This window comes from Macrobrachium nipponense, chromosome 11 (genome assembly GCF_015104395.2).
Source record: "Macrobrachium nipponense isolate FS-2020 chromosome 11, ASM1510439v2, whole genome shotgun sequence".
NCBI lineage: Eukaryota > Metazoa > Arthropoda > Malacostraca > Decapoda > Palaemonidae > Macrobrachium > Macrobrachium nipponense.
The window spans coordinates 76170469-76242557 of NC_061087.1; positions in this window are offsets into that span (position 1 = coordinate 76170469).

Consider the following 72089-nt stretch of genomic DNA (forward strand, 5'->3'; position numbering starts at 1 on the left):
TCCTCTGTAAGCTGCGCCAGCATTGTCACCACTTTACGATGCAAAGTTATCTTAAAACCCAGAAGAATGTTCAGGAGATTCAGTATATGGCAATGTTTAGCATTCTTAAGTAAAATTCGTACAACCTAATTTTATATATACTTTACCTGTGCTACCCATGCACACTCATACACAAACAATAAAAAGAAAGCATTTCTTTCTCACTATTCACATGCATGTATTTCAGTAGATAAGAGTGTTACATTTCTAGTGCATGTACCACAATAGATGTCAAGTGCAATCTATGGTTTTTATTTTCATAAAACTTGCAAGAAGAGCTCAAGTAGTTGGAGGGCTTATTGAGATGAGCACAAATCATCGTAATTTTGTTGACTGAACTGTGTTGCTTAATTATGATTGGTACCTAGAGGTTGAGTTACGCCATATGCTCTGAGAGTTTACACACACACACACACACACACACACACACACACACATATATATATATATATATATATATAGATATATATATATATATATATATATATATATATATATATATATATATATATATATATATATATACATAATAGATATATATATATATATATATAATATATATATATATATATATATATCTATATATATATATATATATATATATAATATATCATTATATGTATATGATATATACAAATATATAGAGTATATTAAAAATCTATAGTTATATCCATAAATTATGTTATTTGTTAAAGATATAGAATAAAAGATTTTCTAAATCGTGACCGTAAACATTGAACTGGAACATTGGTTAGTTGTTCGAAATTATTTTTTGTCTTTAACAAATAATGCAATTTACTGACGTAATTGTGGATTTTTATATACAATGATATAAAAGGACAATGTTATTATTATTATTCTACAAAACACATTTGGAACGAGTCCATAACGCCGTTAAATTTCAAAACTTTAGCACTACTGTGCTTCGTAGCCTGTTGCTGTCGGGTAAGAGGTTGCATAAGTGGGAAAGAAGTATGTTACCGATACTTATATTTGAAAGTGGAGTGTATATTTTTGTAGAGTAAAGAAAGGAATTAATACCCAATCAACAAATAGAGGAATTATTCTAATTATTCATGCATCATACGTTTCGTAAATAAGACGAAACCCTTCTATGCCTTTCCAGTCGGTAAATTCATTTTCACATAACGCTGGGAATTCTTACCATCAAAGGACATTGTCTCAGTACATATTTAAGTTTCAGCTCAAAAGCAATTACAGTGTAATAAATAGGAGGAAGTCGTAATTGCTTTTTTTATTATTTTATTTTCCTCTTTACCCCCAGCAGCTCTCTCAATACTTTATATTCATGAACTTGCGAAGTGCAGGCTGGCTTATATCTCTCACAAATTTTCACACGCGCGCGCGCACACACGATCAAATACAAATCTGCACACTATCCATGCATTGATAGAAGAATTTCATGAAATGGACGCTTATAGTTGTTGGCAATAGTTGATGGTAGTTGTGTAATTAGTATGATTATTAACTTTGCAAACATTAGAATTTATTAAGTTCTAGATGTTTACGTTCATTTAAGTGTAGCTTTCAATGCCATTACTGTTTATATATCGAAGATGAAAGCAGCTATAAAAAGATAATCATAGGGTAATATATCCTAGTAATAAGGGATCAGAAATAAGCTACAAGAGAGGTTCATGTTTATTATTTTATAATACTGAAATAATTAAATTTCAAGATAAAGCATCGTGAACGGCAATATTATTTAAAGTCTGGTTACGGAAACTATTTATATTTTAAATACATGAGAAAGCAGTGCTAAGATGCTTGAGAAGTTATGTAGTTGCTGGGGAGGGCGGGGGGGAAATTTTAGCATTGGGTAAAAACTGTAGATAAGATCTTGTTGAACTACCTTAATGGATTTATTTTTTGGTTATTTATCATATCATATCACGGAACATTTACTGAGAAGTAGAGTAAAGAGCTTCCAGAACACCAACAGAAGCCTCTCATTGATGTATGGATGTATATTCTGGTGATTTGCTGGTGCTCTCTGACATTGAAAAAAAATTACATCATTTTATATTTGGCTTTCACTGTGACGGCTGCCCCGTCATCTTATGAGTCATGGCTCTGGTCGACGATATTTATGATGATTCACCGTGTAGTTATGATCGCCACATATCCCATCTATTTGATGCCATATAGAAATTACAGCATGTCATTATTATCAAGAGCCATTAGGAATGAGTTAATAGAACCTACTGTTAAATTTCCGAATCATTCTTTGTTACTGAATGATGGCTTGTTATGACCTTTCCTGCCGCCAAGCTCATTTCCAGGAAAAGGCCCTAATAAAATATTATTTACAACACACTAGTTTTTAATTGGTGGAAAAAATGTCTAACAATAACCCACATTCGCCAATAAAGTTGAGGAAATTGGCCGACTTTATAGAACATTTCTACCTTCCACATAATAGAAAATGTCTATATTTTGGGCCTATTTCTTAAAAGATAAAAAGAAAGTGTTAACGTAACCATATCATATGCTTCGTGACACTTACGACTGCGTTTTATGGACACATATCAGTCAATTCCAAGCAATAACATGAAGCATTTAAGGACAAAAAGTCTTCCGTGTTCTGTTAATTGTTCTTTCTTTATGGTGTAGTGAGATTGCCCACCATTATATAGCTGGTGCTTCTTTTACCTGCGTTTTTTTTTTTATTCCCGCAATGGAGATGTAAATTCGGTTTCATTGCTGGTTATATTATCGTGGTCAGTATTCTGAAAGAAATTAATGATTACCCTTGCGTGCACGAACAGATAATGATGTAGCGCCTGATGTTGCTCATTGTGAATAATGTTTGTATATATACCAAAGTGTATAGTAATATATATTTCATGTTTATAGTAGTAAATGTTAGCACAACGTGGAAAGATGAAAACGTAGGCCTTGTTACTCAATCTTCTAGGAAGGTGTGCATAATTCATTAGGAGCGTTTCATTTGTATTTCAGGAGCTTTTCTCGGATTTTTTTAGACACCCATCTTTGTATGGAATATTGCCCCTATGCGTGACGTTGGAGGATATTCCTAGTACGTGTTTTGAGCGGTTGTATCTTAGAATTTCTGTGTAGTAAATGCCGGAGCTCATCCAGCTTGTGTTCAGTTCAACTTTGTCGTAAGGCGTCCCCATTACAAGTTGTATATTTGTGACTTTTGGAGATACGCCAAGCGTAGCATTTCCATTGGCTGTATGGAAATTGCGAATTCGGGGTTGACTAGTTTGGTTGGATTGTTATTGCATTTGGTTCTGCCTACCTTATTTTTTTTTATTTGTTTAATATGCTTTAAGAAATAACGGCCTCGTCAGTATTAAGGAACAACATTCGCCAAAACTCTTCCTTTTTAATTGTATGAGTTCTATTTTGTTTCAGAGACTTAGTTTCTTCACTATAAAATTATGGGTCTGTGTATGTGTGTGTACATGTTTTTTAGGCATCCCTTTGTTGAAGGCAAATATTTACGTAAGTACAGTAGAATGTTGATTGGAAAGCTAATGGCTGTACTGCACCATAGTTTGTTCTGACTTATTTTTCTGGAAATTATGAAAATGTCGCCTCGGTAAGTATGAAATGTTTGTCCATTGAGGGGAAAAGTTCAGCGAAAAATCTTTTTCGAAACCCGTTATGGAGAAAAATAACCTCATTAAGGCTCGGCTTCATGGTGACTCGTTCGGGGAAAAGTCTTCATATAAGAACAAATATATGTATAAATGGTTCCTTGCAGTAAGAAAAACAGAGGAAAGTGTATTAGTCGCCGTTCGAAGTTGTTAATTATGTAAATTGGACTATACCGGAAATGTAAACGGTAATTACTTTGAAATTTATTGGACATTAATATTTCTCTATTGTAATTAAAAAGCTACAGAACGAAATATTCATAGATATTCACACACAATTTTTTTTATTTGATTGTTTCAGCAGGAAACAACAGATATCTCTAACCATAGGTACATACATTCTAAATAATTTCTTGTTACTGTGGATAGCGTATTGTCAAACTATGTTATTATTTATGGGAATATTACGTTACGAATATAACTCATTTTTTACAGACCAAACAAATGGTGACTTCGATTACGGTAACAATTTAAGGTATATGATTTATTGCATATGAAATTTAACAAAAGGCTGAGAAAATGAATATTCTATTGCATAGGAAGTGTGAACACTAGACCACAGATGGCAGTGGCGCTTGCCTGCCGCCAACGGCAAGCGCTACTGCCATCTGTGGTCTAGTGTTCACACTTCCTATGCACTAGAATATTCATTTTCCCAGCCTTTTGTTAAATTTCATTCGCAATAAATCATATACCTTTACAATATATTATATATATATATATATAAAATATATATATATATATATATATATATATATATATAGATATATATATAATTATATATTTATATATATATTTATATTTATAATATATATAATTTAATATCTAATTCGCTCTACCTCGGAATTGATATATTTTCATATATGTAAACTGAAGGGGAATTTTTTAGTTGATAATAATTTCGTCCCCTCATGGGTTCGAACCGCCGTCCAGTGGACAGGAATGAAATCAGAACGACATTGACGTTATCGATTCGGCTAACAGTGAGGCTATAAGTTTATACCGATTCTAACCTTACAAATCACCGTCGAACTCGGTTTTTTCGTAATTAGAATCGATATATATTTCTATGGGAAAATAGGTGTCACTGCATATACTGATAGTAGTAATGGCTTATGACTTGAGCATTTCACCAAATCCTTATAACATGTATCTATTATGGCGTATGTTGTTGTAAAATTTCACAGAAAATGCATGAGATCGTAAGTTTATTCAATTGACTTCACCACAGTTCCATATGAGGATACAAGATACACGAAAAAAAAAAACAGTATTTAACGTCGACTTGCATAATAGAAATAGATATTTTCAGGTTAAAATCATTGTTATTAGAATTTAGGTTTCGTAGACAAAATTTTCTTTTGCGTGGTTAATGTGAAACAAAATTCTTTACACTTATGTTTCGTGCACATTCACATTCTACCTAAAACAAAATGAGAGAAGGAAATTATAGATAAACCAATTCAGAGCATAAAACGTAATGGTGCGGAAGTTGTCTGGCAGCACCCGAGGGAATGCACATGTTTTACTGGTATAACTAAGCTAGAGAATTATTTCATTAATCATTATAACATTTTATGCTTATCTCAAGGAGCCCTCAACTGTTTGAGCTTCTCTCAAAGAGAGTTATTGAAAGAGAACCCATAGACGAACGTGACTTGCCTTTCATTTGCAGCCTCTATTGTGCTTAGCGTACTATACTTTCATTGTCCTGTTTTTAAGACTGTTGTGTGAATATGTATTGTCCTTATTTAGTGAAGCTGATGTTGTTTTACAGCAAAACCTGTATCAAGTAATTTCAGTCCTTAAACCTACAACAGTAGTGTTCAATGAGGTCACAATCTTATTTTAATGACAATACGATTGATATTTTGTAGCTTTACTTCGTTTATAGCAGTGATTGAAATGTTCTAGCGTTACTTTGCATAAATTCTGCTCTTGTATTTGCAAGAAACTAGTTGCTCTAGTCAAACAGGCTGCACGCAAGCCAGATAGCCACAGAACTATGCCTCGTAGTTTGAATTCAGCAACGCGGTTTAGGTAGATGGAATGCGTTCCTTCATTTCATTAAGGTTAGGGTAGGTACTACTAGGTCATGCATTCGTTTTCCTTAAACATTATGCGTTGATGCATGATGCATATAGCCTTTGACTATTTCCCGTAAGCTGATTTTGTCAATGGTACTCTTGAGTATCAGAGTTCGAAAGTAACTGAGTTCTTTCATGCTCACTTGGTCTGGAGATTGGAAAATTTCGATATAAATTATTCCCCTCACAATATATTATTATTAACATCACAGGACAGAAAGACTGGAATAGAATTTTCGTAAGGCTATGATAGGTTCAGAAGGTGCTTTGTTTCATCTGTGCAAGCGATAGAACTTTATCATCACTGCAGATGCGAGTTACTAACCTTTTGATTTAAGGTGAAATAAAATCAAGGGTTTAATATAATTTAACTTTTTTTTTTTTTATTTGCCGGTATTTAAACCATACTATCTATATTCGGAAAATTTTAGGCTTGCTTTGTGTTCATATGTTGAAGTTACTTTTTCGTCTTGGAATACATTTATTGTATATATCTTTAATTAACCGACTTTCTTCGCACCTCTCGTGGCATGAAGAGTTTTCTATCGAGTCTGAAATTATATGGTAAAACGCAATATTTCAAAAACCTCTGCATTTCAAAAGCGATACGGAACTCGGAGGACAAATACGGTTCTTCTTACACCCTAACGGTAGAAGTTGATCTGTAGCCTATTTCCAGTTTATGATAAATTTTGTTAATAAATAGACTTAGCTTGATAGAATCACAGAATTTCGTCGCGAGTCATGTCAACAATGAAATTATATATAACATGAAAGCCTTCACAGTAAGAAAAAAATCAGCGTAGTAAATCCTAAAATTAAATATTTTTGTGCCCGTAGAAATATATGTAGTATCTGAATTGCGCATGAAAACTGGAAACGGCCTTTGCATCATACAGTAAAATGGGGAGATCAATTCAAATTAATAGTAGCTATACAATGCCTAATTCGTTTTCTCTCTTTTATTTTTGCCAGCGTCCATTGTTTCCCTCCGCTCCGAGAAATATATGTATTTGTGTTCAACCTTCTCGAAATTACGAAAACCTTTACTTTAATTAACCACTTACATATTTTCCAGTACTGCAGCCATTACGATTCGTTCACGCATGCCAGTAATGTACTGACTCGAATCCGGAAAAAGCGATCAGTGAAATATGATCAGTAAAAAAGTTGCCCGTAAATAGTTAAAGAAAATTTACCACTCGTAATTTTGCTCACACGCAAACGATTATGCAATTATACAACATTTTAGAATTCACTGAAAATTTTCATGATGACCAAGATTGATAACCTTGTGAAGGTTTTCTTCACAGTAATATATCTTCGATTCAACAAGTCATGTGTGGATGCAGCAGTAACCAGGGGTTTTGTAATAGTGGATGTAATAAAGATACAGGCAAATTCGCCCATTTCTCTCACACACCACTTCCTTTAAGTAAATAATCCTGTAATCTCCTTTTGTTCTCGTGCCTGCTGTCAATTGAGGTATTCCAAGGACATGCCCAACCAGCCGCCATATTCAAAAGGTGATGGCATGCCACCCAGTCAAACCTCGTGGCGAAGAGGCACCAAGTGACGGACACCGCCATCTGCCAGGATGCCGGTGAACCATTTCTGAGTGTATATAAGTAGACAACAACAGTAGGACAGTCTTAGAACTTTCTCAAGAGCTCTCCCGAACACTCCCTATGAGATGGACTACTTGCTATCACACGTAATTTTGTGACGATCCATTAATCCCCCATCCCTGTCCCCGGCGCCCTGAGGAATGGTACCAATCTCCAATAGAAGGTAACGTGCAATTGCAAGGCTATTAGCAGTGAAAACCGTCTCCAGTCACCGACTTATTTTCCTTTTCAGCTTCCTGAGCGAGCCCTATATTTTGTTATAAAATATTCATATTATGTTGCAAGACTAATGTGGCCCCTCCCCTCATTGAAGGGTGTTCTCTTTATAATGGATCCCAGTCTCATTGTGCTATTCTGTGCTGTGTTATGTTTGCATTATTATTGGATCTTAGGCAAAGTTTCCCGTGATAGTATTCAGTTATGTCATTTCTTTCCTTTGAAATCTGCCAGTAACGTAACCTCCTTCCCTTTGTAAGTCATCAGTAACGTAACTGCTCGCCTTAGAGTGATTATTAATGTAATATCAACCTTGTGAGATTGAGTACTCAGTGCCTTACGTACGATTGCCTCGATCCCCATTAACTTGTTTAAGTTAATCCTGTTCAGTTCGAAACTGCTATCGTTACAGATCTGCCAATGTGTTGGTGTAGGATTCTGGATTTCCTACATACCGTGTGGACCTGTTCAACCATTTTAAGATCTAACGCATCACAGGTTATTTGTTATACGGGGCCCCTACGTCCTTAAGCCCATAGGGTGTTATCAGTCCTTACTAATATGGTTTTGTGTGTAAATATAATTAAGTAAGCTAACCTTGGATTTTGCATAATCATTTCGTATTTTGAAACAGGTCCTCAACCGAAGTTTTGTAATTTGAATGCGCCTCCTTGCTTAGGTTATTTGAAGTTAGATATGTTTTTCCCCCAACAGTTGCGTACTCCACGGATACCTTCACAATATATATATATATATATATATATATATATATATATATATATATCTATATATATATATATATATATATATATATATATAGTAGTGTATGTATGTGTGTGTGTAATTGTAATAGCCTGAATGCCCTCTTAACTTCTCGAACTCTACGAGTATTTTTTTTTTTTTGTGGGGGAGGGGTGGGGTGGGGGCAGGGATTCGTTTGTCATTGCAAAGCCTTAAGATCCAAGTGCAAGATATATGAAGAAATTATGATGTTCGGTAGTGGGAAACGAACCCGGGTCCCATTATCACACTGTTGTCAAAATTTCTTGCACTTAGATCTTAAGGCTTTATTTAATTAATATAAATATATATATATAATATTTATATATATATATATATATATATATATCTATATATAGTATATATATATATATATATATATATATATATATATATTACCAAGAATTCGAGAAGTTAAGAGGGCATTGTAGCTATTATAATTATAATGTTTATCTGGTAAAAAGTGATCAATAGATTCTATATAGATGTGTATATATTATGTGTGTGTTTGTAGATAGATAGATAGATAGATAGATAGAAAGCAAGAAATATCTTCATTTCTGCTCCCCAAAATGAGTTATACCCAGCAGTAAAGTGACATCATTTCCACTGGTGTATATTGCAGTTCGGTGGTTCGTTTGACAGCAAGTGCGATGCCATTATCGCCTGATCGTTGGAGTGCATTTGCCATCAACAAATATGGCGATGCGCGTCTTCGGCAGTTGGGAAACATTTTAGTGTTTCTCTTTGCTTTTACCACTCTTATTTTAGGTGGTTTCTGTAATAATATTTCTTTGAAGTGAGTGTGTATTGCGCTGTCTAACTCTGTGTCTTACGTTGCATATTGTGCGTACATACCTCGTTTTATCAGTATATTTTCCCTGCAAACACGCATATAATGAGGGTTGTTTTTATTATTATTATTATTATTATTATTATTATTATTATTATTATTATTATTATTATTATTATTATTATTATTATTTCTTTCTTTTTTTTTTGTCTATCACAGTCCTCCAATTCGACTGGGTGGTATTTTGCAGTATGGGGTTCCGGGTTGCATCCTGCCTCCTTAGGAGTCCATTACTTTTCTTACTATGCGCTACTTCAGCAACTTCAGCCTCTAGTTTTTCTAGATTCCTTTTCAGGGATCTTGGGATCGTGCATATCCCATATTCTTCTTATTTGTATTATCAGGTCTTGATATTTATCCATTTTTTCAAACTCTTTCTCGTTCAACTCTGGTGTCCCATGATATTGCGACGTCAGTGAGTGATACTTTGTTCTTGATTTTGCCAATCAACGGCACGTCTGGTCTATTTGCTCGTATCACTATTTGTTCTGATACCATAGTCCCAGAGGATCTTTGCCTGATCGTTTTCTATCACTCCCTCAGGTTGGTGCTCGTGCCACTTATTACTGCAAGGTAGCTGATGTTTCTTGCACAGGCTCCAGTTGAGGGCTTTTGCCACTGAATCATGCCTCTTTTTGTACTGGTTCTATGCAAGTGCCGGACATTCGCTTGCTATGTGGTTTATGGTTTAATTTTTCGTATTGCACATCTTACATATGGGATAGATGTTATTTCCATCTATCGTTCTTTGAACATATCTGATTCATAGGGTCTGATCTTGTGCTTCTGTTATCATTCCTTCAGTTTCCTTCTTGAGCTCTCCCCTCTGTAGCCATTGCCATGTGTCATCGCTGGCTAGTTCTTTAGTCTCTCGTGTATTGTCTGTGCATTGGTTTGTTGTGCCAGTCCTCTGTTCTATTTGTCATTCTCCTGTCTCTGTACATTTTGGGTCGTCGCTTACTTTTATCAGTCCTTCTTCCCATGCACTCTTGAGCAACTCGTCTTCACTGGTTTTCAGATATTGCCCCAGTATTCTATTCTCGATGTTGACCCAGTCCTCTATACTTAGTAGTCCTCACCCTCCTTCCTTTCGTGTTATGTATAGTCTGTATTTCCTCTTGGGTGTAGTGCTTTGTGTATTGTCATATGTTTCATAGTTTTCTGGTCTAATAAAAATGATAACAGTAACCAACATTATTATTATTATTAATATTATTGCACTTAGGAAGCAGACCCTCTTTCAAGCATACTTTATTAAAAGTAATGGCTACTTCAGCAGCATTACACTTGTAGAGATTCTTCTCTATTTTACGAATAGCAGCTGTTTCCGTGCTACTTAAAAAAGCTAGTAGAGCGCCTATAGAGGTCATTATCAAATCCAGTGTCAAAATAGATGTATATATTTGAATTTTACAGATAAACTATGATACCATAGTGATCAAAGTCATTAACGATTCTCTCTCTCTCTCTTTTTCTTAAAGTGAGCTGTCGTCTGGAGCTGCCAGACATCCTCGGACAGGGAAGCTGAGGGTGGACTAATCTTGGTGTGGTGTCCGTCCTCCTTATATTTGGGGTTGACAGCAGGGGGTCTGCCCCATGCTGAGCTCATATTGGCTGGTGGCGGTGAGTCATTGTTTTTATTGGTGCCTTGAGCCAGGTCTCAAGCCACTTTCTCCGAGTCGACAGTTGCGATGCTGCAGGTCCTGCAGCAGTCTAGACCTCCTGAGCAGCGTGGTAGTTGATGGGCGTTGCGCTATGCTGTGGGACGTCATGGCTAATTTGATTTCCATCAGCTGCAGGAGTACCTTGTTCGGGGGCGTTGTCTTCCGTGGAGTTGTCGTGATCGGTGGTGTCATTGTTGGTGGCAGGTCTTCTCATATTCGTAGGGAGGAGAAATTCTTTCTACGTCGTATTCAATGTAGGTTTTATTTGCTGGATGAGAAGCGCCTCCAGCAGGTGCAACCGACGGGCATCAGGGGCCTTCCCAATGAACTTTGTGTTCTGTATGATGAGATCCTAGTAGATGGCCACTTGATTTTTGGTGTGGGCGTGATTCTTGATAGCCCCCTCTTGGGCGTGCCATGAGAGTCTCTTCGACAGGCGCATGGTAGTCATACCTACATAGGCGGCGCTGCATTTGCGGACTGGGATGTATACTGGTACACTACATGCGTCTGCTTCAGGGGGTCTTGGACCTGTGGAGAGGGGTTATTTTTCATAATAAGGTCCCGCGTCTTTCGATTCTGGTAATATATGATGAAGTCGATATTCTTGGTGTCATCAATCGGGGATACATTTTCAGAAATAGTTTTGTTAATGGAGTCCTATTCTTCACGGTAATTGGAACTCATGAAGGCTTTGTAATACAGCTTGATATTATCCTGGGGGCGGGCCTGTGGGCTCTCACTACAGTACCATTTCTCCAGGGCCATGCGCACTTCCTTACTGATCAATTTATTTGAATACCCGTTATTCACAAGTACTTGAGAGGCGCGGTCAAGTTCCTGGTGAGTGTCCTGCCAGGTCGAGCAGTGGGAGAGGGCTGTCCTGACGAAGGCCCTGATGGTGGTGCTTTTGAATCTGGCAGGGCACTCGCTGTCACCATTGAGGCAAAGTCCTAGATTGGTCTTCTTTGTGTAGATGGAAGTACAGATGTCAATATAATGTCCATATCTGCGGGGTTGCTGCATCCTGGCGAAGACCTGTTCCTCTACGGTGCCCACATAAAAGTTAGCGAAGAGGAACCCCAGTGGGGAGCCCATCGCCACGCCGTCCTTCTGGCGGAACATCTGGCCACGGTGGGTGGAGAAAGGGGCCTTCTTCGTGCAGATCTCCAACAGCGTACGGAGCAAGGCTTCGGGTATTTTGAGGGGCACCGTTGACTGATTCCTGTAGACACGATCAAGGATTATATCTATGGTTTTGTGGACAGGCACATTCGTAAATAGGGACTCCACATCCAGCGAGGCGATAATCCTGGTACCAGGGGCATCCTTGATGGTTTCTAAGAATTCTGCCGAAGACTACTGGCTGTATCGACTCGGGACGTAAGCTGCCAAAATTTTGGTTAAGGCATTTAACCAAGGCATACTTAGGGGCGGGCGTCTGGCTGGTGATCGGCCAGAGGGAGTTTCCTTGTTTGTGGGTTTTTACATTGCCATATAAATAACCCAGGCTGTAGTCTCCTTGTATGGGCTGGAGGTGCACAGCTTTTGTCGAAGCATTCACTGCACTGACGACTCCGTTAGCCTCCCTCTTGATGCCGTCTGTCGGGTTCCTCGTCAGGTGCTCAAACTTGCTCTCGTCAGACAAAATAGCATCCAGCTTCTCGTGATATTCGGCAGTATCAATCAAGACGAAGGCTGCATTCTTGTCCGCTCGTCGCACCCTGGTGTTCTCTTTCTCCTTCAATTCCTTTGATGCTTTCTTCATCTCCTTGGTGAGGATCCCGCTGGAGTGCGAGGCACTCTCTGTAAGGGCTTCAGCAAGTGGGAGGGGTTGAAGGGCGTCGGTAGTTCTCACAATGCTCCGGGCTTCGAGTTGCTGGATGGAGTCTAGGATCAACTCTATTTCGAGTCTCTTGTCATGAGGCCTGGGTCTGTAAATGAAGTGGCAATTAAGACCCAGCTGGGTCTTAATTGCCACCTCCCGCCCATACAAGGAGACTACAGCCTGGGTTATTTATATGGCAATGTAAAAACCCACAAACAAGGAAACCCCCTCTGGCCGATCATCAGCCAGACGCCCACCCCTACGTACGCCTAGGCTATAAACACCTTAACCAAATTTTGACCCCTTACATCCCGAGTCGGTGCAGCCTGTAGTCTTCGGCAGAATGCTTAGAAACTATCAAGAACAACCCTGGCACCGGGATTATCGCCTCGCTGGACGTGGAATCCCTTTTTACGAACATGCCTGTCAATGAAACCATAGATATAATCCTTGATTGTGTCTACAGGAATCAGTCGACGACACCCCTCAACATACCTGAAGCCTCGCTCCGTACGCTGCTGGAGATCTGCACGAAGAAGGCCCCTTTCTCCACCCACCGTGGCCAGATGTTCCGCCAGAAGGATGGCGTGGCAATGGGCTCCCCACTGGAGGTCCTCTTCGCTAACTTTTATGTGGGCACCGTGGAGGAACGGGTCTTCACCAGGATGCAGCAACCCCTCAGATATGGACGTTATATTGACGACATCTTTGTGCAAGACGATGCCGAGGATGAGGTAGAAGCCCTCCATCAAGAATGTCAGCAGTGCAGTGTGCTGAATTACACAGTTGAATACAGCTCCGATGATCAGCTCTCCTTCCTCGACGTTCTTGTAAGCAAGACGGAAGACGGTCTCCGTACTTCCGTCTACACAAAGACGACCAATCTAGGACTTTGCCTTAATGGTGACAGCGAGTGCCCCACCAGATTCAAAAGCACCACCGTCAGGGCCTTCATCAGGAGAGCCATCTCCCAATGCTCGACCTGGCAGGACACTCGCCAGTAACTCGACCGCGCCTCCCAAGTACTTGTGAATAACGGGTATTCAAATAAATTGATCAGTAAGGAAGTCCGCATGACCCTGGAGAAATGGTACGGTAGTGAGAGCCCGCAGCCCCGCCCCCAGGATAATATCAAGCTGTATTACAAAGCCTTCATAGTTTCCATTACCGTTGTGAAGAAGAGGACTCCATTAAGAAAATTATATCTGAAAGTGTATCCCTGACCGACAACACCAAGAATATCAACTTAATCATATATTACCAGAATCGGATGACGCGGGACCTTATTATGAAAAATAACCCCTATCATACGCCTGTCGAAGAGACTCTCATACCACACCCAAGAGGGGGCTATCAAGAATCACGCCCGCACCAAATATCAAAAGGCCATCTCCCGGGATGTCATCAAACAGAACACGAAGATCATCGGGAAGGCCCCTGATTCCTGTCGGCTGCGCCTGCTGGAGGCGCTTCTCATCCAGCAAATAAAACCTACACTGAATACGACGCAGGAAGAATTTCTCCTCCCTACGAGTATGAGAAGACCTGCCACCAACAATGACACCACCGATCACGACAACTCCACGGAAGACAATGCCCCCGAACGAGGTTCCTGCAGCTGATGGAAATCAAATTAGCCATGACGTCCCACAGCATAGCGCAACGGCCATCAACATTACCGCGCTGCTCAGGAGGTCTAGACGGCTGCAGGACCTGCACCATTGCAACCATCGACTCGGAGAAAGTGGCTTGAGACCTGGCTCAAGCCACCAATGAAAATGAAGACTCACTGCCACCAGCCAATATGAGATCAGCATGGGGCAGACCCCCTGCTGTCAACCCCATATATAAGGAGGACGGACACCACACCAAGATCAGTACACCCTCAGCTTCCCAGCCCGAGGATGTCTGGCAGCTCCAGACAAAAGCTCGCTTTGAGAAAGAGAGATGGGGAGAGCGAGAGAGAAAGAGAGAGAGAAAATTGTTAATGACTTTGATGACTATGGTATCATAGTTTATTTGTAAAATTCAAATATATACACCTATTTTGGCACTGTATTTGATCATGACCTCTATAGTCGCTCGAATAGCCGGTTTAAGTAACACAGAAAAAGACGCTATTCGTAAAATAAAGAATCTACAAGTGTAACGCTGCTGAAGTAGCCATTACTTTAAATAAAGTATATTATTATTATTATATTATTATTATTATTATTATTATTATTATATTTATTATTATTATTATTATTATTAAATAGTTGCTGCTCCTGTACTATTAATCTGGTAGAGAGTATTCTCTATTTGTCTGATGACTTGAAGACCCACAAGGAAGGCAACCCCTTAGGCTCGATCATCAGCCAAACGCCCGCCCCAGCTTACCCCTTGGCCAAACGCCTTAATAAAATTCTTACCCCATATATCCCATCCAGGTACTGCCTCACCTTATCAATGGAATTTTTGGAGAAGATTCACGACTCCTCCGGTGCGGGAACCATGGCTTCCTTAGATGTTGTGTCCCTACTCACCAACATCCAAGTCGACGAGACGATAGGAGCAGGTATATAGGAATCCCGATATGATAGTCCTGAACATCCCAGAAAACTCATTAAGAACCCTTCTGGATTTCACCACCCATCGAGGACAGATGTACCTCCAAAAGGACGGCGTAGGGATGGGGTCCCCCTTAGGAGTCCTCTTCGCTAACTTCTACATTGGAAAAGTGGAAGAAAGGGCCTTCTCTCATCACAGATGTCCCTGCGCATACGGACGCTATATCGATAACATCTCCATGCAAGCCGACTCCGAGGGTGAGGTAGAAGCCCTTCGACAGCAGTTCCTGCATCACAGCACACTCAACTTCACCGTTGAGTACAGCAGCAACGATCGGCTCCCCTTCCTCTACGTCCTTGTGATAAAGACGGGTCACAACCTAACTACGACAGTCTACACCAAAGCTACGAACCTTGGACTCTGTCTAAATGGAGATAGTGAGTGTTCTGCGCGGTTCAAGACCGCCACCGTCAGGGCCTTCGTCAGGAGGGCCCTCTCGCACTATTCAACATGGCAGGACACGCACCTTGAACTCGACTGAGCATCCCAGATGCTGATTAACAATGGGTACTCGAATAAACTCGTAAACCGAGAAACACGAGCCGCCCTTGACAAGTGGTACATGATGGAGGAAGAGAAAAGGAACATTCCACTCCCGGAGGATATAAAACTTTCCCTACAAAGCCTTCGTGCACCACCAATACATGGAAGACGAAACAGCCATCAAGAAAATAATAGAGGAACACGTCAGCCCTATGGAGGAAGGGAAGAGAGTGTCCCTCATTATTTCCTACAAGAATCTGCATATGAAGGACCTCCTGATGAAGAACAACCCCTCCCCGCCCATAGGAGACCCCTAAAGCAGTCCAATGTCTTCTACTGATATATATGCCCCTCCCGAGGATGCCCTGGTATTTACATCGGCCTGAAGACAATGAGCCTGTCTAAAAGGATCTCCTGCCAGACCAGGAGGGAGCCATTAGGCAGCACGCCCTTACAGTACACCAGCAGAACATCACGAGAGACGACATCATCAGGAATGTCAAAATCGTCGGGAGAGCCCCTGACCCACGACGTTTGCGCCTCTTAGAAGCTCTGTTTATTCTCGAATGAAAGCCTCCCCTCAACACCACTCAAGAAGTGTTCCTGATATCGACGTATGTGAGGATTTAAGTATATCTTAGTTTTACCAGACCACTGAGCTGATTAACAGCTCTCCTAGGGCTGACCCGAAGGATTAGATATTATTACGTGGCAAGGAACCAATTGCTCACCTAGCAACGGGACCTACAGTTTATTGTGGGATCCGAACCACATTATATCGAAATATTAATTTCTATCAACAGAAATAAATTCCTCTGATTCCGTGTTGACGACGTGTGTGAGGAGGACCATGTCCCTCCCTACCAACGAAAGTAACAGCATGCATGAGACAAGCAAAACCGGACTTGAAGCACATTATGAGAATAATACCAGGGGTAACGTCTCTCGGGTAGAAGCCAATCAAGAGGCTCCCTGAGAAGGTCCGTAAGACTCGAGTCACCTTCCCAGGAACCAATGGAAACTCAACCTGCCTGAGGGGTTCTCCAGACTGTACTTGAGAACCTTCAGCATCAGGATATAAGAAGGACTCGCCACTGGAAAACCTACGGGCTGCTCTAGGAGCAAGAGCCCGTGCTGGCACAAGGCCAGCATAATCTCAAAGAACAACAACACGGATCTGGACGAAACGTCACGTTGAGAGAGAGAGAGAGAGAGAGAGAGAGAGAGAGAGAGAGAGAGAGAGAGAGAGAGAATTGTATAAGCAATATAAACCAAAATAACACAACTAAATTTTACCATGCCCTTTAGTGCGTTGCTCACCAGTCTAAGCAACTACGAGAAAGCCGTCATCAGAAAAATAGAGAGGACTCTGTACAAGATTAATAGTGCTGGAGCAGCAACCATTTTTAATAAAACCTGTCTACGAAAGGGTCTCCATCCGAAATATTATTATTATTATTATTTTTATTATTATTTTTTTTTTTTTTTTGCTCTATCACAGTCCTCCAATTCGACTGGGTGGTATTTATATTGTGGGGTTCCGGTTGCATCCTGCCTCCTAGGAGTCCATCATTTTCTTTATAGTGTGGGGTTCCGGGTTGCATCCTGCCTCCTTAGGAGTCCATCACTTTTCTTACTATGTGCGCCGTTTCTAGGATCACACTCTTCTGCATGAGTCCTGGAGCTACTTCAGCCTCTAGTTTTTCTAGACTCCTTTTCAGGGATCTTGGGATCGTGCCTAGTGCTCCTATGATTATGGGTACGATTTCCACTGGCATATCCCATATCCTTCTTATTTCTATTTTCAGATCTTGATACTTATCCATTTTTTCTCTCTCTTTCTCTTCAACTCTGGTGTCCCATGGTATTGCGACATCAATGAGTGATATAATAATAATCAATGAGTGATACAATCAAGAAGAAAGTATCACTCATTGATTATTATTATTATTATTATTATTATTATTATTATTATTATTATTATTATTATTATTATTATTATTATTATTATTATTATTATTATTATTATTATTATTATTATTATTATTATTATTATATTCTAATCATATATCAGTGACAGTAACGCGAAAAGTTGTGATGCCAGAATCTAAATGTACTATGTGAATTGGTTCATTTAAATGCAAGATTTTCCAAATGTAAATAGAAGGATGAGTGAACAATTGGTCATAGTTTGTTTATCAGATGGTGATATTTGATAGTGATGGTCATTCATTGCTTCATAGATTTGCAAAGTTATTTTACGGCTTGTATTTTAAGAGGGCCACTTTGCAGGAAAAGTGTCTTGTTCAAATGTAAGTCAGTAGATTAATAAGTAATGGTTCATTCACAATTGATGCAAGCCACTTCAAGATTAGGTAATTTTAAATCACGAAGCAGAATATGTGAAAGTATGGCTTTCAATAAAATCGTTACAGTTCAGTACAATAAAATCATTAGATGAATATAGTATATTATTCAGACGGAAAATGAGGCAGCTAGACATGCCAAAAGAATGGTTTTCAAGGCATTAAAACTGACTCTTAATTTCGATCTCAGTGGCTGGTTTTGTCGTAACTCAAGATGCGATATCTTTATTATTTCTTTTGAGAGAAGAAAAAGAGGCGATTTTAACTATGAGAACTTCCGATGAGATTTAATATCGTAGAATTATTATACTTTGGCTCATCAAAGACCTCTTGAATGAATAATTGCTATATGCTTACCTTTAAGCAGAAGCGGCTTGAATTATTACTTAAAAAATACTTTTTGATTAAGATTTATTTATGGATTTTCATTTTGTTCAGTTTTAACTAAATTTCTTATTTAACGAAATCTGTTCCTTACATCGTCGATTGCCATAATTTTCACCACTTCTTTCTGTAAAACCAAATCCTTCGATTATTTTCATAAGCGAATAGCATGCAGATTCATTTCCCCCTAATGGAACTGTGAGAGTGTATCCATCTTTACAAAGTTAGCTCAGATTTTTATTTTTTTAACAGAAAAATTATAATCAAGACAAAAAATCTTGCAACTTCTTGAATGGAGAAACACTCGCGAAATAGAGAAATAAGTAACCTTACATTTCCACGAAAAGAGGTGAAGAAAGCGCATATTTCCTAGAGAACAACGAACTTGATTGGAATCTTCATGTAGCAGCCGTGTGTTGGAAGAAAGGCTTCGAGTCATCAGCAAATGATTTGGGCAGATGCTGACGTAGTAAAACATATCGAATCGTGGAGACGTAGGCGCGAGTGTGCAAATTGACCCAGCGGGTGGACTACGTGTCTCGGATTGTCACCTGGTAATGACCAGGACCCACTCTGATAATGACGACATATAGAACATTCTAGAACAATTTGTTAGTACGCCCGAGCATCAGAACTGTGAGAAGACTAGCGTACGTGCGTTTGTATGCCCATCAAAGTGTGTGCAAGGCGCAACATATTTAAAAAGTGAGTAATTCGGGATTAGATGACGAGCTTTTTAGCTGGGGCACGAGATCTACATTGAGATGGATTCATTTCACCCAAATGGGAATTCTGACTTTTATTTACCGACATGTTTTCATTCCTGAGTGTGGGGAAGATAGTGATATATATGAGAGCTATTGTGATTTAATGTGGGAACTAGTGTGATAATCTTTGGAGATGACTTTACGTTATTTTCAGTTGGGTTTGAAATTAATTTAATTGTTTTAATCATGTTAGTTTTTTGGGGGAAATAATTATTCTATTTTTGTACCTTGGAGTTGGGTCTAGCCACGATTTAATGGTTTTGAGAGCAGTAGCAGACTGACTATAATCATTGCTCACTAATTTTCTTTTTCATTATTTGTATAATCTATAACATTTTTTTTTTAAAGAAGGCGAATTTTACAAGACCGTTTAAGGAACAAAGTCGAAAATTGAAATTTAAAAGTAAATTTCAAGATTTGCAAGGCAACGGATTTATTTATATTGCATTGTGTCAAACGCTTATATAAAAAAATATTTCCAGAAAATCTTGGTTATAAAGGGAGGCGTATTTGACAGCGGCCAAGAACTGTTTACACGTTTTACCTTCTGAGAGAATATTTTTCAGAGGTGCTCTGTCCTGTTGTACTGGTAGTCTTGTGACATGCCCTTAGTTAAAATTTTGCATGATGTTGGTGCTTTATTTTGTAGAAAAGCACTAAAAATGTTTTCATTATAAATATTGATTTTTATTGCCTAGATTCTGTGTCTGGAAATATGCCATAATAGTTTTGCTAAATGAACATTTCTTGGAAAATCATATCTTTCCAGTTTTCTAGAACACCTAAAGTAGTCGGAGCAGAAATACAATTTCCTATTTATCGTGGAGTTAATTGCTTAACAAATATTACATGATAATTTTGCTTACAGAATAATTATTTCATGATTGAGTTGATTCTCAGCGAAAAAGTATGTATTTTGATTGAATAGTATAAGTGACGATAGAAATTTTAACGAAACGGGATATTCAGTAAGAGTTTTAGAAATTCTCACTTTATTTCAAATACAATTTTATATTTTAGTTGGATAGAAGTTACTTGATCAAAAATGGCTGATCAAGTCTGGCAGTTAATAAAACATATTCAAATCTTTTTAACGAAACGCAGCAGGTGCAACTCCTGCAGTCACAATATACATTTTAGTTCTCTTCCATTTTCTTTATAAAGTGATTCTTAAAAATATTATATAACAAAGTGGAATCAGACATTTGAATACGAGTCAATGTTAAGAATTCTTGAACAGCGTTTATTGTAAAAAATATTTTTTTTTAAACATAGTATACATCAATGAGCCGGCTGAAAAGGGAATATGAGACAGTTTTCAGAATTCCTTCAGCAACCTTTGCTGTAAACATATTCAGTTTCATGGTTTATAACTCTTTGAAGATTTTTATTTCTTGTCAAAAAATTAAATATTGAACTATTAAAAAGTCGTGTTTAAATAACAACTTAACTTCCCCTCTCATCCGTGAAATTCATGACTTCTCGCCTCTGAAGGGACAAATGTCGAGTCTTTTGTAATAATGGGCATTTTGACATGTGTTGCTTGTGAAGTTCTAACCGGCACACCTCTCTCTCTCTCTCTCTCTCTCTCTCTCTCTCTCTCTCTCGTACTGAAAACTAGAAATGTAACTTCGCGCCCTTTTCAAATGTAACCGTTTTATTAAAACATTCAGCAATGTACATATGAGTGAACATATTCTTGTATTATATACAAAGGAATTGTGGATAACTATTTGGGTAGTTAAAAAAACATTTTTCAAGAACATTAACAGAAATACATATATTTTCCATTGTATTGGAGAACAATGAACCCTAGTTCAGATTTCAAATATAAGGAAGGATTATGCATAATAGTCTCTATAAATTCGAGTTACGACCCCATTTTTTATATGATAAAATATCAACTTTAATAGTTTATTTTTTCTCGGTAACAAAAGCTGTTCCTGCATTTATAACCGGTTTTATCTATTATACACACATTATATATACTATATATATACATATATATGTGTGCATATGCATAATTACGAACAAAGTTACAGCCCCGAAGGAAAAGTGAACCAATTGCTGTGACCATGTCTTGGTAATAAGCCGAAAATACTTTGCATCTCAATTGTTCATTTTTCCTTCGTGGCTGTTCCTTTGTTCATATAATCCTCGCGTTTTTACCTTGTTCGTACTTTTAATATATTATTTGTATATATATATATATACATATATATATTATATTATATATATATATATATATAGATATATATATATATATATAATATATATTATAATATATATATATATAACTATATAATCATTATTATATATCCCCATGTTGCAAGTACCGTGAAATAACTATTTGTCTGATCATCCACATCCACAACGCAGTAATTTTCTTGAAGACAAGCGACCAAAGCTTTATCAATCACAAAAGTTGGGACACAGACCATAACATTCGTTAATAAGCAGTAACCTCACCAATGATACCTTGAGCGCATTCGCAGTAATACAATATGAAAAAAAACTTTGTAAATTACCATCAGCTTCTGGCATTTTATCGGAATTCAAGTTCTGCTTGAAAATCCATTGCTTATTGTCAGGCTCATGTTCGGGTATGCATAATTTTTCTTGCAGTATAAATTCGAGTACAATTAATTTAACAATGATTTTAAATGCGAAAATGTGTAACTTGTTATTCGTTGTAACATCTACGACAAACATTTTCCTTAAAATCTAGCAAAATATTCAGGATTGACAGCTTATGATAATGTTAATTTTGTTACACAGTGTACATAGGCATGCACAACAAGTAAAAAAAATGCGCTGTTCTACTCAACTATACATATATGAGAGAAACAGACATACTAACATTCCTTAACATTTGACGTTTTGAGCATATTTTGCGTAAATGAATACGAGAAATATGAAACGATTTTGTTTGTCGGCACGAAAGGAAACTGCCTTAAAAGTTTAATTCTTTTATTTCGGTAGATATGAGTGATGCATTCCTTCCATACTTACCACAATAGATATAAAAAAATTATGAACCAGGTCACGTTCAGTCTACGGTTTTCCATTTCACAAAAACTCTCAAGACAAGCTCAAGTAGCTGGAGGGCTCATTGAGACGAGCATAAAGTATCATAATAATGGTGACTGAACTGTGTAGCTTAGTTATTATCGCTGTATATAGGTTAAGTTGCGTCATCAGCTCTGAGAGTAGACTTCTGTATCCAGAAGTATTTTACTCCTTATCCTTTCATCATAATCATCACCAATATTAACATTGATTTATATAAAACAATCTACATTATATGAATAAATTGAATTATTGGAACAAGTTAAAAACAAAGATTTTCGTCCTCCTCTTTCTTTACCATTTACATTAACACTTTGTATAGGTGTTCGAAACTTTTCTTTTGCCAATGCATACCATTTACTGACATATTGTTAATTTTTAATTGTGATTTTCTCTTCTTCTTCTTCTTCTTCTTCTTCTTCTTCTTATTATTATTATTATTATTATTATTATTATTATTATATTTATTATTTTATTATTTTTTATTTTTTATTCATTTATTTTTTTTTTTTTTATTTTTTTTTTTTTTTTTTTTTTTTTTTTTTTTTTTTTTTTTTTTTTTTTTTTTTTTTTTTGCTCTATCACAGTCCTCCAATTCGACTGGGTGGTATTTATAGTGTGGGTTCCGGGTTGCATCCTGCCTCCTTAGGAGTCCATCACTCTTCTTACTATGTGTGCCGTTTCTAGGATCACACTCTTCTGCATGAGGCCCGGAGCTACTTCAGCCTCTAGTTTTTCTAGATTCCTTTTCAGGGATCTTGGGATCGTGCCTAGTGCTCCTATGATTATGGGTACGATTTCCACTGGCATATCCCATATCCTTCTTATTTCTATTTTCAGATCTTGATACTTATCCAATTTTTCCCTCTCTTTCTCTTCAACTCTGGTGTCCCATGGTATTGCGACATCGAATGAGTGATACTTTCTTCTTGACCTTGTCAATCAACGTCACGTCTGGTCTGTTTGCACGTATCACCCTATCCGTTCTGATACCATAGTCCCAGAGGATCTTTGCCTGATCGTTTTCTATCACTCCTTCAGGTTGGTGCTCGTACCACTTATTACTGCAAGGTAGGTGATGTTTCTTGCACAGGCTCCAGTGGAGGGCTTTTGCTACTGAATCATGCCTCTTTTTGTACTGGTTCTGTGCAAGTGCCGGGCATTCACTTGCTATGTGGTTTATGGTTTCACTTTTCGTATTGCACTTCCTACATATGGGAGAGATGTTATTTCCGTCTATCGTACTTTGAACATATCTGGTTCTTAGGGCCTGATCTTGTGCCGCTGTTATCATTCCTTCAGTTTCCTTCTTTAGCTCTCCCCTCTGTAGCCATTGCCAATTGTCATCGCTGGCTAGTTCTTTAGTCTGTCTCATGTATTGTCCATGCATTGGTTTGTTGTGCCAGTCCTCTGTTCTTTCTGTCTTTCTCCTGTCCTCTGATATTTCTGGGTCTTCGTCTGCTTTTATTAGTCCTTCTTCCCAAGCAACATCTTTAGCCACTCGTCTTCACTGGTTTTCAGATATTGCCCCAGTACTCTGTTTTCGATGTTGACGCAGTCCTCTATACTTAGTAGTCCTCTCCCTCCTTCCTTTCGTGTTATGTATAGTCTGTCTGTATTTGCTCTTGGGTGTAGTGCTTTGTGTATTGTCATATGTTTCCTGGTTTTCTGATCTATGCTGCGGAGTTCTGCCTTCGTCCATTCCACTATTCCTGCGCTGTATCTGATTACTGGAACAACTGCCCATGTGTTTATGGCGTTTATCATACTTCCGGCGTGAGTTTTGACTTGAGTATCGCCTTGAGTCTCTGCATATATTCTTTCCTGATCGTGTCCTTCATCTCTTGGTGTTTTATATCTCCTCCTTCCATTACTCCCAGGTATTTGTATCCTGTCTCATCTATGTGTTTGATGTTGCTCCCATCTGGTAGCTTTATCCCTTCAGTTCTCGTTACTTTGCCTTTTTGTATGTTGACTAAGGCGCATTTTTCTATTCCAAACTCCATCCTGATGTCCTCAGATACAATCCTTACAGTCTGGATTAGGGTATCTATTTCCTTGATGCTCTTACCATACAGCTTGATGTCGTCCATGAACATCAGATGGTTGATTCTGTTGCCTCTTTTCTTGAGTTGGTACCCGGCATCCATCTTCTGTAGTATTATTAATTATTATTATTATTATTATTATTATTATTATTATTATTATTATTATTATTATTATACAACTCAAATGCAACGAGTTCAAAACGCCGTTAAATTAGAAAACGTTCACGCTACTGCGCTTCAGAGACTATTGCTTTCGGATAAATGGTTACATGAAACTATTTGAAAATGGTCAAAATTCTTTGAATAAAGAAAGGAATTAATACTAAATCATCAAATAAACGAAATTTTTTAATTACGCATGCATAGCACTGGGAACTCTTACCATCACTGGACGTGTCTCAGTAGAGGAGACCGGGGATAGTTGGCACATATTTTACAATTTTGGTTATTGCGAATATAAAACAAACATTTTTGCAAAATTCATACCATCATTGAAACAAATTAACATTCGTCTGTATCATAGAGCAAAATAATTGTTGTTTGCTTTCAACATAAAGGTAACCATAAGCTTTAGAAAAAATAACTTTTTCGTGCCAACTTGCCCCGTATAAGTATAAATCATTAAATATAGGAAATATAAGTTGGCACACATTATGGGGTAAGTTAGCATATTGGTAATTAAAAGAAAATTACTACATTGCATGTAAATCAAATAGCAAAAATACCCCCTGAATTTCCAAAATATAAGCCATTAGTATTACTTCAGATCATCATCTAATTGTAATTGTGGCAGGTGTCAAATCAATCCTCGTCAGTAGTCTTCATGCTCCCACATGTTATATGCCCTGCACCGAACCCACACTTCTCCTGGCTTACCAAACACAGACTGTCTTCAGCTGAGCTTTCTTCTGATTCAACAGGAGCAGTTCTTAAACGCCGTATCACGCTGATGAGTGATGAGAAGCCCATGTGTCTTTTCAGACATCTCTCGATCTGTTACATAGGCACCCATAAAATCAGAATTTTGAAATAGTCTGTATTCAAAGGTGCAATTCCAGCAAACCTAAACCCATTGAAAACATCAGAATATGTGACAACTAGAGGTAAAGCCGAGGAAACATTACCAGCAATGTCACAGATGGGCATACTTGATCCTGGATTACCAGTCAACCACGAATCACATGCCCTGTTAACACATTTCTTCAGAGGTCTATAAACACTAACATCCAGGGGCTGCAACTTGTGAGAGCAATTTGGAGGAAATGATAGGACACTAATCTCATTATCCTTCTAAAAATCCAGAAACGTAAATTATATAAATAAATTGGCTTACTATTGTTATCAAGTAACGTGAGGCAAGTCTGCACACGCGCCAACTTGCCCCATCCCTACATTTGGTGCAAAAACACTTACCAGTCACACAAAAAGTCTTGAATTATTAATTTTAATGGTAAAGAATCTTTAAACCACAAGGGAAAATATGCTATAACTGAAAAATAATCTTTCATGAATGTATAGATGTTATAGCAAATAACAGAAAGATAAAAAAATTTACTTATTACCATCAAAATCCAAATTTGTCTCATAAATTCGAGCTCCTAGGTTCTATCTCTATAGAATTTGGTGGTAACTGAGGAACTACGTGACAATTACACAGTATATGTATTAGAGTCATCTATAGGTAAACTTTAAAGTTATTTTGAGTGTGCCAACCAGCCCCGGTCTCCCCTATATATTTTAAGTTTCAACCAAATACCAATTAAAACGGAGTAAACAGGAGGAAGTCGAAAATGGTAATATATATATATATATATATATATATATATATATATATATATATATATAAATATATATATATATATATATATATATATATATATATATATATATATATATATAAATATATATCCCCACTCTCTCAGTACATATATTCATGTACATCCTAAATTCATATTGTCTGATGCATCTTACAAACACACATACATACACAAACACACACACACACACACACACACACTATCCATTCATCAATAGAAAGATTACATTGAATGGAAGTTAGCAGTTCGATAGTTGCTGGCAGTTTTGTGTAATTAGTAAGATTAATTATTCTGCAAACTTTTAAGTTATAGTATCTTACGTTACATTCAATGTAGCTTTCTTTGCCATTAATGTTTGTATATCGTTGTTTAAAGTAACTATAGAGGGCTAATCTTCCTATGGTATTGTATCCTAGCAACAAAGAAATCAGAAGTAAGCTACAAGAGAAGATAATTTTCATAATTTTTTTTACTGAAATAGGTACAATTCAAGATGAACCATTTCGAACAGCAGTATAACTTATGGTCTGGTTACTCAAACTAATTATGTTTTAAATGTATGAGAAGACAGTGGTAAAATGCTCGAGAAGTTCTGTATCTGGTGAATTTTAACGTAGGTTACACCAAATGATGATAATTTGTTCTAACAGTGGTTAAGAACAGTAGATCAGATTTTGCAGAGCGACCAAAATGAATTGATTATTTTATTTATAACCAGAATGGAAATTCACAGTTTATTTGTATAAGCTCCTCCGTTTCTGTCTTTCATATTTTAAATCCCAAAGGGACATCTTACAAAGAACGTTTTCAGTTAGGTATCAAATGAAATTTCACTCGTATTTCACTCTGAAGGCGAGCAAAGAGTGAAAGTAGGCTTTCATACCACCAACAGAAGCCTCGCATAGATGTATAGGTGAATATTGTGGTGATTTTCTGATGCTCCCTGACATTTCTAAAATGACATCATTTTATATTTGGCTTTCACTGTGACGGCTGTCTCGTCATCTTACGAGTCATGGCGATGGTTGACGATTCATTTATGAATCGCCATATGTATATGATCCCCACATATCCCATCTGTTTGATTCCATATAGAAATTATTAGCATGTTATTATCAGGAGCCATTACGAATGAGTAAACAGAGCCGACTATTATATTTTTAAATTCTCTGTTTTGTTACTGGAGTGGCTTGTTTTAGTCCTTTTCTTGCAGTTGAGCTCAATTCCAGGAAAAGATCCTAGTAAAATATTATTACAACAAACTAGTTTTTAATTGGTCTGACAAATAAACCCACATTCGTCAAGGTTATGGAAACTGATTTTCCAGAACATTTCTACTTTCCATATTGTAGAAATCTTTATATTTTGAGCCTCTTTCTTTCAAATAAAATAAAAAATTAAAAAGATATTTTAACTTTACAATATCTGCGTTTTATGGATGCATATCTGTCAGTTCAAAGCAGGACCATGAAGCATTTAAGGACATAAACTCTTCCGTGCTATGTTAATTGTTCCTTCTTATGGTGTAGTCAGATTGTCTACCATCGTGTAACTAGTGCTTCCTTGATATTATTTTTTCTTGTAATGACGATGCTAATTAGGTTTCATTGCTGGTTATAGTGCCGTAGTTAGTATTGTGAAATAATTCAAGATTATCTTTTGGTGCATGAATGTATGATTTTTAGTCCTTGTATACTGGTCTACGTAACATTTTTATAAATGCTAAAACTGATCGAAATATGACTGCGTGACATGCTAGGCTTTTCTATATACAGAAGTAAATTAGCATAACTTGGAAAGATTAAATAATTGACCGGGTTATTTAAGCTTTTAGTAAGTTTTGTGTATTAGAGTGTTTAATTTTTATTCCTGAAGCGCTCTCTCTCTCTCTCTCTCAGATATTTTTGGAAACATCTCGTAAGAAATATGGTTCTCAAGGATGGCGAGGAAAATTATTCCTAGAACATTCCTTTCAACAGTCGTGCAGCTCGTGCCATAGACTTTTCTATTATGTCTAGTAAGTGACTGAGCTCCTCCAAGTTGTTTTCAGGTTGGTATAAGGTGGTCTCTTTACGAGTTGTATGCTTATTCATTTAGAGAAAAGTCAAACTTAACATTTCCACAGATACTGGCTTTAGGGTAAAGATGCGAGTTCGAATTCTCTGGATGGTTGGTTTTGCTTATGATTCACCTCCGAAATGGGTTATTACCTGACTACCCTTTTTTATAACAGTATAACCTGGGTTTTTTTTTATAACGACTTTCCAATATGATTACCTTTGTTACCTGGTAATCATAATATAAGTCGAAAAGAATTTTCATGGGAAAGTTAGTGATTGTTACACATTATATTTTGCATTGAGTTTTTTATGCAGTCAAGATGAAATGCGAGTGTCTTCTAAGTTATGAAATTGTCCCCTCTCTAAGTATGTTTTAAACCCGGGGGCGGGGGCGGGGGGGCGGCCGGGTTGAATTGAGTTCAGCGAAAATACTTATTCGAAATTCATTATGGAGAAAAATAACCTTATAGATACTCAAATTATTGGTGACTTGTTCATGGGAAACTCTTCATATCAAGAAAGAAAAAGAAAAAATAATTAAGAAAAGAGTCGCAACAATAAGAAGAATACAGAAAAATACAATCTTCCCGTTCGAGACTGTTAATTATGTAAATTGGACTATATCGGAAATGTGAACAGTGATTACTTTGAAATTTATTAGGCTTTACAGTGCTGTATTATAATGGAAACGATACTGCATGAAATACTCTTAGACATTTACATTCATTTTTGATTTGTTTAGTTTCAGCGGACAGTAGCTGATATCTCAGCACATATCTATGTTTAATTGCGTTTAACTTAATAAAACACTTCCAAATACTGGATTGTTACTATGGATGGTAAACTATCATACTGTGATGTTATTGATGGGGAGATTGTGTTATGAATATAGTTCATATTGCACTGACCAAACGAGTAATGACTTTGATTATGGCTGTAACCCCTTCAACACCGTTTCAAACACTAAATGAATTTTTTCTTTTCATATAGGAAGTTACTGGCAGGGTATAGGTTGATCACAGTAACCCGCTGGGTTTGATGCAATGAGTTTAATAAGTAGAATGTGTCAGGGTCAGGAGTAATTTTGACTGAAATATAAGTGATATTAGATAATTTAATATCAATCTCTGCAATTAGGTATGTATTTCGCGTTTATCAATTAAAATTTCTTTTTTGGTGATTGTTATTCCGTATATATATATAATATATATATATATATATATATATATATAATATATATATATCTATATATATATATATATATATATATATATATTATATGTATATATATCATATATATATATATATATATATATATATATATATATATATATATATATATATTATATATATATATATATATATATATATAGATATTAATATATCATATATATATAATATATATTAATATAATATATATATTATATTATAATATATTATATATATATAATCTAATATATATATATATATATATATATAGATTATATTACATCGAGCTACAAATGTCTTTTAATATCTAATTCACTCTACCTCGGAATTAATATATTTTCATATATGCTTAACCGAAGGGGAATATTATGAACCCAGGACACCATACAAATCCAGGAACGTCAGTGAAGCTTTTACCCACTCCACCACCGCAAGAGGATATAAATTAATGCCGTCTCTCACCCTCAAATACCTTTCGCGCTCAGGTATTCGCTGATTTGGAGCCAGCATTAACCCACCTCGACCTCGGTAGTGTTGTAGTGCTTATGACAGCACGTAGCCATTAATATAATTATATCACATTACCGTGATTCATATACATACATCGAGCTACAAATGTCCTTTAATATCTAATTTACTCTACCTCGGAATTAATATATTTTCATATATGCTTAACCGAAGGGGAATTTGATTAGGCGATAATAGAATTGCCGGCGCCCAGGCGTAAACCCAGGACACCATACAAATCCAGGAACGTCAGTGAAGCTTTTACCCACTCCACCACCGCAAGAGGCTATAAATTAATGCCGTCTCTCACCCTCAAATACCTTTCGCGCTCAGGTATTCGCTGATTTGGAGCCAGCATTAACCCACCTCGACCTTGGTAGTGTTGTAGTGCTTATGACAGCACCTAGCCATTAATATAAGTCATATCACATTACCGTGATTCATGTACATACATCGAGCTACAAATGTCCTTTAATATCTAATTCACTCTACCTCGGAATTAATATGACTGATATTAATGGCTACGTGCTGTCATAAGCACTACAACACTACCGAGGTCGAGGTGGGTTAATCCAATTCGTGCTACCTCAGGAATATCACCTAAGGGGAATTGTAAGTTGTAAATGATTTGGTACCTAAGAAACTCGAACAACCAACAATCAACGACGTCCAGTCGTCGTTCTAAACCACTGAGCTGTCAAGAGAAGTGTAAGTTAATGTCGGGTCTACTATACATATCACATCTGTATAAAATGTCACAGTGATGTGATAAAAAGTCATAAACAACTACATGTTCCAAACGTACCAATCGGCTCTTATGATTGTTGCCGAGTTTAGTAATTATAAATTTTCACACCTGACGATATATGTAAGGTAGAGCCAGCATTAACTTATACTTCTCTTCACAACTCGGTTGTCTACAGCGTCCAGTGGAGGTCGTTGATTGGTACTGTCTTACGTTCGAGTCACTTGAGTACCAAATCATTTATCACTTACAATTATCATTCGGTTATATATATATATATATATATATATATATATATATATATATATATATATATATATATCTATATATATATATATATAATATATATAGTTATATAAGTTATATACTGTATACATATACATATATATATATATATTAAATATATAATATATATATGTATATATACTATATATATATATACTATATATATATAGTTACGTAAATGGCCGTGAAATTCTGATGTTCACAGGTATTAACTGACATCTGACAAGATTGAGTGCCACGCAGGTAACAACAGAAAACAGGGGCAAAATGGTATCGAAATTGATGGATTTTAGTGAAACACAATGTTACACTTAATTAAGTTATTATTACATGAATCAGAAGATGTATACATAGGAGCTAAAATTACTAGCTCTCTGGCACTGAGGTTATGTAAGTTCACAAATCAGTTAGTGCCAGTATGTAAAATCCAGAGTATGTTAAACCCTTTATGGGAAAAGAATTTATGGAATGAAATACTTATTGCAATTATCATAAGTCATAAAAAAATAGATCACAGCTCTTCAGTCTTCCACCTTGGGACTTGAAACTGATGACAGTAGGAACATCTTGGCACTGTGGGTACACATGCGATGCACACAATGTCCATGGTCTCCTATTCTGCAAATTAAGGATGCACTGTAATTCTCAATTTAAAACAAGATTAATGTGACTGGGACTTGCTTAGGACAGAGAGGGTAAGTAAGCTAACACTGTTAAGGGATAGCAAAATGAATGGACACTTATGGTTGTGAGTCACAAATATTTTCCAGTTTACTTATTCTCTGAAGGAGATGGCAATGGGGATTTGGTTTAGATATGAGAGCAGGTGGAAATTAAGTAAGAGAATTGTGCGTCGAAACAAATTCCAAATCAATTGTACCTATGTTCTTGGACAATTGGAGACTTGAAGTACCGCCAGACTGAGGTTATGGACTTTGGGGAAAGATGTGGGAAGGCGCTGGACACAGAGTCCCAGTCTTGACAGTGACTTGACTTTAGTTAGAATGCTCATGTAGCAGCGGCTGTTGCCATCTTTTATTGGACTCTAATCATCTTCGTCATTTGTCCGTTACAGTTGGGTGCCGGCGTTTCTCTGAGCTGCTGATGATTTGCCTGGAATGGAAATTTGAGATGACAGCATACAGATTCGAAACAGATGGGACAATGAGATGATCATTAAGCTGTAGTAGGAGGTGGAGTTTTCGGAGGAGGGTCAAGTATGGAAATCTATAGTGACAAATCTTTAATGACTAGGGAGTGGGGAAATGTGGCTTCCATATGCCAACGTGGGTGGTCTCTGATTTTCCTTTCCTAAAATCTAGTACATTTCTTTTTAGATTTTTTAAAACTGAGGGCTTAAAACAGACATAGAATGTATGTCTCTCACAGCTCCCCACAGAAAAAGACATTCTACGTCTTTTTTGGGCATGAATGGCTAGGTAAGCATGAAGGGTTAAGAAATCTTACTCTTTCTCTCTTATAGCTATACGTGCCAATGTATATTACTTAAGATAAATTTGAATCAATGGTTCCCTCCAAGTTTTCACTAAGTTATAAAATTTCACTGTACTTGATCGTAGGCATTGAGCAAAAGTATAATAAGTTATTCAATAGAGGGTTACAGCTGAATGATTAGGTATTTTTGTCTATTCAACTTGTACAATGATATTTCATTAACTTCAGAGTTAGTCCTAATTATACAAATTTATTTTTTCCCCAACTGCCTATAAGGTTTTTATACAAACTTTCATTCAACATATATCAGGACTTTTTGAAATACTTTGACCTAAGTCATTGTAAACAAATGATAGTACCAATATGGCTATTAGTTGGCACAGTGTAATTTGCACCATTGCACAGGAAGGTTATCAGATAGAATAGGGAATAAGTGTTAGGAAAAAAAAAGGGGGGGTGGAATTTTTAAAATGAACCAGTATTAAAGTTACAGAAGCAATTAAGGTATAACAAAAGATGGGAAGTTGGGAGTGCCTTGCCATCTGCCTCTGGATGAAGGTGCCAAGTACTTGGAAAGATGGAAAACTGGTTTTACAGGTTATGTGATTAGTAGACAGTTTAAGTATGGGACAGAAGTTTACTATTTATGAATACACACACACAAGAGCTGAGAAATAGAAATTTGAAGGGAGTGGGTGGCACTTTGTCTGTATTAGGTGCTATCACACTCAGATAAATTGGGGCACCGTGCCAGGTTTGGGCAAGTACCATGAGAACTCAGTGGCTCTTGTAGGCTTATGCCTTTTACCCTTCTTCCTTGGTCCTTTTAGCTTGCAAATTCGTTGGTGTAGGCAGAACCCGTGACATCAGATCCAAAGGAGGCGTTGGGGTTTTAGGAACTCCTACTGCCTCAACACCGAGAGTTTTGAGGGTGCCAACAGTTGTTGTCATTTGCTGGCTCAGTTCATTTAGTTCAGCTTTCAGCTTGGTTATGGGCAGATTTTCCAGAGTATCCTGCTCTGAGGATTTGGAAGCCTCACAGATAACAATGACCAACTCAGGTGTGGGTTGCAAGGCCACACCTTTGTGTGAGTTTCCGCCTTGGTCATGGGAGTCCGAATAGGACTCGTGCACTTGGGGGTTAACTCTCGGTCTGACGCTGGTAGCAGGGCCAAGCCTGGAGGTGATGTTGCGGGATCACAAGCTTAAAAAAACAAGTGGGCAAATCCCCCCCACATAAACCTAGTCACTCCAGCTGCCCAACTCACCCTCAGTCACACTTTCTTCTTCACACTACAGAATATGCAGAACAATTGACCTACCTACACACAGAAGCAAAAAAAAATTCAAATACAAAAAACAAAAACTCTCAAAACACATGTACTTACCCAACCACTCCAGATACTCCTGGCTATCCTGTGCTGTCTGCCAGTCGAGGTCACGGAGATACCAACAACAACAAGACCACAGCCAAGTACCACAACCCAAAACCCAACAACATCACAACACCCAAGGACTACAACACAACAACCAAGGACCACAACAATGCAACAACAACCAAGGAACACAACCACAACTCAACAACACAGCAAAACACCAAGGAACACAACCACAACCTCACATATAACAACAAAAACTCAACAATACAACAACAGACCAATGCACAAACAATTACCAATCACTTACCTCATTTACACTCCTGCCAAACTCCCGAAGAAACTCATTCATACAGGCAAGTACATCCTTACCACCTGATTCCCTTCCTGATGAAACTTCACTAAACCCTGACAATTCAAACCCACACATGCTATATGTATTATTCCTCCCCTCAAAGTAATCCGTATTACATGCCTTATCCACCGTTTTTACCCTAACACTAACCCCTCTATCATGCAGTTCACATTTCTCCCTTTCATTCCCTTTTCTTACCTTCTTCCGCTTTCTTCCATACTCAACCAACACCAACTGCCGACCTTCCAGACCTATTTGCTCACTGACGCTCGGCTCACATTTATTCACCCTCAACCACTCACTCATCACATTCTCCTGAACATACTGTTGCATACTAGAGGACCCACCCAACTAAATCCCCTTAACACCTAGTTTCCCGAATTCCCATCCTGACTCATCCTCTTTCGCCTACACACACTCGCCACGTGACCTTCCATTCCCCATTCATCACATTTCGCACGTTGTTCCTTACACATCCTAGCATATTGCCCATTCTTCCCGCAGTTGCCACAAACCACGTTCATACGGGGACCCCGACATCCACTAGCTGTGTGCCCTGCCTGTCCACACCTATAACATTTGATATCCCTATCTTTCTTACACTCATTCACCAAATGCCCCATTTGCCCACACCCGAAGCACGCTCCTAATGCCCACCGACATTCATTCTTCTTGTGTCCTCGCTTACCACATCTATAACACTGATCTCCTCACTCACGACTAACTGACCCTACTCTTCCAACACTCGCACTCCTATCTCTTTTTTGCGCTAACTACACTCACATTACTTGCCCTAACGCTCCTATCTACCACTCGCTCTGCCATTCGGCTCGGCCCTTCCAAAACTGCCTCCCTATAGCTTTTAATTCTGGTATAACCTCAGCTACTTCAGTCCTAACACTAACACTCCTACTCGCTTTCATACACCTGTCTAATTCGTAATCTTCTACTATTTCTAAAATGTCATTCCACGTCAACCTTTCATTCTTCCATTGCATTTTCTCCTTACGTTTCAGTTTTATAAATTCATATACACTCTCTGGTACAGTCGCCAACAACTTTCGTACTAACTCCTTACACTCATTTATCCCTTCGTCCCCAAACATTTTCCTGGCTAATGTTTCTAACCTACAGACATACATCGACAATGACTCACCAACATTCATTCTTGGCTCTTCAAAATCGTGCTTTTTCCTATATCTAACACTACTCTTTATCCTCTTTGCCTGTTCTTCAATCCTAGCTTTCACATTCCCTACACTCATCATTACCCCATACTTACTCAACAAAAATCCTGTCAAAAAGCTACCTAACTCTCTTGCCCAGACTCTCTTGTTATCCCCATACTTAGCCTCACAATACCTCTCACATTCCTTAAAAAAGTCCCCTATGTCCCTACTACCATATTCCTCGTATTGTGCACATCGGGGTACCTCTCTCATATACACAGCCTTTCGTACTTCCTGCTCACTCTCACTCTCACTTTTGCTACTTCCATTCTGACCCTTCTTTTCTTCTTCCAAATACAGCGAGTCAACTTCCATACTCACGTCCATACTATTGACTACACTCTTCTTACCCTTCTTTCTACCTACCTGTTTCCACTCATCGCTATCCAAATCACTCTCAGCCCTTTCCCCAATGTATTCAGTCCTAGTCTCATCCTGTCCATCACCCTTACTAACCTTCTTTCCCTTAGTCGTCTTCTTTCCTTCAGCCCCCTTCTTATTCTTGTCCTCAGGTTTATCCTTATCCTGTGTCTTCCCCTTCATTCCCTTACCTATCACAACCAAATCACCTTTATCACTCGTACTCCCATCCACTCGCTCTTTCGCTTCCTTTACCACTCCTGGCCCAGTAGTCCTACCTCCTACAGCTCCCTCTCCCATGAATCCCTTCATCATTTCCTGCATCATCTCTTGCACTGCATTCATCATTACCTCGAATTTTTCGTCCATTTTCTCAACCATTCTCTCTTCCGCTCCTTTCACCTCTTCTTTCATTTCCACTTTTGCACTACTTAGCATTCCTCCCATTTCCTCTAAATCGCTCTTCAGCTCCTCACACTCTACCCTCAACCTATCATTCTCCACTTCCTACCTTTTCTTAGCTTCCCCTGCCAACCTCAGCTCCTCCTTCAGCCTCTCTATCTCCTTTAACCCTTCCATCCTCACTTTCTCCACCAATCACACAACTCACTACCCCAATCATCCTGCAGCTGTCGCACCAGCAGCCCCACGTTGGGCGCCAAAAAATAATGTGGTGGGATCACAAGCTTAATAAAAACAATCAGGCAAATCCCCCCCACATAAACCTAATCACTCAAGCTGCCCAACTCACCCTCAGTCACACTTTCTTCTTCACACTATGGAATATTCAGGACAATTGACCTGTCTGCCGGTCGAAGTCATGGAGATACCAACAACAACAAGACCACTGCCAAGAACAACAACCCACAACCCAACAACAACACAACACCCAAGGACTACGACCCAACAACTCAACAACAACACAACAATCAGGGCCCACAACAATGCAACAACAACCAAGGAACACAACCACAACTCAACAACACAGCAACCAACCAAGGAACACAACCACAACCCAACAACACAACAAACAACCAAGGAACACAACCACAACCTCACATATAACTACAAAAACTCAACAACACAACAAAAGACCAATGCACAAACATTTACCAACACAAAAAAACAACAACACAAAAAAAGCAATGCACCCACTAACAACACCAAGAAATCACAACAACAACCAACAACAACAATAACCCTCAACTAGCTATAGCAATCACATACAACCGTCAGGAACTCACACATAACTCAACAAAAACCTCATAGCACAACAAATCTAACAATACAGGCACAACACCTCTTAAGCAACAATATTAAACTAAAGAAACAAACAACAAATCAATAACACAACTCAACTGAATTTCAATTCCTTCAAGACTGCTGCCGACACTACTATCACCAGCTCTCACCAAAGGCTGACTGGAAACACTCACTCAAAACACAGAACTTTGATCTCCAACAGTAGACAACCCAGAACTCCACGACAGCCATTCCAGTCGTTAACGATCCATACAGCAATTATACTCTCTCTTCATAACTCCTCCATAGTGAGAGAGTACCCTGTTGGGGATCTCCTGGGGGAGATGTAGTCTGGGCTCTGGCACTGGGTTTGAGTCCAAGCCAGGCACAGAACTTGTCCTAGTGAGTCGCTCAACATCTGGGATGGAACATAGCATTGCTCAGGGCACTCAGGTGGCAGGGGCAGCGAGTTTAGAATAGTTTGCAGATGACTCTTTGTGGAGGCCTTAAATCCTGTCCTTGGAGGATGTCATAACCTCCAGGTAGATATTTAAATACTGCAAGTCTGCAGATATGTCATTGGTGAGGTCTGGTGACCCTCAGTTGAACTGTAGGGAATATCATGATTGTGCGATTTATCACCTCCGCAGTAATGACGTTGTGTCTGTCAATGGTGGCTCTGTAGGGAACTCGATCAGCAAGAAGATCACATCCCTAAGTTATACATCCTCAATAGCCCAGACTAATGATGGGCCTACCTCTAAGCTAGTTACTTGCAACATCTGCAAACAAACTGGACATAGCACAGAGCAGTGTTGCAACAAACCATGTGATAGCCAAAAGACTGTGACTATTGCTATCCCTACAAGCCCAGATGAGGCAATGCCTCCCAAGCCAGCAGCAGGCCTGCTCCCTCTAATGGGATAGTGCCACCCAGATACTACTGTCAAAACTATTGCACTGCATGGAAAGTTTACAGACATTCTGCCTTATGGGTTTTGTGCCCAAGCAAGACCGCTACACCTGCCATTGCATTAGCTGTAGTCATGCCCTCATCCTTAGGCCCTCCATACGAAGGTCCTATCACTGTGGCACCTTCCACAGGTGACTACCATGCATGCCATGTCAAAACTTTTTATGATTCCGGCAGGCAGACCTCTTCCATAAGAGAAGATCGAGTTCCCTACAGAGCCACCATTGACAGACACAACCTCATTACTGCGGAGGTGATAAATCGCACAATCATGATATTCCCTACAGTTCAACTGAGGGTCACCAGACCTCACCAAATATCTACCTGGAGGTTATGACATCCTCCAAGGACAGGATTTAAGGCCTCCACAAAGAGTCATCTGCAAACTATTCTAAACTCGCTGCCCCTGCCACCTGAGTGCCCTGAGCAATGCTATGTTCCATCCCAGATGTTGAGCGACTCACTAGGACAAGTGAGTCTTGAAGCAGACAAGAGCGGTCAACAAAGACTAAGAAGTTACATCTGAACACTGGAGACAAGCCTGGCGTAGCCTACCCAAAGAAGCCAGACAGTCCTGGATGGACTGGACGTATCACTGAAGGAAAAATTATATCTGTTGGCTGGATTCCCTTTTTGTCGAAAAGCTTGGAGACCTTTCTAACTTGTACAACAGGAGGATTTTTCGTATTATGCTCCATGCGCACTCGTCCCCCCCCCCCTCACACACACACACACACACACACACACACACACACACACACACACATATATATATATATATATTATATATATATATATATATATATATATATATATATATATATATATATATATATATATATATATATATATATATATATATATATATATATATATATATATATATATATATATATATATATATATATATATATATATATATATATATATATATATATATATATATATATATATATATTATATATATATATATATATATATATATATATATATATATATATATGTGTGTGTGTGTGTGTGTGTGTGTTGTGTGTGAGGGGGGGGGACGAGTGCGCATGGAGCATAATACGAAAAATCCTCCTGTTGTACAAGTTAGAAAGGTCTCCAAGCTTTTCGACAACAAGGGAATCCAGCCAACAGATATAATTTTTCCTTCAGTGATACGTCCAGTCCATCCAGGACTGTCTGGCTTCTTTGGGTAGGCTACGCCAGGCTTGTCTCCAGTGTTCAGGTGTAACTTCTTAGTCTTTGTTGACCGCTCTTGTCTGCTTCAAGATTTCCTTGTTCAGCAGTTGTCAAGAGTATGCAGAGCAATTAAACCCTTGCCCTTCCATGTGCTTGTTCACGGTTAGCAAAATCTCGATTGCAGAAGGGATGTAGTTGGCAAACACATCCTCTATGTGATCGAGCTATGCTTTGGTTCCATCTTCTAACTATGTCTGCATAAGCATGGTCATGCTGCTTTGAGAGGAGTGAGGCATGACTGGAGAGGCAAGGGCACTGTTGTGGTGAACTTGTTCGAGAGCCAACTCATGGGTACGCTATGCTTCTAGCACTAGTCTCTCCTCCTCCCTGGCTTCTCTCTCTATGCTCTCTCTCTCTCCTCCCTGGCTTCTCTCTCTGCTTTCTCTCTCTCCTCCCTGGCTTTTCTCTCTACTCTCTCCTTCGCCTCCTTAAGTGAGATGGTACTCCATAGAACAGATGTGGTACTGTGAAAGCAGAGCCAAGATGGGATTGCAGGATGCGAGTCTGCAAGGCCAACAAGGCAGGAATATAGGAAGGAATGGCGAAGACAGTCCTCAGTATGCAAGACTGGGGGAATCACCAAGGATGGGGATGGGATAGAGGATAAAAGTTTCTTGTTGGTCCCGTGGGATGAAGGTTTACCAAAAGAATACTAGTGGCACTGAGCCAGATACATGGGAATGGCTTGGAAAGGCAAAGAACTGAAAGGCCAATGAAGGTGGCACTTACAGGATGAATGGTGAAGTAGTTACACACAACAATTGGTCATTGTTGAGTGTGGATGGATATTCAGTGAACAGTTAGTGGCACTGGTAATTCGTGGATTTGTTCATAACGAACAGGGTTGTTGATGTTCCCTAAAGAACAAAGTTTGTGGGTCCCTCAGGACGTTGGTTTGTTTATGTGGAACGAGGTTGTAATCAAAGTACAGCCGTTAGGAACTTGCGCACAAACAAAACCGGCTATGGCACAAGTTGATAAGTGGGTGTTCGAAAACACGGGGTAACATGTATATGGGCTGGTACTGATGTTCGTGCAGCAGTTATGTAATAATTAAGTACAATAAATGTGTGCGGGAAACTGCAAAAGTCTAATAAAAGTACAAAAAATATATATATACATATATTTCATGTAATGGTAAAAATGAAAAATGCACTATTCATTGCACAGGCTTTGAATTTTATATGGGTTTGTGGTATCGGCCCCCTTGCAAAACTTATGCAAGGAAATGAAGTCGGAATAAATAAGGGAATTCGCAAAATGTGTGTTAGTTCCAAAGGAACAAAAAAAAATACGGCTATTCTTTAAAGTTTAATGTTAAGGGTTTTAGAATCCATCTTCCCGCTGTTAAATTATAAGTAATGTGATTTGATTTTGTAGGTCAAACAGTGTATTGGTCTGTTGTAAAACAGTAGGTTTGTATATTACTTACAATATGCTACGTGACATAAGTAAATATTATTCTGCTGTCATAGAGGGTATGTGTTCAAGAGTATCTTCCTTCATAGAAAAATATGTTAATGATTAATTCAATAACACAGTGGGGAATAATAAGGTCCATGTAATGGAATGTGGTGAAGGAAAGTAAAAGGGGTTTCTGTTATTCTTCACACACAGAAACAGTCAAATGTTAAGTCTATTGACTGGTGATAATAGATAGTAGTATATGCATGAACACTGACGGAAGATACCGACACAAATATTCGTTTCATATAAAAGGAAACCGTTTTGCTATTTACATTCTTAGGACTTATACACATCGAATTCCTATATGAAATAATATTACGATGGCATGTAAATAAAGCTACCACACCAATTTACTAACAAGTTAGAGTTTGTAAGAAGAATTCAAAAGAATTTAAACAAAAGTTGGTTACCCGGAGATGAAAGTTACATGGAGGGGGTTGCCAGAAAGGATTTCCCAGCTAGAATGGATGTCATAAGTTTTTGGCAGGAATTTAACACTTCCCGTCAATTTAACAATTAACAATGGTTATCACTGCACTTTATTAGGTAATGCCTAACCACTAGAGACACGTGGTCTTCCAGACAGCATACACTGATGACAACACAGCTAAACTATATGCACCAGTGGCAATGAATGAAGTAAGCGTGTGAGTTTAAGAGCATATCGCTCCCATGTTTTAACACTTGGGAATAAAAAATTTAATAATGAGAAAATTAAAATAAAGTACTTACTGTTGTCTACTGCTGTCCATGAGTGCCAAAGGTAAAAGGGGGTTTTACAATTCAAATTTGTTTCTCTTGCAAAAAGCTCTCAGACTAGCCAGTGGAACTGATTACTATTCTACTGAGAGATTAATTATGCAATCCTGGCATGGTTACCATTTGTTACATGCGTGGCCATGCAAGGTCTATAATTTACTTTAGGAATTAGCTGACATCTTACAAGATTGGGTGCCACATAGGTAACAACAGTATATAGGGGCAAAATGATTTCAAAATTGATGGATTTTAGTGAATTACAATGATACACTTAATTAAGTTATTACATGAAGCAGATGTATACACAGGAGCTAAAATTAATAGCTCCATGGCATTGAGGTTATGTTAGTTCACAAAGCAGTTAGTGCCACTATGCAAAACCAAGAGTATGTTAAGCCCTTTATGGGAAAAGAATTTATGGAATGAAATGATTATTGCAATTATCATAAGTCATAAAAAAATGGATTGCAGCTCTTCAATCTTCCAGTAGGAACACTTTGGCACCGTGGGAACACAGGTGATGTACACAATGTCCACGGTATCCTTTTCTGCAAATTAATGCTTGATTTAAAACGCAATTGTGACTGTGACTTACTTAAGGCAGAGAGGGTAAGCAAGCTAACACTATTACTAGATTGCAAAATGAATGAATGCTTATGGTTGTGAGTCACAAATATTTTCCAGTTCGCTTATTCTCTGAAGGAGATGCAATGGGGATTTAGTTTCTGTATGATAGCAGGCAGAAATTACGAGAATTATGCGTCAAAACAAATTCCAAATCCACTGTACCTTTGTCAATGGATGAGCCATTTGACAATCAGAGACTTGAAGTACTACCAGACTGAGATTATGGACTTTGGGGAAAGATGCTTCGACCCCACACAAGAATACAGACTGTGGCAGGAAGGCACCGAGTGCAGAGTCCCACTCTTGACAGTGACCTGACTTCAGTTAGAATGCTCTCGCAGCAGCGGCTGTCACCATCTTTATATTGGACTCTCCTCATCTGTGTCCTTCGTCTGTCATTATTTGGGCACCAGCATTTCTCTGAGCTGTGGATGTTTTGCGAGGAATGGAAATTTGAGACGACAACACTCGGATTCGGAAAACATCAGACAATGTGAGGATTGTTAAGCTGTAGTAGGAGATGTAGTTTTCGGATAGGGTGAAGTATGGAAATCTACTGTGCCCAATCTTCAATGTCTAGGGAGTGGGGAAATGTGGCTTCCATACACTGACTTGGGTGGTTTCTGATTTTCCTTTAGTAAAATCTAGTAAGTTTATTTTTCGATTTCTTAACATTTAAGGCTTAAAACAAATATAGAATGTATGTTTCTTACAGCTCCCCCCCCCCCCCCCCCCACCCACCACACACACACACACACCACACACACACACACACACACACACACACACATATATAATATATATTATATATATATATATATATATATATATATATATATACACACACACAATTTCTGTCCCCAGCGCTTGATTAATATACATTTTCATCTTTAGACTACATTGTACTTGGAACCTGAATTGTAACATTTCTTCCATGGAATGAATATTAGGTTTAGTGGCCATATCACAAATCAAGTGTACTGGATGACAGATTGTATTTAGAAATGATTGTTGTATGAAATACAATGAAAAGCATAAAAATTATGGAGGAAAGAAGTAATTAATTATAAATTTCCCCTGCATTATCAAATCTGGGGAAAAGGTATCATCTGCATTTTAATCAACTTGCCTCAGTGAAAAACAATTAAGCAATTTTCCAATAATGTTAGCTCGAAGTATTTAAATCTAATTTATTTTATTTGATTAATCGTGGCAATTTTGTTCAAATAGCCGTTGGCTAATTCCCTTTATTTAACTCAAAATGCATATTACCAGTATTACATTTCATCTCACTCTTAAATGATCTTATATTCCAGAATAACGTTAATAAACTCGGGATAGGAAGGTCCATGGTTCACGGCCAAAGAAAAAAAGATGACGTGTGTGTGTATACTTATATATGCTTAAAAAATCACAGTAGATGCACGTGACTTCATAAATAAGCGAATACCACAGGAAAATGATAGTCAGAAATCCAAGCGCTTTCGTCTTTACTAAGACATTGTCAAGGAGCTTGACAATGTCTTAGTAAAGACGAAAGTGCTTGGATTTCTGACTATCAATTTCCTGTGGTATTCGCTTATACACACACACACACACACACACACACACACACACACACACACACATATATATATACATAGATATATAGGATAGATATATATATATATATATATATAGATATATATATATAATAAATATAGAATATAATATATATATATAATATATATATAATATATACGTATATTAAGATAATAATAATATATATTAATTATACTATATAAATATCTGATCTACACACACGTCATCTTTTTTTCTTTGGCCGTGAACCATGGACCTTCCTATCCCGAGTTTATTAACGTTATTCTGGAATATAAGATCATTTAAGAGTGAGATGAAATGTAATACTGGTAATATGCCTTTTGAGTTAAATAAAGGGAATTAATAAAATAAAATAAATTAGAATTAAATACTTCGAGCCAACATTATTGGAAAATTGCTTAATTGTTTTTCACTGAGGCAAGTTGATTAAAATGCAGATGATACCTTTTCCCCAGATTTGATAATGCAGGGGAAATGTTAGAATTCATTACTTCGTTCCTCCATAATTTTTATGCTTTTCATTTTATTTCATATAACAATCATTTCTAAATACAATCTCTTATCCAGTACACTTGATTTGTGGCATGGTCACTAAACCTAATATTCATTCCATGGAAGTATGTTACAATTCTGGTTCAAAGTAAAAGGTAGTCTAAAGATGAATATGTTTATTAATCAAGCGCTTGGGACAGAAATTATAAATATACTGTCTTTATACATAAACATACCCAAAAACACATTTTCATTTTAGTAAACATGTTTATCTTCCAAATTTTCAATGGTATCCATAACAATCATTTCAAAATTTTCTTTTACTGGTGCGATCTAAATATCTTTGCTAGTAAGCTAAATGTGAACACATGTGTTGGCATGTAAAAGTGCCAGAACGTATATATTGAGAGAGAGAAGAGAGAGAGAGAGAGAGATAGAGAGAGAGAGAGAGAGAGAGAGAGAGAGAGAGAGAGAGAGAGAGAGAGTGGGGGCGGGGACGGCGTTGGCCAACTCTTCAAAGAAGTCGTGTTGTGTTTGTTCGAGACGAATATTTTCTTGTCTCCTTCTCGTCTGAAACCCATTAACATTTCGGTGCATATTCATGGAGATACTTAGACGCACGCCAGAGTCTGCCACCTCCAGAATCATTTTGGTGAAATGCCTCCAAAAAAGACCCTTCACTTTTACATTCTAAAAAGTCTCTTACAGTGATTTTATGGTTTTTATTAAAAATCAAACGGTTTTTAATTATTAGCCTACGCACAGAATCTTTGGTTTTCTTATTATAGTATTTAATTTCTATGTGTCAATGTCCTCAATTGTGCGCCTCTAAGCTTCTTGTTTGTTTTATTCATTTCAGCATCGAGGAATCCAGCATTTTGCATCTGTCTCTAACCGGCAAGAGCTAAGGTTATGAACCCCACTATTTAATATTAAATATTGCTACTAATACCTTTAAGATGGCTCGGCCACCTCGGTCTTTTGTGCACCCCTGTCGCACACTACATTGGCTACTGGTATATACTGTCATGTTTTTTAATTTGCCACATGATTTAGAACTACTTCTGTAGCTGGGGTCCTCGTACTCCGGCAGTTGCACAGAAGTTTGATAGCTCCTACAACACATATTGTGACCATCATTATGGCTACCATAACTGCATTCACTGGAACTGTGTAGCGTTCATTGAAGAAGAATTCATCCCCATCGTTATCCTCTAGCGGTAGAACCTTAACCGTCTCCAGCGTAGGCAAAACTTTAACCGCTTCGTGGTTCCCATGTAGGTGTTTCATGAACACCTTTGTCGATGAGTTGTATACCCGCCGGCTGAGCACGTGAACCATCCCGAAACGACTCTGCATGAGCCATTGTTAAGCGTGTGCGACCCCTGTAAGTGTATCCTAACACCCTCGTTGCTGAACTGTGGATTCGATGTCTTCCGATGAAAGAATCATAACCGCCACCTCGTACCCGACTTGAAATATTCCGTGACTCCTATGCAATTGCGTCCTGCACCCGCCTCGTAGAAGTATTGTAGAGTTCTGATTTGTCCCAGAATGTATCCTGAGACGACCCATCGACGATATCTCGTCCTTGCAAAGGTGACTCGTAATCGTCACCCATGTGAAGATCCGACCTCTGGCGTTGTAGATCCAAAGTTATTTTCATTGTCACCCTCGTGTGAGGTTGGGAATTCTCTAAAGTCATTGTATGTCCGTCATTAAAAGGTTTTAACTGACTTTTTGACAAGTCTACATGATCTTAGAACAAATAAAGTCTTGCTTGTAACACACGAATCTGTCATGAACTAACATATCTAATCTTATAGTCTATTATTAAGGACTAACATTCGTCACTAAAATAAGGTATGATCTTTGTCTACTGACCCCTATTAGATTTACTGGGAGAATTATTATCACTAACTGACCACTCATTATTAATCCCGTATCTGACAAATATACTATCAAAAACCCCATAATGTCTATACAGCAAAACCCCTGTAATGTTTATACAGCTAACCTCCATCAAAGATAATATTCAATATACCTTCTATCTTACGTATACCAAGATAATTCTACCTCCTTTCTATAACAGCAATCCTATGTAAAGGTATCATAAAAAAAAAACACTTAATCCCGATTACAAGTTTCCTTTGTAGGAAAAAAAAATAATAATTCAATTTTTCTCATTACAAAATGTATAAGGAGAAAAAATAATTCAGCGCTTTTCCATTACAAAACGTAGTACGTATCGTCACGCAAATTGCTGCCGCAACATATCAGCATCTACCTGCCGATTTGACCCCTTAAATTCTTCCCCATGGCGTGTCATCATCGACATTACTGAAAACGGTGTAAACCTCTTGAGTAATCAGCTCTAAAAGAAAATATCGATAATTGGTCTCATCACAGCATTGTCATCATCAATCCACCTGTGTATATATAAACGAGCTTTTAGGACCAAATGACACTCGTTTAAAGAAATTAAACAAACAGGCAACTCCCTTACCTCTCTTTGCTGCTTATCATTCTGCATGAGCTAAAAATGCAAACTGGGCTAATGAATCCTCGTAGATACAAAAATATACTTTTTATTTCCCAAATTAGCTAAACATTAAATGGAACAAAATGAATATGAAATGGAGTAAAAAGAATAAAGTCTGACCCCCCAAACAATCCGTAAACTGTCATTCTCCTCTCCTAAACTAGATTTAAGTAAACACTCCCCCTAAATCTGATTAATTACTCCATTTAAATGGTCATTAAAGTCTTTAGAGAACCCATTCTCTTATATGGTGCCGTGGACCCATCTTGCAATGTCCCCTCTTCTTTGCATCCCTTATCATTAGGGCCCATACACCACACGCCACGAATACACACACACGGACACGCCTTTCAGAAAGCCATAGCAACCGGCGCGCCGCATGAACCAGTCATGTGATCTCTGAAATATTGTCAATCTTAGGTCGCATGGTCACCAATTCTGACTGTTTTTCATTTTAGCACTCTTCGAGGAGCCAAGCACTTATCACTAAGCACCCCTGTCTCTAACTGGTAAAAGCTGAGATTAACAATTCACCCCCACACTTTCTTTTAAGATGGCTCGGCCACCTATGTCTTTTGTGCACCACATCAGCAACTGGTATATACTGGTTCATAATGTTTGCAAGATAGCCCCTATAACACCAATTTTAACGATCACTATGGATATCATAACCGCCATCACTGAAATTGTATAGCGTTCGTCGAAGAAGAATTCATCCACATCACTATCCTCCAACATTGGGACTGTAACCGTCTCTACTGTAGGTGGAACGTCAACCGCATCATGGTACCATATAAGTGTTTCACCAACAACTTTGTCGAATAGTTGTAGACCCAGGCTGAGCATGTGAACCATCTTGAAACAATTCAGCATGCGCCATTATTCAGCGTCTGCGACCCCTGTAAGTGTATCCAACACCCTGCGTCGCCAAACTGTAGATTCAATGTCCTCCGATGAAGGAATCGTACCACCTCGTTGTCAAGGAAATATCCCGTGACTTCCGTGCAAGTGCGTCCTGCACCTACCTCGTAGAAGATTGGAGACTACTGATTTGTCCCAGAACATATCCTGAGATAATCCACCGACGACATCTCGCCCATTGCAAAGGCGATCCGTAACACCGCCACTCATGTGTAGATTCGACCTCTGGTACTGTAGAACCAAGCTGTTTCGTCGTCACCATCACATGAAGTTGGGAATTCTTTAAAGTCATCGTGTGTCCGTATTTGAAAAGTCTACATGATCATAGAATAATTAAAGTCTTGCTTTTCCACACGCATCTGTCATTAACTAATATACCTAATCTCATACTCAATTTTTAAAAATTTCCCACCAAACAAAATATGATTTTTACCCACTGAATCCTCACAAGTAATCCTATATCTGACAAATATGTTATCAAAAGCCCCCCATAATGTCTATACAGCAAAACCCCTGTACTGTTTATTTAATTAACCTACATGAAAAATAATGCCTAATACTCCTTCTATCTGACACATATAACCCGATAAATTCTGCCTTCTGTCTATAATAGAAATGCTACGTAAAGCTTAAACCCGATTACAAACATCCCTCGTAGGAAAAGAAAAATAATAAAAATAATAATTGAACTCTCCCTATTACAAAATGTACACGGAGAAAAAAAAACATAGAATCCAGCGCTTTTCCACATAAACGCTGTATGTATAGTTACAGAATTTGCTGCCGCAACATATCCCATCGACCGGAGTTGACCCCTTACATACATCCCCATGGAATGTCATAATGGACATCTCTGAAAACAGAGCAGATCTCTGAGTAATCAACTCAGAAAGGAAAAATCAGCAGCCGGTCTCATCACAGCATTATCAGCATTAATGCACCTGTGAATACCTCGTGTGCTCAAATCTCACTATAGATTTGTCTAGTCAGACTTGCAACCTCAGAATTTTTTATTCTCCAAATGACCAAAAAATTCTATACTGATACTATATAACCACATTCCACAAAATTATTCCTAGGACATCCACAAACGTACCCAAAAATTGTCCTTTAAAACATAACTCATTCATGATACTGCCACAAGTATATAAAACTGCATAACCACCTCGTCGGGATATAAACCACAGAAAACCACAATTCAACCATTATATACTGCCAAATATAACCGCTGGTGAAATAAAATACAACCTCTTCACAGGGACCCATAAAACCAAAAGGACCACAGATCACCGCCAAAAAATTATAGCCACAAAAAAAAATTCAGCCCCAAAAATCCACCACCCATAAAGACGCAAAAATTCAGCCCCACTAAACCCATACACACAGGAACCACCACAGGCTCGTCATAATATTTCTCAGCTTAACAGAAATTTGCAATATTTTCAACCAGATTTTTTCACGTGAAATAACCTCTGATTCTTACGCCAAAACGCCGCAGTTTGCCCATAATAAGGAAAATAGTAGAAGAAATGAAAGAGAAAAAAAACATTAAACACATTTCACCATCAATTTGCAAAAACCAGAAAAAAAGAGTGCAACTTCGTGACATTATATTAGTTACCACAACCAACTCTTTTCAGTTTTGATATATGTGTTAATTTCGACCTACCTGTTTTTTCCTCTAAGGCTACAAATCTATTTCCAGTCTTTTTCTCAACGACTCTAAAAGGACCCTAAAATATCGGACCCAATTTGTAATTTAGTTCATTTCTCATGTTGATTTTCAGAAATACCTTGTCTCCAACATTGATCTTAGGATCAAATGTTCTGCTCTTACTTCTTTCTACCATTTCTCGAGTCGTGGCCTCGAGATTACGGCTGAAACTAGCGTGTCTCTCTCTCGCTGTAGATATTAATGCTTCGATTGTATCTTCCCCACAATGAGGTATAGTTAACAGATCGAATGTGTCTCGTGCTGGGCAACTAAACAAAGCTTCAGATGGAGACATTTTAATGGAATCACTAACCATAGTGTTAATATTATGTCTAACAACATTAATATATCTGTCCCAGTTTTTATCGTTACCACCTACAGTCTTCCTGAGAGCTTCGAGCACTTTCCTGTTTGCTCATTCACACAACTCATTAGCTTCAGGTCTGTATGGAATAATTGTTACTTTCTGTATCCCCATGAATTCTGCCAAACATTCTAGTTTTGTTTACAAATTCTCTGTCATTGTCGATCAATAAAACCTCGGGTGAACAATATCTGCAAATGATACCCTTGAAAAATGCTATAGCTACTTCTTCAGCTCTTTTATGCTTAAGTGGAAAAATGTCTACTACCCTCACAAGTTCATCTGTTATTACTAACAAGTACTTATTTGCATATCTAGATTCACAAAAATTTCCTAGGCACTGCTAACAGAGGAAAGTTGTATGGAGACAGACTAGGCCTAATGATTCCTTCCTCTTCCCATTTATTGACCTCTTTCTCTATCTGTTCTCTGATTTTGAAAGGTATGCGGTATGCAGGAATATAAATAGGTTTTGTGCCTTTCTCTAAGTTTACCTTATGTTCTAACATATTAGTCAATCCCAGTTTACCATCTTGTAAAGCTACTGTATCCCCAAATTCTGCCAAGAGCTCGCTTACCGCTTCAACATGCATTAGCTAAATGTTCTCTAAATATTCGCTTCCTTGATTCAATTTCTGCCTCTGAAAATTCAGATTTCCCCTCTACAATAGCCACTGAACCACTGTCATTATTCCAATCTTGGAGATCTACCACATATGTATTCCTTTGGTATTTCCTAACTGTATCATTACAGTTCAATAATTCTAACGATGTAACACCAGTGTTTGAAACACTGTTCACTGATGCCGTGCTAATAATCCCTCTTAGTCTCTCACTACCCTCAATTACACACACATCTGTGGGCTTTCTCACTTCCCTGAACTTGACTTTTATCATAGTCTTTGAACCTGGCATTAAAACAACATTCTCTGATAAAACACCTTTATAATTGTGGTTAGTATCTCCCCGTTCCACGATCCCATAAACTTCATCACCCGTGGTTCTCATTACATCCACCCTATTGTTAGTATCAGTAATAATATTAATATTAGTATCAGTATCACCACCCATAATGCCATTGTCACATTCACCATAATTGTTACTACCGTGGTCGCCAATATCTCGTTTAACATCACCGCAGTTATTCCCCGTATCATCAGTGTGGGTTCTGATATTACCACTCCCCATATCCCTAGTATCATCATCACCATTAGCACCGACAAACACACCCCCTTATTCAATAATCTCCATATCCTCAGTTCTAATCACGTCCTCATAATGAAAAAAAACACCAGGTATTCCAACCGTTATACCATTAATACCCGCATGGATCGAAATCTTGTGTCTCCTACATGCAGGATGACCCAGCAAAAGTCTGTTGCCCAACGCAAACCCTTTTATAACCAAAAATGGTTCTGTTAACACACTATCACCAAAAGTAAACCGTATTCGAACACAAGCCAGGGTGTTTAATCTATGGGCTTGCACATCACACACTGTCTCCGTTGAGGGTTTCAAAGGGTGATGGGAGAACATGGATTGATACAAATTTTGATCCATCAGGTTGATACTCGCACCAGTATCAATAGATACTGGGATATCAACATCCTCCACTGTTCCATAAACTATGGGCCTTGCTTGGCTCTGGGGCGTCCCCCATGAGACCACAATGGCATGTACAAATCATCTGTACCCTTTTTGTTGATCGGCCTTCCAAAAATTTCGCCGATCCCTTTGCCCTCTTAAGTGACCTGCCTGGAAATTCCTCACATTATAACTCCCAGAACTTTGAACTGTAGGTCTCGTATCTTTCCGTATCTGAGACGGACAAGATTGCCAATAGTGATCCACACTCTTACGCATTCCACAATATTTGAATCTACACAATTTTTTTGAGTGCCCATGGTTTATTGCAATTGCAGCAACGCAACTGCTGTTGCCTTTGATCGATCGATCTTCTATTATATTCAACTTTTGCACACAAACGGGGAGAAGAAAATATAGAAAATATACTTTTTATTTCCCAAAATAGCTAAACATTAAATGGAACAAAATGAATATAAAAATTGAATTAAAAGAATAAATTCTAACCCCCCAAAAAATACCGTAAACTGTCATTCTCCTCTCCTGAACTAGATTTAAGCAAACACTTCCCCTAAATCTCACTGCCTGATTAATTACGCCATTTAAATGGTCATTAAAGTCTGTAGAGAACCCATCGTGCGATGGGTGTCCTCGAACCTCCTCCAATGTGTGTTCTATACCACGACACAAGTAATCAAAGAGTGTCCCCTCTTCTTCGCATCCCTTATCATTAGGGCCCATAAACCACATGCTATGAACACACACGCACGGACACGCCTTTCGGAGTGCCATAGCAACCGGCGCGCCGCATGAACCAGTCATGTGATCTCTGAAATGTCGTCAACCTTAGATCGCATGGTCACCAATTCTGACTGTTTTTCACTTCAGCGCTCTTCGAGGAGCCAAGCACTTATCACTAAGCGCCCCTGTCTCTAACCAGAAAAAGCTGAGATTAACATTTCACCACCACACTTTATTTTAGTATATACAAAATGTGCTCAGATTGCACTATGGACTTGTCTAGACAGACTCGTAAACTGAGAAATCCTCATTCCTTCAAATAGCCAAAAATCCATCATTAAATCCTCGCTGGGAATCCTCAATAAATTCTCAATAAATCTTTACTGATAATATAGAACCACATTCATCAAAATTTATCCTCAGGACATCCTCGTTGTCACCTAAAGGGTACCCAAAAATTTGTCCTCGAAAACATTTATTAAAAAGCTACCAATTATAAAATACCCCCCACGGGCTAAATCCTAAACCATTTGACTACCGACGTACCTCAAAGTAAACCAATTATGATACTGCCACATGTATATAAAACCCCAATAATCACCTAGTCTGGATATAAACCACAGAAAACTACAATCCAGAAATTATGCATAACAATTATATACCGCCAAATATAACCACTGGTGAATATAACCACATAAAATACACCTTTATAGGGCCCTGTAAAACTGCAATGCACTAGTGCCACCCCCCAAGAGCCATAACACCAAAAAAAAACACACAATCACCACTAAAAATCGTAGTCCCCAAAAAATTTAATACCAAAATAACCACAAAAAAATTAGCCCCAATAAATCAATACAACCACGAATCACCAAATCACAAAAATCACCACCAGGTATCGTCATCATCAGAAGACAGCACTACGAACCTCTTATAATATTTCTCAACTCTACGGTAATTTCCCTTACATTTATGTCAGTTATCTTGTACTTGCTTTGGCCATTTTGCCTTCTTTATGGTAACTCTTATGCTTTAATATTCGTCGTGACCTCAGTAACATTGATATATTTATGCCCACACAAACCACCAGCACAAAATTAATAACATATTCAACAAAAAAAGATAAAACAAACATGCATCAATACCCAATAAACTGTTATTTACATTTAGCTGCCTCTCGGGTTCAAGGACGGTCAGCTGATTGATTGTGTCATTATGCCCACAGAAAATGGGAAGAACAGAGTGAGAGACAGAAAACGTACCCCGTCAACCATTCGCTGAGTCAACGATCATATCGCGCAACCATACTCCCAGCCTCTCTCTCTCTCTCATGCCACACACAAAAACAAAACTTATCGTACCACTTTTTCTAATGCATTGCAATTACAACAAACCCCTAATGTCCCGTTGAATCCTGAGAGACATCAAAATGAAATACACTTGTGAGCAAAGTAACACTAATAAAGAAAAAAAAAATTATTCTCTCACGTCTTCATAGGTCCGAAGTTATTTGCACTCGTCTTAGGGCGTAGTACCTGGTTACACTTGCAACCGCGCGTAATTAATTCCCGTTATCATATATATTCACTTTCCCTCCAGAAACACAGGAACACATCTTTACATTAAACAGCATTTAAGATCACTGGCAATCGGATAAATTCCCCTCAAATCAGCAAAAGAGTCAGTTGCAGGATAGATAATTATAACCATTTTTCCCCAAAATATGCCTAACCTATCTAATTCTAGTCTCTTCAGAAACGTTATCTATAGGCTTGAATGTACCTTTTAACCGCTAGCCACCAAAATCTCTAACGAGGTCAAATGACACTCATTTAAACAAATAAAAAAAAACACACCTAACTGGTAATGTGGCCTACCTTTTCATGTTGACTGCCATCTCTAAAGTTAGCTGAAAATCAAAGTTTCAAACTAAGCTAATATAGATTATCGCTGTTACAAAAATATACTTTTTATTTCCCAAAATTAGCTAACATGAAAGTGGAATTAAATGAGTTAAGAGTACCCCCTTTTCTTCTTTCTTGTCCAAGCATTCATAGTTTATCAAAGTCGAAAAATCGTCTAGAGAAAACCCATTTTTCTATATGGTGACTTCGAATCCATCTGAAATAAAGAGACCATAATTATCACACTATAAAACATTAAAATTAATCAATAAAAAATGTGTGCCGCACCTCACTACCCTTTCTTTAGAACTGAAGTAATTGTCACTTCCAATGTTAACTTTTCCAAAGATTTTCACTTTACCTTTTTTGATGGACCTTCGACGTCCCTCCTACACCGAGGACACTTATTGACAGTTGGCTGGCCAATTCCTCTGCCAATTCACATACCAGAGATTATATGTCATTTTCTGTGACGCGCGTAACGAACACACATCCACTAAGTGAGTTACGTACTCAAGAACTTTTGGAATGTGTCAATGTCCTCAATTGTGCGCCGGTAAGCTTCCTGTTTGTTTTTTTTTATTTCAGTTTCTTCGAGGAATTCAGCGTTTTGCATCTGTCTCTAACTGCCAAGAGCTAAGATTATCAACCCCACTATTTAATATTATATATTTCTACTAGTGCCTTTAAGACATGGTCCTTCATAAAGATACGAAGATTGGTTATGTACCTTTTTGGGGGATACAGTTGCAAGATTTATTATTATTATTTATTTTTTTATTTATTTATTTATTTATTTATTTATTTATTTTTGGTCTATCACAGTCATCTTTTTCGACTGGGTGATTTTGATAGTGTGGGGTACCGGGTTGCATCCTGCCTCCTTAGGAGTCCATCACTTTTCTCACTATGTGTGCTGTTTCTAGGAGCACATTCTTTTGTATGAGTCATGGAGCTACTTCGGCACTTAGTTTTTCCAGGTTCTTCTTCTTCTTCTTATTATTATTATTATTATTATTATTATTATTATTATTGTTATTATTTTTTTTTTTTTGCTCTATCACAGTCCTCCAATTTGGCTGGGTGGTATTTATAGTGTGGGGTTCCGGGTTGCATCCTGCCTTCTCAGGAGTCCATCACTTTTCTTACTATGTGTGCCGTTTCTAGGATCACACTCTTCTGCATGAGTCCTGGAGCTACTTCAGCCTCTAGTTTTTCAAGATTCCTTTTCAGGGATCTTGGGATCGTGCCTAGTGCTCCTATGATTATGGGTACGATTTCCACTGGCATATCCCATATCCTTCTTATTTCTATTTTCAGATCTTGATACTTGTCCATTTTTTCCCTTTCTTTCTCTTCAACTCTGGTGTCCCATGGTATTGCGACATCAATGAGTGATACTTTCTTCTTGACTTTGTCAATCAACGTCACGTCTGGTCTGTTTGCACGTATCACCCTATCCGTTCTGATACCATAGTCCCAGAGGATCTTTGCCTGATCGTTTTCTATCACTCCCTCAGGTTGGTGCTCGTACCACTTATTACTGCAAGGTAGCTGATGTTTCTTGCACAGGCTCCAGTGGAGGGCTTTTGCCACTGAATCATGCCTCTTTTTGTACTGGTTCTGTGCAAGTGCCGGGCATTCGCTTGCTATGTGGTTTATGGTTTCATTTTTCGTATTGCACTTCCTACATATGGGAGAGATGTTATTTCCGTCTATCGTTCTTTGAACATATCTGGTTCTTAGGGCCTGATCTTGTGCCGCTGTTATCATTCCTTCAGTTTCCTTCTTTAGCTCTCCCCTCTGTAGCATTGCCATGTGTCATCGCTGGCTAGTTCTTTAGTCTGTCTCATGTATTGTCCGTGCATTGGTTTGTTGTGCCAGTCCTCTGTTCTGTCTGTCATTCTCCTGTCTCTGTATATTTCTGGGTCTTCGTCTACTTTTATTAGTCCTTCTTCCCATGCACTCTTTAGCCACTCGTCTTCACTGGTTTTCAGATATTGCCCCAGTGCTCTGTTCTAAATGTTGACGCAGTCCTCTATACTTAGTAGTCCTCTCCCTCCTTCCTTTCGTGTTATGTATAGTCTGTCTGTATTTGCTCTTGGGTGTAGTGCTTTGTGTATTGTCATATGTTTCCTGGTTTTCTGATCTATGCTGCGGAGTTCTGCCTTCGTCCATTCCACTATTCCTGCGCTGTATCTGATTACTGGCACTACTGCCCATAAGTGTTTATGGCTTTTATCATATTTGCGGAGTTTAGTTTTGACTTGAGTATCGCCTTGAGTCTCTGCATATATTCTTTCCTGATCGTGTCCTTCATCTCTTGGTGTTTTATATCCCCTCCTTCCATTATTCCCAGGTATTTGTATCCTGTCTCATCTATGTGTTTGATGTTGCTCCCATCTGGTAGCTTTATCCCTTCAGTTCTCGTTACTTTGCCTTTTTGTATGTTGAGTAAGGCGCATTTTTCTATTCCAAACTCCATCCTGATGTCCCCAGATACAATCCTTACAGTCTGGATTAGGGTATCTATTTCCTTGATGCTCTTACCATACAGCTTGATGTCGTCCATGAACATCAGATGGTTGATTCTGTTGCCTCTTTTCTTGAGTTGGTACCCGGCATCCATCTTCTGTAGTACTTTTGTCATGGGAATCATGGCTACTACGAAGAGTAGTGGGGACAGTGAGTCGCCCTGGAAGATCCCTCTCCTGATATTAACCTCTGCTAGTCTTATTCCAGAGCTTGTAAGTATTGTATTCCAGTTGCGCATTGTATTTTTGAGGAAGCTGATGAGGTGTTTTTCCTCTGCCCCATATATTTTCAGGCATTCTATTAGCCATGTGTGTGGTATCATGTCGAAGGCTTTCTTATAGTCTATCCATGCCATGCTTAGGTTGGTTTTCCTTCTCCTACTGTTCTTCATTACCATTTTGTCTATCAGGAGCTGGTCCTTTGTGCCCCTACACATCCTTCTGCAGCCTTTCTGTTGGTTGGGGATGGTGTTTGTCTCTTCTAGGTAGTTGTATAGCCTTTCACTGATGATACCTGTTAGTAACTTCCACATTATTGGTAGGCAGGTGATAGGCCTGTAGTTACTGGCTATATTTCCCTTACTCTTGTCTTTTTGTACTAAGGATGTTCTTCCTGTGGTCATCCATTTGGGTGCTTGGTGATTTGTGATACAATGCTGGAGCTATTCTGCTATTCGTGGGTGTAGGGCCTTGAAGTTTTCAGCCAGTATCCATGGACTTCATCGGGACCTGGGGCTTTCCAGTTTGGCATTTTCTTTAGTTGGTGTCTGACTGTGTCTGTCGTGATGTCTGTGAATCTTTGTTTTATTCTCCCTGTTTCTTCTTCCTTGGCTTCCTGTTATTATTTATTTTATTATTTTATTATTTTTTTTTTATTATTATTATTATTAATTACTATTATTATTATTTTATTATTATTATTATTTTATTATCTATTTTTTTTTTTCTTTTTTGTGATTATTATTCAATCTATTATTATTATTATTATTATTATTATTATTATTATTATTATATTTTATTATTTTTATTATAACTTTTCCCACGGCATTTAATTTATATAGAGTATTCTCTATTCGTTTTGCCATTTTCTTTCCATCAGCATGTAGCTGATATATCAAGTTTCATAGGGACAAATAAAGATTTCTGGTATCGTAGGTTTATTTCCTATAACCTGTCGACAGCGCACTGGGTGTTATCTATGAGAGAACAAAAGCGAATGAACTGAAATACGTGATATACAGGTAGGGTGTTTTCAATGGGTTGGTTGGTCAATGTGCTAAATTTTAATTAGCCATAGGTTGGTGACGAAATCTGTCTCTGAGCGTTGAGGTCTTCTAGTCCTAGCCAATGTTGCTGCTCTGGAGGTGGGTGTTGGCTCGGGTAACCCCCACTGGTATGGTTGGTATCTATAGTTTGTATGATAGACTCTGTAGATACCAACGTTATTTTGGAATATAAGATCATTTAAGAGTGAAATGAAATGCAATACTAGTGATATGCGTTTTGAGTTTGATAAAGGGGATTACCCAATGGCTTTTTGAAAAAAATTCCCACGATTAATCAAATAAAATAAATTAGCTTTAAATACTTCGAGCTAACATTATTGGAAAATAATATTACTTATTTGTTTTTCACTGAGGCAAGTTGATTAAAATGCAGATGATACCTTTTCCCTAGATTTGATAATGCAGGGGAAATATTAGAATTTATTACTTCTTTCCTTCATAACTTTTATGCATTTCACTTTATTTCATATAAGAATCATTTCTAAATACAATCTCTTATCCAGTATACTTGATTTGTGGTATGGTCACTAAATCTAATATTCATTCCATGTAAGTAATGTTATAATTCTTTGTTCTAAATACAAGGTAGTCTAAAGATGAATATGTTTATTAATCAAGCACTGGGGACAGAAATGATAAATATACGCTTTTTATACATAAACATACCCAAAAACACAAACACATTTTTTTTTTTTTTTTTTGTAAACATGTTTGTCTATCTACCACATTTTCAATTTTATCCAAAACAACTACAAATAGCAAAATTTTCTTTTACTGGTGCGATTTAATATATATGCTATTAAGCTAAGTGTGTTCACATATTGGAATGTGCCATAACGTATATATTAGAGAGAGAGAGAGAGAGAGAGAGAGAGAGAGAGAGAGAGAGAGAGTGGGGGCGGTGGCGGCTTTGGCCAACTCTTCAAAGAAGTCGTGACGGGCTTTGTTCGAGACGAATATTTTCTTGTCTCTTTCTCGTCCGAAACCCATTAACATTTTGGTGCATATTCATGGAGATACTTAGACGTACGCCAGAGTCGGCCACCTCCAGAATTATTTGAGTGAAATGACTCCAAAAAAGACCCTGCACTTTTATATTTTAAAAAGGCTTTTGCAGGGATTTGTTGGTTTTTATAAAAAATCAGACTTATTTTAATTATCAACCTACGCACAAAATCATCGGTTTTATTATCATAGTAATTCATCTCTATGCATGGTCATTCATAAAGATGCGAAGATTGGTTATGTACGTTTTTTGGGGATACAGTTGCAAGATTTTTTATTATTATTATTATTATTATTATTATTATTATTATTATTATTATTATTATTATTATTATTATTATTATTATTATTTGTTTATTTATTTATTCATTTATTTATTTTTGGTCTATCACAGTCATCTTTTTCGAATGGGTGGTTTTTAGTGTGGGGTACCGGGTTGCATCCTGCCTCCTTAGGAGTCCATCACTTTTCTCGCTGTGTGCCGTTTCTAGGAGCACACTCTTGTGCATGAGTCCTGGAGCTAATTCGGCATCTAGTTTTTACTGGTTCGTATTATTATTATTATTATGATTATAGCTTTTTCCACGACATTTAATTAATATAGTCTTCTCTATTCGTTTTGCAATTTTCTTTTCATCAGCATGTTGCTGATATATAAAGTTTCATAAGGACAAATAAAGATTTCTGTTGTCGTAGGTTTATTTCCTTTTACTTGTCGACAGCGCACTGGATGTTATCTATGAGACTGCAAAAACCAATGAACTGAAATACGTGTTATAGAGGTATTTATAGTGGGTAGGGTGTTTACAATAGGTGGGTTGGTCAATGTGCTGAATTTCAATTAGTCATAGGTTTGGTGACGAAATCTGTCTCTGAGGCGTTGAGATATTCTAGGCCTAACCCGTGTTACTGCTCTGGAGGTGGATGTTGCCTCGGTAACCCCCACTGGTATGGTTGGTATCTACAGAATATAAACCTTGGTTGGTATCATAGGTTGTCCAGGTGACCATTCATCGGCATCCGGTGTTTCTCTCTCTCTCTCTCTCTCTCTCTCTCTCTCTCTCTCTCTCATGAGGATTTTTGGTGTCGGTTAATTTCTTGAATTTCTATTTATGATTAGGGGAGGAATTCTGTTTCTATCACCGTGTTAATACTTTTTCTAAGATATGGAGTCCCTCGAGAAACGGTAGGCGTCGTCGGGTCTGGTATTTGGTCTACGAGTATGATTTATTTTCTTTATGAGCTCGTCTCTCTCTGGTCTTTTGTTGTGATTTTCATGATGATGGTTAAAAATGGCTCCTTCTTGAAGGTGGCAGCAGAGACATTTAGACAGTCTGATAGTGGTCATTCCGATATACTAAGAGTGGTGTCATCCTTCCACCGGGCATGTAAATTCGTAGATGACACTCCTCTTCAAAGAAGTTTCTGGTGAGAACTCGGTTCTTTTTGAAAAGCAGCTGGCTATTTTTCCTGTTTTTATGATAAATTATGAGCTTAAGTTTATCCTATTCTGCAGTGAGGAAGACATTTTCCTTTATTATTTTCCTGATTGCCTTTTCATCCTCTCAATATTTTTGGTAGACAGAATAATTTATGTACCATATTTATATGTCCCCACTTTGTTCGTTGTTGGTGTCCGCGTACTTTCCAAGTGCCAGTTATTTATGGAATCTCGGGTTTGTCGTTCGACGACTTGATTTGCAAAATTGTTATTGGCTAAAATTTGTGTGGACCTTTCGTTCTCCTTCGTGGTTTCTCTCCACGTAGAGCAGTGTGAGAGGGCGCGACGGACGAAGGCCTCCACCACAGAACTTTTTTACCTGTCTGGACACTCGCTGGACCCATTAAGACATAGACTCTGGTACCGCAGGCTTTCTGTAAACCGTGGTGGTATAATCCGTTTGAGTCTGCTATACCCGAGCGTCCAGGAAGGGCAGGTTAGGGCACCAACAAAAATCTTAATATGTCCTTAGGAAACTTGATATACAGCTACATGCTGATCAAAAAGAAAATCGTAAGACGGGTAGAGAAAAGACTAAAAATTAAATGCCGTGGAAACAGCTATGATAATCAACGTTACTGAATTCAGAGGTCTTCGTCCTCTAGTTTTTCCAGATTCTTTTTCAGGGATCTTGGGATCGTGCCTAGTGCTCCTATGATTATGAGTACAATTTCTACTGGCATATCCCATATCCTTCTTATTTCTATTTTCAGGTCTTGATACTTATCCATTTTTTCCCTCTCTTTCTCTTCAACTCTCGTGTCCCATGGTATTGCGACATCAATGAGTGATACTTTCTTCTTGATTTTGTCAATCAACGTCACGTCTGGTCTGTTTGCACGTATCACCCTATCTGTTCTGATACCATAGTCCCAGAGGATCTTTGCCTGATCGTTTTCTATCACTCCTTCAGGTTGGTGCTCGTACCATTTATTACTGCAAGGTAGCTGATGTTTCTTGCACAGGCTCCAGTGGAGGGCTTTTGCTATTGAATCATTTGACCTCACTGCAGAAAAGAAAAGTTAAGCTTGTATTTTTTATAGAAAACAGTATGTAGTGCTGGGTTTAACTACCATTTTTCCAAATACTGTCATCCGCCTAAAGGAAATTTTTTGAAGTTGGAAATCTCAACCATGCACATATACATACGTGAAAATGTAAATGTGATATATATATATTATATATATATAGATATATATATAGATATTATATATAATATATATGTGTGTGTGTGTGTGTGTGTGTGTGTGTGTGTGTGTGTGTGTGTGCGCGTGTGTAGTGTGTGTGTGTGTGTGTGTGCGTGTGTATGTGTGTGTGTGTTTTGTAGATAGAGAGATAGATAGAACGGTAGACAGATATATTTACGAGTGAGACAATTCCAAATTGATGTAAAAGATAAACCCCTCACATATTATGAAGCATGATAAATCCCAAAACGGTTTTACATAGCTGAGGGTAAACCTGAAACCTTATATTAACATGGCCTTTGAACAACACTGCTCCGACACTCGTGTAATGGAGGACCCAAACATCCGCATCTCTCCAAACACCTTAAAAATAATACATAGTACCCTCCATCATAAACTTAATCTTACTTTACACTAGGCCTTATTATAACCATTTACAGTAGACCTTATTATTAACCTTTTCATTTCCCTTAACAGTGTCAACTCTTCAATCAAAACAATAGACGTCATCGAAACACTCGACCACAAGATACAATGACTCAATAAAAAAAAAAAAAATCTCTACGACCGTCTTCTCCCTTACGTTCCCTAAAAAGGTCATAATAGTAAAAAAAAAAAAAAAAAAAAAAAAAAAAAAAAAAAAAAAAAAAAAAAAAAAATCTTGAGCGACGAAATTAAGGGAGAATAGATCGAATCCGTGAAGCCAGCCACTGAAGGTTTCAAACCCCCATCCGTGAAATAGCGTCTGCCAAACATTATTTTTGCCAGGAATATGTTTGATTTGCAGGTCCCATTCCTGCATTAATATACTCCAACGAGCCAACCTTTGGTTTTTATTCTTAAGCCGATTAAAGAAGGTTGAAGGGTTATGATCCGTTAAGACTAGGATAGAAGAATCTGTGGAGGAGAGGTATACATTAAAATAATTAATTGATATAACCAAGGCCAAATATCTTTCTCCATAGTGGAATATTTCCTCTGGGGAGGCGTTAACGTTTTTGAGAAATAAGCTACCAGATGAGATATCCCATGCTCAACCTGTTACAGTAGTACAGCCCGAACTCCAACATCACTTGCATCCGTAGCAAGAGAAAAGGAATGTTGTAATTGGGGGCTCTCAACACTTTAAAGCTTAATAACATCTTTTTGAGGGACTCAAAAGCATTTTGAGTCTTCTCATCCCATACAAATGATACCTGTTTCGTAAGAAGCTTAGTAAAAGGAACTGCATATCTGAAAAGTTTTTAACAGACAGTCTATAATATCCAATGAAGCCGAGGAATCTCTGGACATCCCTACGACAAGATGGCACTGGCATACTCTCTACTACCTCTACATTATCTCTCCTCGGAGCCACCTTGCCATTACCGACAGTATGACCCAAGTATACCACTTCCGCTGTAGTAAAATGACATTTACTTAAATTTACCACTAAACCAGCTCTTCTTAATACCATAAATAGAGCCTTAATATGTTTTAGAAGAGTGTCCCAATCATCAGAATAAATCACAATGCCATCAATGTAAACCACACAACCTTCCAGCCCATAAACTAAAGAATTCATTAACCTTTAGATATGGCAGCGGCATTCTTTAACCCAAAATGTATTGCACGACATTGGAACAAACCCTGGGCGGTGACAAAAGCGGACAAGGCCCTGGCCCCTTTAGACAGGGTTACCTGCCAGTAACCTTTGAGAAGATCGAATTCACTAATATATTTTGCTTGACCTAAACGATCAACACAGTCCTCCACACGAGGTAAAGGAAAACTATCAGAACGGGTAACCTCGCTTAATTTCAGATTGTCCACATACATCCTATAACTACCGTCGGTTTTTTTTTTTACCAACGCCACCGGTGAGGACCAAGGACTATTACTCGGTTCTATAAGACCGTGTCTTGACATATACTCTACTTCCTTGGCCACCAACTCACTTTTTACAGGATTCAAACGATACGGGGACTGTTTGACCAGATTAGCATCACCTACGTCTATATCATGCTCTAAAATAGACGTACAACCAGGATATCAGAAAATAAGTCCTTATATTCATACATTAACATTTTCAGTATATTCCACTTGTCTAAATCCAGATGGTTTACTAAATCATAAAAATTTTTCAAAGAGTTTTGATCATCAGAAGGCCAAAACTTCTTGCCAATGAAATGAAATTACCTTTATCAAAACCGTAATCTGAAAAGGAAACATTATCATTATCATCATCCTTCCCGACAATGGTCACAGGAATTGAGTTTTCCTTATCCATGAACTTCAGCATATTTATGTGGCAGAGTTAGTAGCGTTTCCTGCGTTCGGGGGTCTCCACCAAATAATTTACTTCATTTTATCTTTTGATTACCCTCAGTAATCATTTTCAGGGACCTGAAAATGAAGCCCTTTAGGAATTTCCTAGCAAAGGTAACAACACCAAAACCTTTTCACCTACCTACTGCGAAACTGCGTGGTTTGGACTTTTTCTCAAAATAATATTTCATTTTATTCTGACTACTCGCCAAATTTTTCTTAGCAAACTCCCAAGCTTTCGTTAATTTATCCCGAAGACCAGAGACGTAATTCAGTTAATTAACCCCAGTACTGCTACCTTCCCACACTTCTCTTATAACCTCCAAAGGACCACGGACATTATACCCAAACACTAAATTGAAAGGAGACAGATGCAGTGACTGACCTGGACCTGAACGAAAAGTAGGGAACTTGCTTATCCCACTCGGATCCATGAGCCAGAAAATATTTCCGCAGCATCGATTTCAAAGTTTGCTGGAACCTCTCTAAAACGCCTTGAGCCTCCGGATGGTATAGGGACGAGGTTACATGCTTAATCCCTAATTCTGCCATCATACTCCTGAAATATCTACTGGTAAAATTAAAACCATTATCACTTTGAATTACTTTAGGTAACTCAAACTTGGTAAAGAAATTTTTTAAGACATCCACAATCTTTATACTCTTGATTGTATGGAGGGGAATAGCCTCAGGAAAACGGGACATTCTATCCATGATACTGAAAATATATTCATTCCCACTCCTAGATCTAGGTAAGGGACCAACCACATCAATTATGACTTCCTTGAAAGGTTCTGACACAAAGGAATAGGGATCAATGGCGCCTTAGGAACCAATTGATTCAGTTTGCCTACCTTTTGACAGATATCGCACCCATTGACAAACTTCTTTAAGTGTGATTTCAAACCTGGCCACCAGAAGTCGGACAGAAGTTTCAACGTCGTTTTCCGAATGCCAAAATGCCCTGACAAATGATTCTCATGTGCCACTAACATTAATCCCAACCTGAAACTGAAAGGAACAATTAATTAGTGAATCATTTCAGAGTCGTCATTACCTACCTCTTTAGGCCTACTACGCCTGTACAGAATATCGTTAATGATTCGGTAGTGAGGCACTGTTAAATCAATCAGAGGGCCATATTCCTTGGGTAAACTAACGAACTCCTGCTTCTGAGCTTTAATCAGCTCTTCTCTTGTCCAATCAGGCTTAACTAAACCATCCCTTATTACTACTCTATTATTATCACTACGTTCTAAGCTACTTATATCTAAATCGGTTGTTGACTCTGCAGCATCAAAAACCCTACTTTAAGAATGAGTCAAAGTTGGACAAGTTGTCTTCTCATAAACAACATCGTTGGCCAAAACAACGTCTATATTCTTCACGTGAAATTTTTCTACAATCGCCAATTTAATAGCCCCAGAAAACGATGGGCAATCCAGCTGAAAAACGCTGATAGAATATTACTTAACTGAACCTGGAAAACCAGACAAGATCACAAATTCCTCCCCGACAGGTTCAAAGTCAAGTCAACCGGCAGTGCTTCTTTCATGATCAAAGATTGTGCAGCACCCGTATCTCGCAAAATTTACAACCCTTTTCTAACTGTGATTCTATGGCTGATGCACAACCCTGAGTTACGAAACTGCTGGGTAGTCATTGGTCTCCAGTCTTGACCCTAACAAACAGCCCCTTCATTCCCAACACCCATCACCAGATTTTGCCTGGACTGTTGCATTTTCTTAAAAGCATAACACCTGCTTTTTACATATGACTCCCCCCCCCTTTTTTTTTTTTTTTTTCTTTTACAAAAGAAACAGACCACATTCTTCCCAGAATTATTCACTTTATTCCTGAAAGAGGTATTGTTATTCCTGAAAGAAACCTTATCATTATTCCCGAAAGAAGTATTATCTTTATTCCTGAAAGAAACCTTATTAGAATTACTTTGTCGCATGGGACGACTCTTACTGCAATAAATATTCCTACTAGTATTTTCTCTATAATTATCACGACTGCCCTTATTCCAGTCCGACCTTCCCTCAGACATAGCATTCCGAGACTCTACTTTATCCGATAACACATACTTATCGCTGATTACAGCCACCTCCTGCAGCTTATCCATGTTTAATTCTTCTAAATGTGTTTTCAACTTGTCTGGGCCGCAACGCATGAATTCTTCATTCAACATTAACTCCTTTAACCTAAGCCAGTCTTCACCGAACTGTTGCTTCGCCCTGGCAAATTCTACAAACGTCTGATCAGTGTTTTTCCTCAAATTGCGAAAACGTTGTCTATAGGCCTCGGGAACTAATTCGTGCCCCTTCAATATGATTGCCTTGACGTGTTCATAATCTGAGGCCAAATTTTCATCAAGGGTAACATGAACCTTCTGGGCTTTCCACAAAAATTTTCTTTGTACCAAAGTAGTCCAGTGTTCCTCTGGCCACTGCAACCTAGCAGCCATCCTTTCAAAAGAGACATAGAACTCTGCTACGTTCGACTCTTGGAACATGGGAACGAACTTCAAGGCCTGTACCAAATTGATTACTGGACCAACAGTGACACCTGGGGAAGACTGCGAGGGAGAGGACGGGTCAGCCAACCATTTTTCTCTTTCGAACTGTCTTTCTCCCTCGCTCTCTCTCACCTGCCCTAAATTTTTCAATTTCAAATTCCAATGTCTGCAATTGAATTTGCCGCTCCACCAACTCTGCAGTTACAGCTGATTTCACCTCATTATCACCATCAGACCTTACGACTTAATCCCTTCATAAATTGTTAACAATAATAAGTCCTTTTTCATTGAGGGGTTAAATTCAGTCACCAAATAGTTAGCAACCGTGTTCAACTTATCCTTATTTAAATTCGCCAACCTCTCTTGCCAGCCCTCACCACTAATTACATCCAAAATTGCAGAAGTCTCCATTTTGAACCGAAATCTTCCAATACAAGATATAAGTAACCTAGAGATGTGTTAGACCTATGTCTAGTACCCTCATGGTTAATACTGCTCACTAGGAACACCCAAACAGGACCGAATATCCTGGCAATAAAGTCGCCAAATATGCCAGGGCCCTCCTCAAAGGGCTATTTTTCATACACCAAAAAAGCAATTAATTATAACTGGAATTCTCCAAAGTTAGAGTCACGATAAGTGAAGTAACAGACAGTGTGCAAATATTAACTGAAAGGGATACAAATACCACAAGTAAAAATATCATAATATATTTACAAACACAATACAGATAGCAAGGATATGTGAATATCAATTACACAGAATATGAGTACAATAATTCAACAAAACACCGACACTATCAATTAAAGAACCAAAACGGACATTCTCCAAAATAAGGGGGTCCGAAAGAAAGGAGAAAATACCGGTCAGAAAGAAGCCTAACAATTAACAAAACTAAGATAGACTAACAACAAATGTAAAGTGGCCACTAAGTATTTTAATCCCCACTAAGATTCTTATAAGAGGAACTGTCTTGATCCAGTATGACGTAGGTGGGAGTCAAAGAAACGGGAAGGTATGCCCTGCTATCTTCCAAATATCTGCAGGGGAAAGCCGAACCTCCTCAAGATAGATCCACGTCTCTTAGGCGTCACAAATACACGTCACTCCAGACGGCATAAAAATTAAAGACTTTATACCTGCTCACGGAGAGTTCCCCCAGGCAAATACTGGTCCAAGGCTACAGCAAGATGAAGCAACAGCGTTGCAATAAGCTCCAGGGATAAAGCGAGCTAAAATCCTTGTAGAATAAGGGAGCAAACTTACTGTAATCCGTATGTTGTGGTACCAACACGAAGGCCAGAACTAGACTCCCACACCTTTGTAAAAGGACTTCCAAAGTCACCTCGGAATACTCCAAGAAAACCGAAAACTGGACCCTGAGAATAAACAGGCCAAGGATAAAAAACAGGAATGGTAACTCTTAATAATGTGGAGGAAGAAAACTCAAAACCCTGATGAGGATAATATAATAAATGGCAAATTAGGGTAAACTAAAGATAAAGAACCAACACAAAAAGAAAACAAAAAGGAAATGGCAAAGTTCAAACATTTTATATATACACTACATACATACATACATACATACATATATACATACATACTATATATATATATATATATATATATATATATATATATATATATATATATATATAGATCTATCGTCTATCTATCTATCTATTATCTATCATCTATCTATCTATTCTACCTACTATATATAGATATATATAATATATATATATAATATATATATATATGTTACGAAGTGCCAAGTATCTGGTTACCAATCATCAATTATTACCTCACAAAAGCCAGACACCTGAACCCTCATCACAGGTGTTAAATGACTGAATACTCTAAAGGCAACAGTGATCCCTTAACAACTTACCAGTATTGCAGAAAATCAGACTAAGTTCATCAAAACAGGTGTGAAGTAATCTTGTAAGTAATTAAATTAATCAAAGGGCATCACTCCATCAACCACTTTAAAAGTCTAAGTATTTCCCTGATTTCAGAAGTCTAAGTACTTCCCTGGTTCTAAGTCATTTCAAGTAAATTGAAGAAAAGCAGATCAATTACCACTCTGTTTCTACCTAACATCAATATAATCAAATGCAAATATACTGGTTAGAAATGAAATACTTTTAAAAATTTTAAATACAAAATTTTTTTTATTAAACTCAAAAAATATAAGTGAAATTCACAATATCAGGGAAAATTACTGTTACTTGAAAACAAAGTAAAGTTTAATTAATTCTTGAATTAAATTAAGTAAAATTAAATCGAAATTAATTTATCACAAAATTCAAGAAAATTAATTCAATTGAAATTCAAAAGTGTTGGGCAATAATTGAAAATTTGAAATTAATTCACAATTGCTAATCAATAATAAAACTTGAAAAGAATTCTAAGTAAATGCAAATTAATTCACAAGTGTTAAATTTAATTAAATGTACAACGACTAATTAATGAAAATAACTAAGTCAATTAAATTGTGAATGTAAATGAAAATACAGAAAAATGTGGACAGTATCAAAATAAAAAGGCACACTTCAACAAGAAAATGAAAAAAATGCACAAAATGAAACAAACACAAAACACAAAAATTTGCAATGTGTAAAAGTGTAAATCTTTTCACTCAAAACATTGTAACCATCAGTTTTTACCAAACCACTATTCCTATCAGTTATTAGTTCACCACTGTTCCTATCCGTTATTAGTTGCAACTAATTAAAATATAACACACTTTACCTTTTTGGTATACCAACTTCTTTCTTTGCTGCAGTCTTGTTTTACACTTTCACAAAAACCAGGCGCCGTTACAACAACAATGTTTGTTCAGATTCCACAAAAAACACTATTTAACACTAAATAAACTCTAATAAATATCAAATATAAAATTCTCAAGTTACGAGTGACCAATTTACGTTCATTAATATAATTTCAAGGATGTTGAGAGAGAGAGAGAGAGAGAGAGAGAGAGAGAGAGAGAGAGAGATAGAGAGAGAGATGTTAACACCTCGAGAATCTAAGATTAATAAAATTCTTCTCCCTTGCAGAAACTGGACAGGGGAGATGACAAAACGTTTTGAGACAATAATGCTTCCATAAGCTTCGAAATCTTACGCAACTTTACTTACAAAATGTGTAACCTGCACGTGGCTTTGACAAAGACATACACGTATGAGTAAGGTCTGTTAAAAAATAGACACGTACTCTACTCGATCGACCAAAGCAGAAGCCCTTACCTTACTTGATGACATTCTCAAAACACAAATGAAGTCTCGAGCTCGCTTATCAAACGTGTTGACAGATTAGGAAAGCAAACGGATCTCGCAGTTCCTCTAATCTCACAGAGCTGACATAATAGGGAAACAATAGTAGTTTCGAATGGACAAAGAAAATATATTTTTTTTCTAATTTCTATGTTATATATATTATTCTTTTACATTATGTTATGCAAAATCTGAACACACATTTAAAAATCCTATCTCTAAGCTATCTAGGAATCTGAAAAAATGTTGCACAATTCTACATAACATTTTATACATTCTCAGAGGGGATATATGCATTTTGATTGGCAACGAGATAAATAATCAGCAACTACATTGTTTTTGCCACTAATGTGCTGCACTCTTAAGTTATACTGTTGCAGCCACAAAGACCACCGGGTCAGTCTTTGATTATGGTTTTTCATTCTCTGGATAAATGATAGTGGATTGTGATCAGACAACACTAAAATTTCTTTATTCCTAGGTCTATTCACATATGCTTCAAATTTTTTCAATGCAGTGATTAAGGCTAAAGTTTCCTTCTCGATTGTCGGGTATACTTTCTGATGTTTTTTCAGTTTTGTAGACATGAAGCACACAGGCTGGTAGATATTATTTTCATCTTCTTGAAGTAGAACAGCTCCAATACCACAGTCCAATGCATCAACTTGTATCACAAATTTCTTGTCGAAGTCTGGAGCTTGAAGTACTGGTCTTAAAGTTAAAATGGCTTTTACCTTCTCAAAGGGTTCTTGACACTCTGGAGTCCAAACAAACTTAGATTTGGGACTAGTTAAGTCTGTCAAGGGAGCTACTACGGCTGAGAAATTTGGGCAGAAATGACAATAGAATCCAGCCATGCCTAAAAATCTCAGTAGCTGTTTCCTGGTAGTAGGTGGGGTAGCCTTACGGATACCTTCTACATTAGCATTTACTAGAGCAAGAAGGCCTTTCCCAACTTCAAACCCAAGATACTGCACAGTTGCCCTTCCAAACTCACTCTTCTCTAGGTTGACTGTTAATCCTGCTTCTTGTAGTTTCTTGAAAACTTTCCTCAGAATCTTCAGATGTTCTTCCCACATTGTAGAGTAAATCACGATGTCATCTAGGTATACACATACTCCTATCGATCCTAGCAGTTGATCCATCACTCGTTGAAATGTTGCCGGTGCATTCATCAGACCAAACGGCAGAACAGTATACTGATACAGTCCAAATGGAGTAATAAAAGCTGACAGCAACTTGGCATTCTCATCTAAGGGAATTTGATAATAGCCTTTCAACAAGTCTATCTTGGAAACAAACTTGGCTTGCCCAATATTATCAAGTAACTGATCTATAAAAGGCAAAGGATAATTATCAGCCACACTGATAGAATTCAGTTTCCTATAATCAGTACACATCCTAAATGAACCATCTGGTTTCTTCACTAACACACATGGAGAACTGAAGTGACTTGAACTGGGTTCTGCTAATCCATGTTGCAGCAAATACTCAACTTCTTTCTTCAAAACATCTCAGTGATACGGTGATAAGCGATAGGCTCTTTGCTTGAAAGGTTTTCCATCTTCTTGAATATTGATTTCATGCTTGGTCAGATCAGTACGTCTAGGCACATCTGAAAAAATTTCTGGAAAACTTTTAATTACTTCACTTAAGTCTTCACCTTGTTCAACACTCAGATGTTTCAGTTTATCCTCCAAATTTTCCAAAATTGAAGACTTATTCATCTTGCTTTCAGCTCCCAATTTGTAGCCATCATCGTCTTCTGTAGATAAAGTTGTTTGGGTTACTGACACAGTTCCAGTTTTAGTTTCTGAGAAATAAGGTTTCAAGAGGTTCACATATATCTTCCTTTGTCTTCTTCTTTCTGGTGTTTCAATCACATAAGTTCTATCACTCCACTTCTGAATTATCTTGTAAGGACCTTGGAATTTATTAGTGAGGGGAAATCTCTTGACTTGTTGACCAACACTAAAACTTCTTAGCTTAGCCTTAGCATCAAATCTCCTTTTCATTTTCTCTTGACTCACTTTCAAGCTTTCTAAAGAGAATTTTCTAATCTCTTTCAACCTTTTCCTTAAGTTCTTCACATACTCTCCTTGGCTTTCCTCTTGATTTTCTTCCCAATTTTCTGCAAGAATCTTCAACGGTCCTCTCACTTCTCTTCCAAAAATCAACTCATTAGGTGAACATCCCATACTTTCTTGATAAGCACTCCTAACTTCAAACAACATTAAGGGTAAACCAACATCCCATTCTCTTCCTGACTCAGAACAATACTTTGTCAGCATACTTTTCAATGTCTGGTGGAACCTTTCTAACGCACCTTGAGTTTCTGGATGATAGGCAGTGGATAACTCTTGTTTCACTCTTAACAAATTCATCACACCCTGGAATAACTTTGAAGTAAAGTTTGTTCCTCTGTC